General features: G+C 36.6%; 2 protein-coding genes and 1 long non-coding RNA gene across 4 annotated transcripts; 2 read left to right on the top strand and 1 right to left on the bottom strand.

Annotated features, from left to right (window-relative positions):
- Positions 1–4,009: 4,009 nt before the first annotated feature.
- LOC128219883 (uncharacterized) lies at positions 4,010–26,730 on the bottom strand. Its single transcript, XM_052928026.1, has 3 exons — positions 26,680–26,730; positions 5,929–6,112; positions 4,010–5,185 (listed from the first exon to the last, which is right to left on the bottom strand). Exons 1-3 carry the CDS (start codon positions 26,719–26,721, stop codon positions 4,260–4,262), a joined length of 1,152 nt encoding a protein of 383 aa, XP_052783986.1. The 5' UTR covers positions 26,722–26,730; the 3' UTR covers positions 4,010–4,259.
- Positions 7,941–19,883, top strand: LOC128219884 (uncharacterized). Of its 2 annotated transcripts, XR_008258683.1 has the most exons (8): positions 7,941–8,189; positions 11,912–12,006; positions 12,457–12,587; positions 13,051–13,176; positions 13,629–13,721; positions 16,769–16,861; positions 17,718–17,761; positions 18,457–19,883. It is a non-coding gene; the product is annotated as an uncharacterized LOC128219884 (long non-coding RNA). The 2 variants fall into 2 exon arrangements; XR_008258684.1 differs by lacking the exon at positions 16,769–16,861 and having other exon boundaries at positions 7,942–8,189.
- Positions 26,731–26,803: 73 nt separating the features above from the next.
- LOC128219882 (integral membrane protein GPR180-like) lies at positions 26,804–37,035 on the top strand. The gene is made up of 9 exons (XM_052928025.1): positions 26,804–27,199; positions 28,194–28,331; positions 28,683–28,895; positions 30,006–30,186; positions 31,271–31,320; positions 31,773–31,924; positions 32,608–32,799; positions 33,444–33,521; positions 34,509–37,035. Exons 1-9 carry the CDS (start codon positions 27,058–27,060, stop codon positions 34,662–34,664), a joined length of 1,302 nt encoding a protein of 433 aa, XP_052783985.1. The 5' UTR covers positions 26,804–27,057; the 3' UTR covers positions 34,665–37,035.
- The last annotated feature ends 16,584 nt before the right edge of the window (positions 37,036–53,619 follow it).

The raw sequence follows: 53,619 nt of genomic DNA, 5'->3' as shown, positions 1-53,619 counted from the left end.
AGACCTTGGAACCCTTTAAGTAAGAATTCTTCTTCTAAGTCATTAATATACATAGAAAATTGAACATTTAAATGTCTCACTTAGCTCATTTTGAAAATTTAATGCTTGATTTTACATTGCAATATAACGAATGTATAGTATTCATCATGTTGCCACGTATGCCGTATTTAATTAGTTTGTAAAATATATTACCCCTTAATAATAAATCAAATGCTTTGGTAAAGTCAACAAAACATACATACCCATATATTTTCTGAAACCGGCTTGTGACTCGGTGTAAACATAGTAATTTTCTGCCCATGTATTCAATCTATTATTAATTATACGGGTAAATAATTTGCCTAATGTGCTTAAAAGAGTTATACCCCTATAGTTTTCAGGCAGATTTGGGTCCCCTTTTTAAATAATGGTACAATATAGCCCTCTGTCCATTGCGAAGGGAAATAACCAAGTTTTAGTACACTATTAAATAAACCATTAAAATATCCCGATAAATGAGGAAATCCATGGTTAAGAATTTCGTTTAAGATCAGATAAGGTCCACCAGAGCGACCGCTGGTTAGTTGTCTATCAATTAATCTGTCTGCAAAACTTTACTATGCCATATTTTGTCTTTATGATAGGTTTCTTTGGCGTATTATAATCGGAGAATTCTCCCATGATATGTGTTATACCCATATGATATATAGGTTATATAATATCTTCCAGAGAATTTTGATAATTGGCATAATGTTGAATTTTCTGTTTTAAAATGTTTCATCTTGACATAATTATAATTCTACTTTGGTTTCAGCTCCACTAGAGGCTGGTATTAGAAGTAAGCTTATTCAATGATTATAACAAATAATACATATTTGAAATAGCCCAAAATGGCAAGTGATTAAACTCATGAAATATGTTGGCGGACAGTTTTAAAACATTGTACTATTTATTCTCTGATAACGGTATAATTATACATTAAAAACTACAGGGACAAGCCCAGTAGTCAATCATTCAAAAATAAACCCCGTTTAGAGGCACACGACAGTGGCCACAAGGATAATGAACAAGAGACACCGGCGTATAAGCCCACATACACAAATACAAATTGACTTCAAACAGGGGCGTAGCCAAGTTTTACTGAATGATAGGCACGAAAGGGGCGGTGTGTGTGTGGGGTGGAATATCCCTGTAGCCGGATTGGGGTTCGGGGGGGCCCCCCTTCGGGAAAAAGGGAAAATGGAACTACCATGTTGAGCTCTGAGGTGTATTTGGAGGGATTAATAGGTTCGAGGCAGCCGACTTTGTAGTTATCAAGTGATTGATTTAGGCTCAGTAAGCTATCTAGCACAGAGAAGCGATGCTTACTTTAACTGATCATCCTTTTATTCTGATATATTTTTTAGCTTAGCCCTCGACTTTGATGACTTTTTGGCCATACATGTATTTTTTTCAATTATTCAAATTGATGTTACGCACATGCGTAAATGCGTAACGCTGGCTACGCCCCTGACAAACAACGTAACAAACCATTTTGTGTGAACAATAAGAACAGAAATCGCTCGTTTCGCCATCAAGGGCAAATATCATGAATGGATGAACGAATGAATGAATATGTAGTTTATTGAACATATAAATGAAGTTCATCATCCATTGACATGATTTCAAATCATATATTCTTGGTAGTCAATTAACAACTTACATATTACAAAAAAATGTTTTTGCGAGCATGTATCAAGACATAATTATCCATGTACATGTATACATATATTTCTATATTATACCTTACATAAATGTTTCCGTTCTTTGCGCATATAAAGTTATTCGGTCCGTATATAACTGATAAAAATCCACGTCAGTGGATCTCGCCAAAAATATAATATGGACCAATGACGTCATAAAACTCGTGTTGCTTGCGATTTTCACCACGGCAATTTTTTCGCAAGTAAGCATTATAAGTTTTGTTCAATAAAGCACATCAAAGGCGCTTTAAAATTATTGAATGGTGATATAAAGTCACTAGCGGATTTAGAGGGGGCGCTTCCGGCGCGCGCCCCCTCTAAAATCGTCAAAGTTTACTTTTTATGTCATTTTAGGAGATAAAAAATAATAAAATACGCCTATAATGCATCATTTCCAACTACAAAATGTTAATTTTTCTTGATTGCTTAACCTCCAATCCATATGCAAACAGTTTATGCCATACACTTTCGGTTCAGAGGGAGAGGTGCATGTCAAAAGGTTGCGCCCCTAAGTTACGCCCCCTCTAACGTTGATTCCTGGATCCGCCCCTGAAAGTAATATTATACCTCACATAAATTTGTCCCTTCTTTGTATATATATAAACTCGATCGGTCCGTATATCACTGTATTTTGATGAAAATCTATTTTTATGACGTCAGCCTCATAACGTCAGCCGGTCCGGACCTCGCCAAAAATGTAATATGGACCGCTGACGTCATACAATTGGTAAGTGTGGCTTGCTATTTTCACAACGGCAAAATCTTGTCGCAAGTAAACATTATTAGCTTTGTTCAATAAAACACGTTTAAATCGTTTTAAAAATATTGAATTGTAATGAAAAGTGTTCGGTATAATATAAGAAATATAACACAACACTTTGGACCATATGGCATTATAAGGACCGGTCAGTCAGCCCTCGAAGGTGAATGGACCTCGGCTAGTGCCTCGGTCCATATACACCTTCGGTGGCTGACTGGCAAGTCCTTATAATGTCATATGACCCTTAGTGGTGTGCTATATTTCTTAATAAGAAATATAACACACCACATCGGGCAGTATTGTATTGTAAGGACCAGCCAGTCAGTCCCCAAACGTGAATTGAGCTCGGCTTACGCCTCGGTCCATATACAGCTACAGGTCCTTATAATGTCATATGACCCTCAATGGTGTGTTATATTTCTTAAACATTTATTGTGTAAGAATAATTAATATTTAATTAATTATCAATATTAAATACAAAATAAAACTTATCTATATAACGTGACAACAACACAAATCATCACAAAATACATTTTTAAGAAATCATGCTAGTACGCCACTATTTTTATTATAACTTTCTCGTTACTAGCATTTATCAAAGCTGAGAATTCAATCATGTTCGATCTTTCAATATAATACTTTGGTTCATAACGATTGCGTATTACTTTCTAAAACACACATAAATGGTATTTCAAGACAAGAACTCTAGTCACGAGTTATTTTCAAAGACAGAAGCATCTTATAACATCCGGTTACATGAGACAAAATGATGACGTCACAACGTTATGTCAGCGCTACCTTTGGCAAGCTACTTAAAGCTTAGAATGCAGCTCCGTAGCTATATGAGCAGGATGGTAATTTATATGTAAGTATAAATATAATTCATGTCATAGACAACCGCAGTTCTTATAGCGCTGGGGTTGATACGCCCGTGCGCGCATTATTTCGTCAAGTGTTAATTTTTATATCGATCACCCGGTGTTAATATCCGATTTACGGTTATAATCGTCTGTAGGCCTAGCGGGCTGCAACATAAAAACCCGGTTTTGGCCATAGCAAATTCCAAACGTGTTTCGAGGCTCAAGTTTAATCGAGACTGTTGCCCAAAGTGTTAACAAGGCATTCATATTATATATTTACCCCCCCCCCCCCCCCCTCCTCTCCCCTGCCACTTTTTGACCTGCAATAGAATTCGCCTAAGACTATTGTGATACACTTTGTTTGAGGAATCCGACCCTCAAATCAGCCGGTCATCTGACGTCTCCTGGTGACTCTATACAATGTTGCTACTATTTGACAGGATATCGAGTTCGTCTAAGACTTTAATGACACACGTTGTAACCAAGTTTCATAAAACAGTGACATTACAATTCAGGCATAATAAACTAATCTATTTTTCCATAATCCGATCTCCATGCTGACTCCAGATTACCTCAGTATCAAACTCATTTGAGATTAGAGACAATGATTCGTAAGTTTAATCCAAAAGAAGCATATTCGCGGGATGGTAAAGACTCTAAAAAAAAACATATTCAAAAAGATAAGTTTTAGTCTAAACCTATTTATTTTTACAACGATTATAAAGTTATCACAACATTATATTAATTACTCTCGTTGGTTGATTTTACGCGAGAGTGTGGTATTGTGTTGTGGGTGGATCCGGAGTATCCTGTCCGGCTTGGTGACCACAAACCAAGTCCACATACGCTCTCGCCGGAAATCGAACCCGGGTCGCATAGGGGAGAAGCGAGTAGGCCAACAAGATATTGTTCCCATATTTAACAACCAGTCAAATCGAGAGTGTCAGGAAGAGATGCTAAAAGCTGCGAATCCGTCGGCAATAAGCCTCTAGTGTCCATATAACCCCGAGAACCAGTTTGAGAAAGCGGAAGTTCAGACTCGAAGTGAAGGCTTGCATCCAGGCTTAGAACTGCCGTATTTTGTAAGCTGCCCAGATCTAGAGAAGCACCAATATCATCAGTTTCTATTTCAGTGCGAGTTTGAGATAAGTTGTTCTGCTTAACAGCGATACCCGTTGCTGGATGATCGCCATTAACATTCAGGTCAAGAAATTCGTTGGTTTTAGTTGAAGAACATTGTTGCGAGTCGTCGTCACTGTTTGAAATTGTATCTGTCAATCCATCTATTTGCGAATTTATATTTTTATTGATTCTAGACGTCTCTTTCTCTGGACTTTGTTTTCCGGCAGAATCATTGGAAAACTCTAAATCGTTTTTATCTGTTCTCTGATCTTTGGGAAGACTTTCATCATAACCATGTTCATTTCTTGAATCATAACAGATAGCCTTTCGTTTACAAGAAGAAAGATCTTCTTCATTGTCAGCTCCAGATCGCTTTCTTTTACCAGGAGGCGGTATAACTGCAAAATTTGCCTGGGGTGGAGTTGAATTACTTGATCGTTCCTTCACTTCATACCGTGTTCCATCTCCATGGTGATTCCGGACTGGGTCAACAGTCGGGTCAACGTATTTAGAAGACAACCATTCATTCACATACTTCGCACGGTCTGGTTCACATTCATATACATCAATGATATTTGTCTTTGATTTATTCTCATCTTCCTCCATTTGTAATGCTTTGGCACACCGCTGCCTAGGTTGGCGAGATGAATTAGTATCTTCATGAGTTTCATCACTGTTGTTGTCTTCTGTGTTAAAGTGAAGCTCGTGTTCAAAGGCAGGCTCTGTCAGGAAACATTGTAAACATTTGAATTACAAATACATCTGAACAATACACATTTAAGTAAAGACAACCATAGGCTTAACGGACTTGCCATGTACTAGGGGGTTTGAGAAGCAAATGTAATCTTTAAAGGACTGACATTGTTTTAACTTGCGAGTTTGTTTCATAGTATTATAGTAGGTCCTGTTATTAACATAATTATTTCAAAAGGTGACATTTCGACCTTTGATTGTTCTAAGTATTGACTCCAGTAACAAAGTGTGTATCAATCGGACATGAATTTCAGGGTTGAAATCGTCGGCTAAGACAAGTCATGGGATTACACCCATTTAAGTCATCAGGCCCCTATTTCTCCAACAACCTTATGTCCCTTATAACAGGGCTTAGCTCCCTGTTTTTGTTTCTGTGTAATTTGTTTAATTTTCTCATTTTAAACAGTTTTGAGAAAGGAGGTTATTTTTAGCATAACCATTAAAAACGTTTTCTTGTTATGTAACGTCAAGTTAAAGTAAATTGATTTGGCTAAACGGAAGCCTTAAACCTGTCAGTAAGCTTAAGATGTTTCGAGAAATCGGGGCCATATAATTTGATGTGCCACAAGTCGGGTTACCCACGATATCTGCGGCTAATGCTAACGACTTTATTTATAGAATAGATGAGCTTCACAGTGTAAGAAATTCATTCTGCTTTTGGTTATCAAAAGAAGCAAATGTGATATGTAACTTATTAACTAATGATCTACACCTTCAGCTGTGCCGAAGAACTGGTCTAATGAAGCTTGTTTTGTGGCGGTGAAGAGCTGCCGGGGTGGAGGGGAGTTTTGTGTGAGCGGAAAGCAGGAAGTGCCTCGTGATGAACTCGACGTTGTCATGGGACGTGGTCGACCAAGAGATGCTCGCTTTTTGATTCGGGTCTGTTTTGGTACCACCTTGGAATAAATGTGATAAAGAAATAAGCTAAATCTGATGGCATCGGAAAATGTTATCCATATTAAACCTATTGCTCTTTATGTTCGTAAACTCATGTTAGCTATAGATAATGCTTATTTTTTAACCAAGAGACGCAAATATTCTTATTTAGTTACATGCATGTATATGTATTTTGTTATATTTAATATGCATTGTAACATGTATTATGGGCTGGAGGCCTTTTATTGAATAACATTTCGTTCGTTAGTATTATTGCACCCAACAGCTGGGTATTACTTACCAAACATAAATCCATGAAATAATGGATCTTAAGTTAGAAATATACACAACGACCCATTAACTACAAACAACAGGGTAGAACGCTTAATGCACAACCCTCGTATGTGTAGTACAGGTAATAATATATAAAGTAACCTCCTGCACACACAAAAAAAACTGACTTAATTACCATGGACGCAACTTGCTCGTATACATGTACTTTTAAATTGGGTATTTTTCGGCATTTTAAATCAACGTTGGATACGCACGCCAGGATGTCATACGATGGCGGAGATATCCAACTACAATCTGGAATCCGGGACTCATTTGTCTCACTTCTAGATGGAACCATGAATGGCATATCGAGCACATACGGGGAAATCTTGCTAAGTGTTAGTGTTCCTACAAGTACGGTTGTGGGTCTGAGCAACTTTAAGGTTAAAACAAATGTAGTATATTAAGCATGGCCAGCACTGTCACGAGTCGGGCTACGATTGACCACATAGCGGTGATAATTGACTGATCGTTAATACATGTGTGATTCGTGGGGAGTCTCGGGTGTTCCTGGTGATTCGGGGAGAACCACGATAGGTTCAAACTGGTTGAAGCGGTTGTGTTGTTGCTCTGATTTACTACGATTTCTTAAAAAAGGTTAATGAAACTTCTATTCGCATACAAACTATTAGTTTTTAAGTGCACGTAAGCTGTACAACAAGTAATATTTATGGCTCCCACAACCTTTAGAGTTTTTGAGATTATGCACGAGGGTTGCGGTTAAACTATGTTCCTCAATGAGCGTGCGGTATAAGTGAAGGTAGGAATATAATATTTATAGAGCGTACATGTAGTTAGTTATATAAGAGTCTAGCCCATTCGCGTTTTCGTTACTTTTATTGTTTGCCAAATCAGTACGAAGGGACAGAACTGTTCTACGATTTAATATGATTTGCTGGACGCAGTTGAGGATTGTAACACATATCCGAGAAATATTTAGGAATCTTCCGTTACAAAATAGTACAATATATTGTATTGTGGTGAGCTTTAAAACACTTAGAGTCTAAAGCAGGGACATGAAAGGTCAAAATGCAATTGTATTACTGTTTGATGTAAAATTTGAAATTGCGCAATATTAAAATACAAGACAATCAATACTGTCAGATGTATTTCAATCATAAGAGTTAGTTATGACAGTGAGAATGCTTCAAAATACGTGCATCGCGTACTTTGATTAGTGTTGCACTGACGAGTGGACTGGTAGTAGATCTTTGTCTACTGGGCTTGTTTCAACTGTATTATCGCAAACATATTGCTCTAGTTCAAACACTTACAATAGTTAAAAAATATCCTTTTATCTTAACTAATTAAACTGTGGCCATGAAATTGTTTAACAAACAAGCATATAAATCAAATAAGATTCAACCGCATACTCTCCTAGTTCAGCAGCAACAGACACACCTTTCATGTTTCTATCTTTCCTAAAACAATTTTTCTTGCTATCTTTGTCTGTGTGTGTGTGTGTGTGTGTGTGTGGGTTTGCATACACCGCCAACTGAGGACAATCCTTAGAAATAACAGCAACGATTGAGACCATTACCGCCAACTGAGGACGGTCTCATTTGGCATTTTTTTAAGGTAGTCTCAAAGTTCGTTTTATGACTTGAAACGAAAAATAAAATCATAAAAATGGACTGTCCTCAGTTGGAGGTCAGAAGGGTCAAGTGTATGGGAAGTGCGTGACCGTCCGTAAATTTCCATTTTTTGCCTCTTTTTTGGTCACACTCCAGTGGTCTCGATTGGCTGTGTTACGCGCATCATCAAGTGAGTGAAACATCTTTTTTCAATTGTTAGTTAACTTTATAACAATATTTTATCGTAAAATATATGTTTAAAGGTGTTATCTTATCAGTATGATACGGTCATGACCAGACGTTGTTTACTTCGATTGATTTTTGAGAGTGTCATATGTTTTCGCGATGTCTGACCCGGAAACGGAAAATTTCATTAAAATGAAGATACAGTGATGGTTTCTACAATTATGATGTGCCCATTAGCTGTTTATATAAGAAACTATATACTTTTCTTTAAATAGAAAATTATTTCATTTTTTATGCTAATTTAAAGAATTATTATATGTCAACACGACGAGTTTTCGGAGACATTCAGTGTATCCTTGTAAAAATGAACAAAACAAGATTTATGTTGGTCAGCTGTTATGTTTAAACACTAGCTATTCGCCAGTTGTTATTTTTTAATGGTTTAATTTATTAAAGCTTATGTATCTACAAAAGCAGTGCATTAAAGCATTATGCTTAGCATACATCTTAGTCCAAATAATTGTACGTTGATGAATGTTAGCTTCAGTCTTCAGAGACGGTTTCTATTTGGCGACTCTAAGCGTCCATGTCCCACCTGTTGTTTTCCTAGCCAAGAATGACAGAGCCCAGCGCTAAGTTTATTGAGCGGAAAGATAAAGGGCACCTGCTAGGTAGTTTAAATTGGTGATGCTTTGTTGACAGACCAATATGAATTAGCAACCCCTGCATTGGAAAAATGTCTTCCGGGCTTGTCAATATTCTGAATTTTATATAGCAGGGCTTGTTAAAAAAATTGATGCCAAGCAAAAGTTTAAGAATTCAGGCTTGTTCATCCAAAAGTCTAATATCGACGACTGGTTTCATGAAACACTTATGCACCAGCCAATTGTAACCACGTCCCCCCCCTTTCCCCCCCGGTCCAAGGGAATAACCGGACTTTGACTTTCAAACCAGCAAACCCCGGGTAAAATCCCCGCCTTGTGGGGACGAACTGATTGTTAAACGCCGGCCAAATGCCCCCGCACCCCAGAGACTCTATATAAGGCCCAATCTCCGCTAAATTTGGCGTTATGACTAAACTATCGCGATCACCCGGCCCTGCGGGGGCACCTGGAAAATAAAAACACAGCCCTTTTCCCCGGCCATCCCCGGTATACCCCGGGGGGCCGAGGTTACAATTGACTGGTGCATTAAGTGTAATAAGAGAAAGGTATTGTCTAAAAATAATTCAAGTGTAACCTTTGTGGTTTAATTTGACAATGCATTGTTGTTAAGCTTTGCATAATTGTAGTCTGTGTTAGTCTGTGTTAGTCAAGTTTCGTTTTATTGCAATTTTATGCTTTTTTGTGCAAAATATATTTGCACTTACATGGTAAAATATGAATATAAACCTTTATTACCTATTTCAAACATAAAATTCTTCTCGAAATAAAATTTCAATACGTTTCAAAAACCCCCTGTTTTTGCACAAACCCGTTTAGACGTTAGGTATTGGAAGAATCCTGTATAACACGTCTATTTTTTTAGACTAGCATACAATCATGCTTGTAGCTAACAACCATGCATTAACTTCATCAAACACGTGATTACAAGAGCCGTCGTACCAACACAAACTAGTACTACTATGAAGTCTCACCATATATATAGAGAAGTCGCCCCGCATATGGATTATATACGGTAGTACATATTATTTCTGTCAAATTTTACAATATTTATTGGCTATCTTTTTTAAAGGTATTTTATTGATTAAGAATTTATGATGGTAAATTAATATAAAGTCTATATGACAAGCTACTTATATGAATCTACCCATACCGCCTATATAATACATATGTGGGGCGACCTGTCCGTATATTGCACGACTGCACGACTCGTATTGGTGCAAGTTTGTGTTGGTACGACTTCTGTTAGCAAACTTATAGCCCTCTGAAAAATAAACTACAATATGATTTGAATAGGTTTTCAAGACAACCAAACCCTACCGACAAAGAATCCTGACCCGATTATGTTTTTTTTTATGTCAGGTGACTGTGAATGCAAAATTATTCTGTTAAGGGTACAGTGACTAATCTTAACTTTCTAATGTTAATGTTTAAGTCAAGTGTGGTCATTAGGAATTAAAACAATCAAAATCAAAAATAATATAGATCTATATGTCCAAAATTTACTGTCGCTTATGCTCAGAAGTTGTATGTGAACTGATGTGATGTTAAACACTTATCTTTAAGATACATGGTTGTTTTGCAGTCAGATATATTGTTAATGTAGCAGAAGTCCAAAACAATATCATATTTAACGGCATACATTTTGTTTAATTTCATCTTTATAAAAAAACTCCAAATACGATTGAATGTTACCACTAGCCAGTTGAAAGCAAGATATGATATAATGTATATTCTTTATTTCTTTTAAAAAACAATCTAAGAGTCTAAATCAGTCTTTACCATGTATATCCGATAAAATACATAAAATTCAACTTAGAGTGACTTACTGTTATATATAACAGTTAAACAGTATATAAATAGCAACAGCTTTACATTCAAGTACAGCCAATATCTAATCAATTGATTGTAACCAATAATTGACTGTAAAATAGAATACTGTTTAAAACAAGGAAGCATAAAGGAAGCATAATTAAAAAAAATGCAAAATATAATTATTATCAAAGTAGAAATGAATGTAAGTGATGATGTGCCATATAAACATTTGCATTCACATATTCTAGTGGAGGCATAATTAATTATTTTATTGCAGACAAAGTTTTTTTCTTGGCCAATTCTTACCTGATTTCTATCAAATGTTTTTTCATAAATAGGACAATCTAAAGGAAAATATTGTCGCAGAATTGGGGAAAATACATACTCACCTATTTTACATGTATAACAGGACATAACTTTGTTGGCAGAAAGTTATAGTTCAGGCCCCAGCATAAGGTGTTAACCAATGATTTTTTAGCTTGACTATTCAAAGAATAAGGAGAGCTATCATAGTCACCCGAGCGTCGGCAGCAGCGTCGGCGTAACCACTTATATTAAAGTTTGTGTACCACCTCAAATATTTTCAAAGACCATTGAGGTAACTTTATCAAGCATTTTGAGAAAATTATGCCCCTTTTTCTTCATAGAATTTACGTTAAAGATTACGTACCACCTCAAATATTTTCAAAGTCCATTGACATCTGGCTTTGAAACTTTGCATGCTTGTTACATGTTTTGTTTACAATTAAAATTACTAGAAAGTTTTTATTTGCCGTCAGTGCAATTGGTAAACTCCAAGGTTGCTCTGTTAAATTGTATTGAATTGTCCCCTGGTTTGAGAAAGCATAAGTGATTGAAGATTTTTGTTGTCTATGATACGCTTGAAATATGGTGTGTTTTTCTTAACTAGGAGTTGCAAAGTGTTATAATATTGGTTGTCAGTGGGTGTGCTATAAAGAACTTCCAGTAAACTTGCCTCAAGTTTTATGAGACAAAACTGGTTGAAGTGCCTAGCTTAAATGAAATTTTATACCAGAGATATTTAAGAAATAGTTTTATATGTGTTGTTCAAGGGTAATAACTTGTCCTCAATTGGAGGTGTTTGTGCTAGAATTGTCCTCAGTTGGAGGTCATTCACACTGCACTGTATTCAGTAGTTTTTTTTCCATGTTAAATACCATAATGTATAGTCTTGTTCTGTTTTTGATGCTTCTGTCACTTTTCAGTGATGTGATGTTTTGTATTGCAGCTGGACAGTGCCATGATGTGAATACTGTTGATGCTGATGATGTGGATGCTGATGATGTGGATGATGATAATGTGGATGCCTCCGGATTGAAATAGGTACTTTAATCTTTCTTATAATATAAGATGAATGGGTGCCTGTTATTGGAGTAAAATTGCAATTATTTTTTGTTCTAGTATAAGCCTAGAGGAATATAGTTTTTTTCTTAACTAGAAGTTGCAGTGTTTTGATATTGGTCTTCAGTGGGGTTTCTATCAAATACTTTCAGTAGAGGTCCCTCCTATCTTATGAGACAGAACTGTTTGAAGTGCCTAGAGTTAAAGGAATTAGATACTAGAGACTTTTATGAAATAGTTTTATGTGTTGTCCAAAGGTAATAATTTGTCCTCAATTGGAGGTGTTTGTGCTAGAATTGTCCTCAGTTGGAGGTCATTCACACTGCACTGTATTCAGTATTTTTTCTTCTATGGTAAATACCATAATGTATAATCTTGCTCTGTTTTTGATGCTTATGTCACTTTTCAGTGATGTGATTTTTTGTATTGCAGCTGGACAGTGTCATGATGTGGATACTGTTGATACTGATAATGTGGATACTGTTCATACTGATGATATAATGCTGATAATGTGGATATTGATGATGTAGATGCCCCGGATGATCAACCAGGGACTAATAGAGGTACGCTTTTTCACTTACCTTTCTCTTATATGTGATGAATGGTTGCCTGATATTTAAGTAAAATTGCAATTTAATTTTGTTCCATTATAAGCCTTGAAATTTAGTTTTTTTCTTAAAGGTCTAACGGTTGCAAAGTGTTAAATATTGGTCGTCAGTGGGTTTGCTATTAAACACTTTAAGTAGAGGTGTCTCCAGTCTTATGAAACGGAACTGACTTTGAAGTTCTTAGCATAAAAGGAATTAAATGCTAGAGATATTTATGAAATAGTTTAATGTGTTGTCCAAAGGTATTAACTTGTCCTCAATTGGAGGTGTTTGTGCTAGAATTGTCCTCAGTTGGAGGTCATTCACACTGCACTGTATTCAGTAGTTTTTCTTCCATGATAAATACCATAACGTATAATCTTGTTCTGTTTTTGATGCTTTTGTCACTTTTCAGTGATGTGATGTTTTTGTATTGCAGCTGGACAGTGCCATGATGTGAATACTGATGATACTGATGATGTGGATACTGATGATGTGGATGATGATGATGTGGATGATGATGATGATGTGGATGCCTCCGTTGATCAACCAGGGACTGAAATAGGTACTTTAATCTTTCTTATAATATAAGATGAATGGGTGCCTGTAATTAAAGTAATATTTCAATTATTTTTTGTTCTAATATAAGCCTAGAGGAATATAGTTTTTTTTCTTGACTAGAAGTTGCAGTGTTTTGATATTAGTCTTCAGTGGGGTTTCTATCAAATACTTTCAGTAGAGGTCCCTCCTATCTTATGAGACAGAACTGTTTGAAGTGCCTAGAGTTAAAGGAATTAGATACTAGAAACTTTTATGAAATAGTTTTATGTGTTGTCCAAAGGTAATAATTTGTCCTCAATTGGAGGTGTTTGTGCTAGAATTGTCCTCAGTTGGAGGTCATTCACACTGCACTGTATTCAGTAGTTTTTCATCCATTGTAAATACCATAATGTATAGTCTTGTTTTGTGTTTGATGCTTCTGTCACTTTTCAGTGATGTGATGTTTTTGTATTGCAGCTGGACAGTGCCATGATGTGAATACTGATGATACTGATGATGTGGATGCTGATGATGTGGATGCCTCCGTTGATCAACCAGGGACTGAAATAGGTACACTTATTTTCTTATAATATGAGATGAATTTGTGCCTGATATTTGAGCAAAATTGCAAAAAAAATTGTTTTATGATAAGCCTTGGAATACAGTTTTTAGCTCGATTATTCGAAGAATTAGGAGGGCTATACTACTCACCCCAGCGTCAGCGTCCGGTTAGAAATTGCAATTTAGGGCAAGTTGGGATTTTCACTTAGAAGTCCAATGCATTCATTCAATTGACTTAATACTTAACATAGTTGTTCATGACCATCAAACAATGAGGTTAGATAACTCAATATTATCCTTTTTACAAATTATGACCCCTGATTGACTATTGAACTTCGGTTTAAGATTTAGGACAGGTTGGGATATTTATTAATAACTTCTATACCCTTTGTTCAATTGACTTAATACTTCACACAGTTGTTCAGGACCATCACTCCTTTGAGGTTACATAACTCCATATTATCCTTAATACAAGTTATGGCCCCTGATTGACTTGGGTTAAACTTTTAGGGCAGGTTAAAGTTTTAGGGCAAGTTGGGATTTTCACTTATTAGTCCAATACTCTTCATTCAATTGACTTAATACTTCACACAATTGTTTATGACCGTCACACAATGAGGTTACATAACTCCATATTATCCTTAATACAAGTTATGGCCCCTGATTGACTTAGGTTAAAGTTTTAGGGCAGGTTAAAGTTAAAGGGCAGGTTAAAGTTGTAGGGCAAGTTGGGATTTTAATAAGAAAACATCTATACCCTTCATTCAATGCCCTTAATACTTTGCATAATTATTGACGACCATCTTAGAACAAGGAACATAACTCCATTTTAACCCTTCATACAAATTATGGGAATGATTTTTTTTTCAATTTTTTTTTTATATTCTTTGAAAGGCACATTTTTATATATATTCTTAACCACATTTTCATAAAGGGAAAACCAGTTATTTGAATGTCGACTTGCGTCATTGTTCGGGCGGCTGATGGGAGGCAGCGTCAAAGTCACCTTATGAATGGAATAATTTTAGCTAGGTTTGAAATAAATAGACCAAACTTGATATATAGGAAGAGTTTATAGAGACCTTTTCTGAGATTGTGTTTTGGGCCCTTAGAGTCATGGTCTAGGTCAATGTCACTGTTGCTAAAAATAGAAATATGCTTATACTGAATAACTCAAGTAAAGGTTGACATAGTGTGACCAAACTTGGTATATAGGACAAGTTTATGCAGAGCTTTCATGGATTGACTTCGCCCCCCTAGGGTCAATGTCACTGTTACTAAAAATAGATTACTGTGTAACCGAACCTCAACAAGTGGTAGTAAGCCGCACGGGCGGTTACAAGAACCCTCAGGTTCGACACAGGGCAAAGGCAGGGAGGTTGGGTGTGAAGAACAACTGAGATGTTTGCATTTTTTTATACAATCTATTCAAGAATTCAAGTTCATTAATTAAATTCAAATGGAAGTAACACTGTAAAAACCAAACTAACTATGAAACTAATAAATGCCTTAGATATACCTAGCTGCTCAGGCAAGCCATAATGCAACTTTAGGCTGTAAGTTTGAAACAATTCTGTCGAGTGTCAAAAATTGACAAACACAGTATAAAAAAATAAACTCCAAGTAATTTATTTCTAACTGTCAAAAATCAGAGAAATTTAACATCTCAGGTACAATAATCAAGTTTTTAAATTGGAAAACCTATATGAAAAAATGTGAGTGGCCCACAGGGAATCCACGCCTTACCTTACAGAGCCCAGGAAAGTAAAAATGGTGAAGGTACCGTCAGAGGACAGATAACTTACTGAAACTAACTCGGTCGGTCTTTAAGCAGTAAGAAAAACCAATCCAAATAAAAGTAATGAACTTCTGTAGCACAGGAAAATGTAGTAACAGTTATGGTTGACATACTTTGACCAAACTTAATATGTAGGAAGAGTTTATAGAGGACTTCTATTGGATTGTGTTTGGGGCCAATCGAATCAAGGTCACTGCTACTAAAAATAAAAATATGCTTAGTACTGAATATCTCAAGTAAGGGTTGACATAGTGTGACCAAACTTGGTATATAGGACAAGTTTATGCAGAGCTTTCATGGATTGCCTTTCGGCTGCCTTGGGTCAAAGTCACTGTTTCTAAAAATAGATTACTGTTTCAGTTATGGTTGACATACTTTGACCAAACTTAATATGTAGGAAGAGTTTATGGAGGACTTCCATTGGATTGTGTTTGGGGCCCATGGAATCAAGGTCACTGCTACTAAAAATAAAAATATGCTTAGTACTGAATATCTCAAGTAAGGGTTGACATAGTGTAACCAAACTTGGAATATAGGACAATATGCAGAGATTTGATGGATTGCCTTTCGGCCCTCTTGGGTCAAAGGCACTGTTACTAAAAATAGATTACTGTTTCAGTTATGTTTGACATACTGTGACCAAACTTAATATGTAGGAAGAGTTTATGGAGGACTTCCATGGGATTGTGTTTGGGGCCCATGGCATCAAGGTCACTGCTACTAAAGATAGAAGAAAGCAGTTGAAACTGAATCTCTTCTGCCAATCATTAAAAACCTGGTTTTGTCACATCCCGCTTCTTGTTCACTTTTTTAATTTGATTGTTTTATTGTGTTTGATAGGCACATATAACATTGTTATTGTTTTTACTTCTAAGTCAAAGCGGCGTAGTCAAGCGCGCTGTCTTATAACAGCTCTTGTTTCTTAACTAGAAGTTGCAGAAGTTTTTTTTATATTGGTTGTCAGTGGGTTTTCTTTAAAATACTTTCTTTAAACGTGCCTCTTAAAGACTAAATTGTTTGAAGTGCCTAGAGTAGGATGATATTTGAAACAAGAGATATTTATGAAATAGTTTTATGTATTGTCCAAGGGTAATTACTTGTCCTCAATTGGAGGTGTTTGTGCTAGAATTGTCCTCAGTTGGAGGTCATTCACACTGCACTGTAGTTTTTCTTCTATGGTAAATACCATAATGTATAATCTTGTTCTGTTTTTGATGCTTTTGTCACTTTTCAGTGATGTGATGTTTTTGCATTGCAGCTGGACAGTGCCATGATGTGAATACTGTTGATGCTGATGATGTGGATGTTGATAATGTTGTTGCCTCCGTTGATCAACTAGGGACTGAAATAGGTACACTTATCGTTTTTATAATATAAGATAAACGGGTGCCTGATATTTGATGTTTTCATGTATAGATTTGCCCTTGTTGTAAAATAATTAGCTTTGGAATGTAGTTTTCATAATGGGTTCAAAGTGATTGGAATGAAGTGTCTTCATTTGGACATCAATGGGTGTTCGACCAAATTCATTGTCTTTTGAGGTGATGACTACATGTAGAAATTTGCTTAACAAATAAGAAATTCAAACCACCAGAGATATTAAAATCAGTTTGACATCATTCAAGTCGTAGGTTGAAGGTCATTTCACAATCTTTGTTGTACATCATTGTATGTAAATAACATTATCATTAACCGAAATGTTTAATATATGTACCTGCATGTGCTTACAATCAGTAAAGCTGAATACTTTTTTTCAGTATTATGCTTACCACAGAACATAATCAAAATACCAGAGGTTCAAAAGACAAAATACTATGTCATTTTGTTGCAACATGTCTCTTTTAGCCTAGTTGTGTAGAGATAGTTGTGTGTGTGTGTGTTTGAGATAAATTATCTCCTGTATTAAAAACACTACACCTTCAATATTTCATAACCAGTACTGCATTTTAAATAATAGGCATCAAGGAAATTTGAAATACCTGAGATCTCAATACAGGCATGGTGTCTAATAAAAGTAACTGGCCTCCATTGGAGGTGATATTTTTAGAAGTCCTCAGAAAGAGGTTTTGTTAATGTCCATCAATTTCATTCAAATAATACTCGTCGAGAGACACCTGTTTCATTATTATAAATAGCATTAATTGTTAGCGTTAAGAAACATAGCAGACCTATTTGCGTATATAATATATATATTTTTGTCTCCATAGGTCAACTCGAAGCAGTCGTAAATGCTGGGATTGGCACAAACCATGTAAGAATCATATTGAAATTTGTAGCAATTAGAAATTTCTATTCTTAAAGCAAATTTGATTTAAAAAGTGTTGTTTCTGTAAAGGAGTAAGTGCACTTTTGTGATCAGGCTTTTCTGTTGTCTTTCTTAGTATACATTTAATTTTGTGTAACAACCATACTTGTAATCTTAAAAAAAACCTATTCAGTGTTTAAATTACCAGAATGTGTGTCATGTTACTGATCAGTGTAAAAAGTTACAGTAAAAATATCTAATTGTATTTAACAGAAAGGCCTTGAATTGAATTTCTACATATCAAATAAAATCCTGAAGTCAAACATATTTAACATGGACAACAATGTATATTATATAGCACTGTAAGACATGTTGCTCGGGTCAGTGCTACAGAAAAATGAGTTTGCTTACCGTGCCCATTTTATTGTACAAATTCAGAAATCAAATAATATAAAGGTTATCAGTGAAAACACATCATCTTGAATACAGGTCATATTTATATATTGACTTGCAGAGGCACTGTTGCTAATTCCTAGACAACTTCAATTGATAAAACATGTTTTAATGTAGGATTATATGTTTTATGGTTATTTGTCCTATAGAGGACTATCAAGAAAACACTTTCATATTTTAGTGCTCAAAATAGATGAAAATATAGTGATTTTTTTTGTCTATAAAATAGCCTTATTTCTGTGTTTTAGGAAAAACGAACAGCCACAGTCAGAACACCTTGGAGCTAGGCTGAAGAAGACGTGGTAGAAAATGGCCTTAAAAAGTGTTTTAAGCTTAATACTCTTACCAAAAATAATTTAGAATGTCTTGAACTTATAAAGAAGTATCCAATTCTTGCCAGGCGATCAAGGACAATGGTGAAAGGGTACATTAGAAAAATGCAACTGGCCTTGCAATAGGCTCATCAAAAAGCAAACAATTAAACAAATAGATACTTTAAATTATAGAATAGACTAGATTGCATTTTGATTTAAGCTTTATATCTGAATACCATCAGTGATTGACATGTTCTTTGGATATTGTTCTATTATTATTTATTTTTTAACAATTAAAATTTTGAAATTGAATATGGTAATAACTTGTCCTCAATTGGAGGTGATTTTGCTAAAATTGTCCATGATGTTTGTGGTCATTTACACTGCAGTGTATTCAATTGTTTTTTTGTTCCATGGTAAATAATGGTGTGTGGTATTGTTTTGTATTGAATGCTTCTGTCATTTCTCAGTGATGTGATGTTTTTTGTGTTGTTGGATAAATTGATGAAATGCAAATGAAATATCATCATGTATGAACATGTCAAACAAAAATGTATTAACTTTCTTCTGTTTGCTATCAAAACGTTAAGTATTTGTTTGGCTGAATTGTATCTAGAGTCAATGAATGAAGATTTGTTTATTACTGAAAATTGATATGCATTATTTTTTGTAAAAGAAAAATTTTCAGAAAAAAAGTATCTTGGTATTGTGATATGCCTTGGCACCTGTCAGGGCTGTGGGCATCATGCAGTCTTTTACCTAGGACAGTAACTAAATCTTTTCATATTTAAATAAAACTTGGTTAGGATGTTGCCAGGGACAATATGCATGTGTACATCAAGGAGCATAACTCTGGCTTTAGTTTGTATTGAGTTATGCCTCATTTTCGAAGGAGAAAAAAACAGACGAGCGCTGGTGTTTTCTTCATGGCGCTCTTGTTGACCTTGGCGAGATCAAGGTTCAATGTTGAAATAAGATATGCCTTGTAAGTTATTTTAACTAACAGGGGAAAGTCTGACAATCAAGTTTAGACTTTAATAGCTTTAATAGTGATTGTTGTGTAAAGTGGACTTTCAACATATTTTATCATATAAATAGAAGTATGAATTCTGCTCTTTGGAGCTAAAAATTATCTACTTTCCGGCTATTGATAATTATGTACTTATTTCACATATCCGAGCATGTTATGTATCCATTTGTCTACATTATACTGATTACTTAGTATTGATATATTCGTATTTAATACCTGTCTTGTAATGATCAGCTATATAAATAGATCCATCCATCTGAAGTTTCTGTTAATTGACACTTAACTATTACAGTATTACAATCGGACCAATAAAATACTTCTGAAAACTTTACTGACTTGCTGACATTATCCTTGATGTATATGCAAACAGATATCTGTGTCACATCCTTAAAGTGCAAAGGAGTCATTTTAGTTCCACAAGATGATGCGTTGTTCGCATTACATTATAGTATTAGTCCCATGTAACACACTGGGTGATTCAGTTTTTTCAACGCAGTCGTTATCACACGCTGAAATAGCCATTGAAATTAAGGGCAGTTAGTATGACTATCTGTTTTACTTCCATATAAGAGTTACAATATGCAGAGGTGTCATTTTTTTTAGAAAAGAAACAGTGAGAAAGATTTTACCAGCTTGACCTATAAACGCACCGACAACATTTCTGTTCTGTAGTACCGTACGAATTCGCTGGATTGATACCCTTCGGCGTCGCTAAATTAGGCATTTTTCATGCATCAAAAATGCAAAAAGTATGGTCTGATCATATATTCAATGAATAGCAACAACAACATAATAAAAGCATTTCACAAATACATTCAAACACCCTTTCCAAGTTCCATCCATTTGAAGGCAGCCAGAGCCTACTCGCCGAAGACAAAAAATATTTCAAGCAGCAAAGAGCCTCAACATTGCTTCACACTGGTGGACTGAATTTCGTTTATGGACCAGAACTAAGATACATGAAGGGCTCCGCATGGTGGAAATTAACTGATGAGTCCGGATGGAAGGGCGTGGTGGGGGGGGGGGGGGTGAGTAGGGGCCGAACAAATCAATCCATGTGTTCTTCTTACGATCATATCTAGGAACAAAAATAGAAATGAAGTTTACAGTTAGGAAGATACCAAGCGGGGTATCTTTCGAAACAAACACATCAGGCGCAAAGGACTTCAAATGACATTTGGTCCGCGGAAGGGTTGGGCTCGTGTCACGCCCGTGTGTCCCCTCCGGTCGATATTTTTTTTCAATTGTAAGCATTGAAAGACTCGATTTCCAGTGAGTTCAGGTTTTGTTTTCATGTTTTTTTCTCTAAACCTTTTTACGTTTCAAATAGTTATGAAATCTAAAACTAATATCGTTTGGTAACAATTATTCACTGAGAAAAAATTGCTAATATGATAAAACAGTAATACACATGTTATGGACACGTTTGTAAGCACACATTTAATACTAGTATTTTCTATTTCTGTACCAAATACAAACAGTCACAAATTAATAAATCACACACATTAAATTCATTTTAATCAATTAGAGTAATCATGCCATGGTGACCTGTATATTCAATATCGTGTCAGACATGTATTAATCTATATGCGCGTAGCTTCATTTGAAATACAATTTTTAAAAAAAATGGTATCAAATTTTGCGGCCCAATTGCCGTTACTAGCTAGAATATTGGGACCGCGGCCACGGCCCCTGTGGTACAAGCTCCTACGCGCCTGAACAAACTGAGAAAATCTCGAACAAACATTACATGATTTTTCGAATAAGTGTAGAGCACTCGAACAATGGATTTTTGAAAGTAAAAAATGGGTAATTTATCTGCCTATAGTCGAGGCTGATATTTCTTAGCATTAGAGCGTCTGCAACCCTGCTATTATAATGAAGAGAACTGGTTATTAATTTGCATTATTTTAATAATCATACATAATTATATGCATGAATTTACATTACATGCACCCTGACGATGATTTACCAAGATATCGCTCCATTAAATAAAGTAACCCTTTGCCATGACACTGATATACATTGGAGGATTGTACATAGTTTTATTATACATTTATGCTTGGGTTCACCATAAGTAGGACACTGAAGTATTTTAGGCTTTAGATAATGTCAAAGATTCTAATGCTGGAATTTCTTTAAAGCACAGAATCTATGGTTTTGGGTCCCAAAGGGTAAATTTTGGTAATAAAAATAATAACTTAAAAAAGATTTGCCGTCAAACATACCCTTTTTTAAAGATGCACTCTTATACCCATGTAAGATTTACCATAACTAATACGATTGTTTAAAAATACCAAAAAGGATGAATAAATGTCAAAACAATGGTTCTTATGAAGGATACCGAGTTATATTTGAAAGAAAGTTGCAGAAAACACGTTATTCCAACCTGATACGACTATTGTTAATCACAGGAAATCTTTTAGCATTCACCAATCATTTAATATTTTTTTGCGTTTTTAACCATTAAATACACGATAACAATCGTGCTATCAGTAAGTTATACTTTCCATATATGTATTATTTAGTAAGTAGTTAAAGATTTATCGCTTAAAATGTATGTTTCTTATACATGGGTATGAGTTGATTTTGAATAAGAGTGTCACTTTAAGGCAGGTGACCGGAGAAAGAGCTTGTTTGCCTACCTAAAACTTATACCTTTTAAGTTATTATTATGGTGTAAATATTTGCAATAAATACACATGTATCGACTTCGTATATAAACACAAATCAATCGCGGTACTCGATAAATATGGTATAAGCCAACCATCACAAATTTCGTGCAACGCAACCTTTTACAGTAATCAATCGGAACACCTCGGCCGTCGTTTTATGGCGGAGATGGTCAGGGTGTTCCGATTGTAAACTAGTGTAAAATGCGGCCCAAGTAAGGCCCTATGATATTTGTATACGGAAAACACGGCCCTTTCGGGGATCCTGTATAATGTTAATTATTTTTTAATTCATTGTTAAATTTCGTTCGAGCATTCCGACTGTAAACTTATTTGGTAATAGTGTGAATAACTGTATAGGGTAAAACACCGCCCTATCGGGTGATATACGACTCTATAGATATATTGAAAAAAAATCTTTATTCATTGAAGTTCGGCTTATGAAAAAGAAAACAAAATGCATAAGAAATTCCCTACCAATACAGCTATCAAAGTACAGTATTAAAATGCTTTAAAATATGCAAGTTTGAAAAATGACCGTAGATTTCACAGTCTTTGGCGACAAAGTTTTTCAAATGAATATCCCATGGTCCTATTTGTTTTATCTAAATTTATTTTCGAAATTAAGATAAAGTTAAGGAAATATATTATTCAAAATCGTAGAATGCTGGCGAAGTCAACCATAAAGAAGAATATTTATAAAGTTGTCATGGATCACGGCTATATTTATGCTAGCTATTCTTATGCCTTGGCCTAAAATGATAATGTTTCTATTTGTGTGAATCAATTCCTAATCACCCACTATTTAGGAATCAACTTTATGATTGCCTTTGTGTCGTTCTATTTTCGGCATTAAATTTAATATCTTGTATTTCTTTCCCGCTGTGCACTTTTTTATGATATTGCTTATTATGATGTTAAACGTGTTGGAAAATAGCTCATTTGTTAATACACGTGTATTACAAATAAACATTTCTTGCCTTGTTCTGGTGATACAAAGGAAAGTGCCGGTGCTTTAAAGAACCAAGCGGTTGCATGCTTCGCACACGGATCTCTTGTCACGGATCACTCTGTTTCTTCAAATGTTCATATAAATTGACTGAGAAGTGCAGTCACTGCTATCTCATCTTACTAAGTTCATTAACCACAACACATGTAGTGATAGCATCATGGCAGTTCAAAGTCATAATGCAGCTAATGATTACGGGCAGAACTTGATTAAATAAAAATAAACATAAGCGAAATCTAGCGAAATTCCATTGAACTGTTTGATTTATATACGTACAACGCCTTATCTGGTCAATTACCTAATTGATTTACTAAGAATAAGTGTCCGCCCAGTGTTATCTTGTATATTGACAGCATAGTCTGACCAAGCGCTTCAAAGACCACGACCTCAACCAGTGATACAGCTCTTCAACGACCAAGTCTGTCTTCACACGACCAGGCGCTGGAACGAACATGACTCAAACCCCGCGAGCCTATGTTTCAACGACCATGATTCCAATCCCGCGACCTAGCGCTGCAACAACGTCACTCATCACACGACCAAACGTTTCCACGACCATGACTACATTTCCGGATCCTAGCGCTCCAACGACCACGTCTCTCATCACACGACCCGGCGTTTCAACGACCATGACTCCAATCCCGCGATCTTATGTTTTAAAGACAATGTCTCTCTTCACACGACCCAGCATTTCAACGACCATGACTCCATTCCCACGTCCTAGCGCTCCAACGACCACGTCTCTCATTACACGATCCAGTGTTTCAACGACCATGACTCCAATTTCGCAACCTAGCGCTCTAACGACCACGTCTTCCATCACACGACCCGGCGTTTCAACAACCATGACTCCATTCCAGTGTCCTAGCGCTCCAACGACCACGTCTCTAAATGCACGACCCAGCGTTTCAACGACCATGACTCCATTCTCGCGACCTAGCGCTCTAACGACCACGTCTCTCATCACACGACTCAGCGTTTCAACAACCATGACTCCATTCCCGCGACCTAGCGCTCTAACGACCACGTCTCTCAATGCACGACCCAGCATTTCAACGACCATGACACCATTCCCGCGACCTAGCGCTCTAACGACCACGTCTCTCAATGCACGACACAGCATTTCAACGACCATGACTCCATTCCCGCGACCTAGCGCTCTAACGACCACGTCTATCATCACACGACTCAGCGTTTCAACAACCATGACTTCATTCCCGCGACCTAGCGCTCTAACGAACACGTGTCTCATCACAAGCCGATGGTTTCAACGACATTGACTCCTATCCCGCGACCTAGCGCTCTAATGACCACGTCTCTCATCAAACAACCCAGCGCTGTAACGACTCTGACTCTAACCCCGCAACCTAGCGCTCAAACGACTACGTGTCTCGTCACGCGACCCAGCGCCGGAACTACCATGACTCCAAGCCCGCGAGCCTGTGTTTCAACGTCCATGACACCAATTCTGCAATCTAGCGCTCCAACGGCCACGAAACGAGTCCCATGGACCAGTGAAAAAAAACACAACGGAGAAACAATGTCGACTTTGACAGAATAATGAAATCGAAATCGAAGGTCCATCTAGAATGAACATACTTGATAATGTGCATCCTGAACATATTCTGGGATTTAGAAGTTGTTATTTGTCATAAACAAAGAATATCGAGGGATATATGTGGATCAAGGAAGCAAACATGTAAGAATGACAGACGGAATCTGTTAAAAAACGCCATGCAGAATGTTAAACAAATGAACCAATGAGGTCGGTGTGACCCCCGTTGGGTTCTTCGTTGTCCGAGTATAATTTTTTTCTTAAATGAGGGTTTACAGTCAAATCACACAACGAACAGGTTGACGTATAACGTTTCCCGATCAACCGCTTTGTTTTTTTCTTCAAATTTGCCTGGTATTAAATTGTCCTCATTTGGAGGTCGGAGGCAGAATTTCCTTGGTTGGAGGTGTTTCGTTCGCATTTTTTGGGTGTGTCAATGTCCCTGGTTGGCGGTGTTTTGTTAAAAAATGTTTACGTATTTAAACCTCTACACAGATAGCTTTAAGTCCGTTTAACACATTGACGTAATTATTTTTCAAAATTACACCCTGGAAAATGGTGTCCTCATTTGGATGTGAAATGTTGCGTGTCCTCAGTTGGCGGTGCTTGCAAGTATGCGTGCGTGCGTGCGTGCGTGCGTGCGTGCGTGCGTTTGTGCGTGCGAGTGCGTGACTTTATAACTTCATCTTTAGATATATATCGTTTAGAAGAAGTGCGGTGCATAAGAACCATAACTTTGGGTGCAGCATTGACTACAAACTCCATACACAGATAGGTCTTATCGAGGAGAGGTGCAGTGGACAGGAACCATAACTCTGGCTTAGTTATTGCCCTTTGTTAATGTTTATATTTTTCCCGAGCATAAATTAAAAAGTGTTTGAGATACATTCTTCAAACTTCATAAACAGATGAGTCTCATTTAGGAGAAGTGCATTTCATAAGAAATATAACGCTGGATGCAGTATCTTTAAGTAATTGCCCTATATTAATTTTCATACTTTATTTCTTAAAGTGAAGGTAACTTGAAAAGTTTTTAAGGAACTGATTTCAAAGTTCATATAATTATACAGTTATAATGCATTGTGGAAAAGCGCATTGCATAGGAACCATAACTATATCTTCAGTATAGTTTTAGTTCTTGCCCTTTGTTAATGTTCCAATATTTTGAATCAAATAAATTTTGGTTCTGAGAGAAGGTTACACCCCCTCTAACGTCAAATCATGGACCTGCCACTCATTGTTTTCATGTATTGTAATTGAAAGTTGTTTCTGTTTTTAATTGGGATATGACAGTCTGTAACTGCTCTTATGAACTTTTTAACTCTTAAAATAGTCACGAGTGACAGTGTTCAGTTTCCACATAGATAGCAAAACTCTTTTACATGTTCAATTGTCTCAGTAAAAACTGGTTTGCTGATTGTTTGTTTATGGCTATGAGAAAGTATATCATTTGATGAATTTTCATTTTATCCATTTCATTTTCATTTATATGATATTGTAAAGTTTTCCTTTTGTGATTTTTGGTAAGTCTATTATTAAATATAAAAAAATATATACTGTGTTGCTTTTCTCACTATATATTTCCACAAAGTCACAGGCCATGTACCAATGAATGTGTGGTTAAGTACACATTAACTATGCAGCATTGATGAAACAATCCAGATTTGTTTTCCTTTTTGTCACTAAATTTTGTCATGGTCATATAACACCAAAACAGAAATTCATTCCCATCAAGCTACTGTGGGTAGTTCTAGTAGTAGTAATACGCGTAAATGGCGTGCTTACATTTTCGAGTAGAATTTAATTTATTTTGTTTTGACTTACAGACATAATTTTCGTCGACAGTCACATATGATATTGAGTAAGTGATTTAAGCAATCAAGTCACAAACCTTTGTTTTATTTCTTGTCGAAAGCCAACCACCGCTATCCATTTTTTCTGCGTCGAAGGAAAATGGCTAAATTAAATCTAGGGGAAGTAACTTTTAAATGATTAAGGAATGTTGCACTGTTTTAAGCTCAATACGCTTATAAGCTTAGTTTTTATTTTTTTTAATACAGAGAGAACACTCTTAATTAAGCAACTTCTTTTTTTCATTAATATTGATTGCATTAATATAAAAAGTAGAATCGATAATTTTACGACATTACACGTCAGCCGGCATTGTTTTGTCATACAATTTCGCGATCAAGCAAAAATCTGTTTTCCAAAAGAAAATCTATTTAATCGAAATCAGGTCATGAAAGAACCGTTACAAAATTAAAGAAACATGTATGTCACTCTTTTACTGATATCCGTCTCAGAGATTGTTCTGTTTAGCCTTGTGAGAGGTAAAACTATCAAAGGAACTTTCACAAGTCACCAAGCCAGAGCTGAAAAAGGACAATACTTGTCATCTTTCTGCTTTCATGGTAGGTACCCGAGTATTTGCACAAATTGTGCTGGTATCTTGTGTCTTTTCCTGACGAACTTGGGCCGAAGTTTTTTTAAGCTTGAAGTCCCCTGTATGCAGTGTTAATGCTCGCACCTTAAAACATTGGAACATGTTGCCTTGTAGACCTGTGCACTGCTGCTTTTTTTTTATAGTTTTAGGCTATCCTGCACGTTTTCATCAAAATAAAAAGAAATAACTATGGAACAATCATGTTGGTAAATTGACTGGATTAACAGTTCCTGTTGGCTTAAGCAATATTCAAAGACCATTTAAGAATTAACCAGTTATTCATAACTATAAATGTAACGTGCGACTTCAACAAGGCCAACAGATCCCTTCAGAGAAAAGCATGCTCGACCCTGAAGGGGTCCGTTGGTCTTTATTTACAGTAAATACTCAATCCACACAGAGCCCAGGCTTTGCGAATTTGCATATTACCAACCAAGTAAACATACATGGATGTACTATGAACGTACATGTACTTCCGTCTGTAACAGAATGTTATACCATGATGGCACATCCGCCACCTACAGTGGACCGTTACATTACTTTCCCCTCCGAAAAGACCGGTCCCGTGTATTTGCCTGGGAAACTCGTGGGTAAGGCAACTCCGATTTGGCAGTTGTCAAAAATCCCACCGCTGCCACCATTTGTAATGTACAACGTCAAACAAACGCCAACAGATCCCTTCAGAGAATATTATGCTGGCCCCTAAAGGGGTCCACTGGTCTTTATATAGACTGAATACTCTATCCACACGGAGCCCGGGATTTGCTAATTTTCATATTACCAACCAAGTAATCATGCACACTATGAACGTAGGAAATTGATGAAATTTGTTTACTAAAACTGGTAAAAACTAGCTATTAAATGCTCATTTTTATGAATTGAAGAAAACTTGTGTAAGAATTCAGTTTTAGACGTTCAAGTACCACTCATGTTATTTATACGTGTATCTTCCTTAATAACAGGTGATGGCGTATTGCAGTACACGTTAAACACAACTGCAATATCATCTGCAAAGCTCTACCTGTTTCTTAGTGATGACTGGAATGGGATAAGTGGTGACATGGACTGTTCTGCAAAATTCCAACAGGCCAGGGCAGCATGTGAGTGTACAATTAAGTCACGTTACTGCCATGCACATTGTCATTCAATTTATTAAAGGGGGTATTAAAAAAAGGTTATTAGTAGCTACATTTATAATTATTAGTAGCTACATTTATAATTATTAGTAGCTACATTTATAATAATGTAGCCTTTATGCAAAGGTATATATATGTAAAGTACCAACTATGTAGGTCATTAAATAAATACCTTTGCTATAGTGTAACCATTTTTTTTGTAATGATGACTTTACTTTTTTAATTTAATATCCATATATGTCACATCATTTACTATGTTTCAGTCAGAGTTAAGTTTGCAGTCAGTTAATACATATATTTTTCATTTTATTTCAGATGACCTGACAGCTGAAATAGGAAACAAGACAATAGCCAACTTCCAGACACCGCGAGTCTGGTACGTCATTTTCGCAGATGAGTACACTTGTAGCGATGTTCCCATGGCTACGTTAGACATGTCAGGGCTTAACTTTGTGTACTATGACATCCAGCTGCTCAACCCGGATGCCCTTGGGAACCCCACTGAACATTTCAGTGATGAAGAAACAGGTTTGTTAAATGTAGCATCACAGAACTTTACGTCCAAAGTCCATTTGAGGTATTGTCATAGCCTCGACGGTGTTGTCATCAGAATCCAAACCTTGGTAACGGCTCAAAAAATATTCAAGATATTCAAATAAAGCTTGTTCACATGCTATTATGCACAATATACACATGAACAGCAAGGCCTATGGCTTAAATAATTATTGAGTTATATACCCAATAGTTTACTTAGAAACAACAGTGGCACTCTTTGTTAAAGGAAAATGCGTTGTTTATATTATGATAGATCAGTTTATCTGAGTGCAACAGCCACTCTACAGTCACTGCAACTCATCGTTGCAACCACAGTACTTACCTTAGTTACACATCATACATACAGTGGGAAAATTGACTGTCAAAATCTCATTTATATGAATATGCATAAGGGACCAGAGGCAATTCCTCTTCAAATGAAATCACATGTTACAATAAAACACTCTACAATAACCCTATACTGTCAGTTGTCTCTGCAGGCGGGTGGTCTAAGTGGCTGGCTTAACATTTGTAGTGACTAGGAGGACCAAGTTCATTTTGAGCAGTTGCCAGAAACAGGAAAATAATAGTATGATGACGCTGATTACCTGATATGAAGATTTCTAGAGAGGTTTCCTTGCAGAACCAATGAAACCTAATTAATAATTCATGATTACCAGATGTTCTTAGCCAAATCACACAGGGTACTCAATAAGGCATAGGGCTGTTGTGTATTGCGGTATCCAACGATGCTTGCAACTATGAGTTTATTTCTACAAGTTGATGATATCTGATTTTGGCCAATATTCCAATGATGCGACCAACTTGGTCAAGTTTAAAATGTTTGAACAAAGATAAGGAAATAAAACGAGTTTGTGAAATTGTTTCTTCATGTATTTTTTTTTTTAATTTACAATTTAAATTCTCCTTTAAACAGGAAATCATTTCTTTTATAAGCAATTATTTCAAAAGCCTTCTTTAGCCAACTCTTATGCAACCAGATGCCAATATTTTGCTATTAAGAAATTAACATTTATATCATTTGCTTTCTTGTTGCTTGTCCTCATAATCTTGTCAAGTAATATACTTCCTTATTTGACCCAGGTCTGCTGCGGTTTTACCAACTCCTGGCACTGGCCTACTTCATTCTGGGCTGTATCTGTATCCCCCGCCTCATCGAGCCCCTGAACAGCAGGGGCCCCATGCAGCTGGTGATCCAGTTACTGAGTGTTAGCACGGGCTTGCAGGCCGTCGGGGCGTTCATCATGATGATCCACTTGAGGAAGTATATACTGTCCATTGATTTCATGTCATTTTGGTGTGTTTTTTGTGAAATGCTGACAATAAGAATTTAAAACCAAGTTATATATTAAATTATTGAAGCATCAGAGCGGTAAAATGAAAATTTGGCCTATTTAAAACCTTGCAGATAGTCCAACATTAAAATGTTGGGGGCAGGGTTCAACCTTCGTACTCCAATCATAATTAAAAAAACTATCTATAGAAGGAATATGTTAAAGTGACACTCTTATTCAAAATCAATACATACACATGTATAACAAACATACATTTTGAGTGACAAACCTGTAACTACTTACTAAATAATGCATTTATGGAAAATATCAATGACTGATAACAAGATTGTAACTGTGTATTTAATAGCTGAAAACGCAAAAATATTAAATGATTGGTGAATGCTAAAAGATTTACTGTGATTTTCTATCGTTTCATAGGGTAGAAATACCCTGTTTTCTGCAATTTTCTTTTAAATTAAACTTGGTATCCTTTATAAGAACCATTGTTTTCGACATTTATTCAGCCCTTTTGATAGCTTAAAACAAATGTTTTAATTGTGGTAAATATTTTTTGGGAGTAAGAGTGCATCTTTAAGATTCTTATTTGTAGTTATCATAACAATAATGCTATTTCAATTAATTAAAAAATGTTTACATGGGCTATATTGGGAGGGCATGTTTTAATTAAATGTTGTAGGAGCATTTGTATGAAAGTAATACTATAATTGAAGAAATTAGACAGGGCTTTTAGCGGACTGCCTCCGACACTAATTGCCAGGTTTGTCGTGGCTACCAGATCATTTTAAATCCCTGATTTTTTATGAATTTAGATTCAGCTTAAAACTCTAATAATTTTTATTTTTTTATATGCAACAAAAGTACATTTTTAAATGTTTAGCTTTGTTTAGAACATCATTTTATTATAATCACTTAATACAATTTATTTGTAACTGTCATTTTATGTTATATAACAGAAACTTCTTTGCTCACCTGTGAACATTGTAATTCCATGCCAATCTCTTTGCCTACCTTTGTGACTGTGAACATTTCACAGACATGTGTCCTCCATTGCAGATATTCAAGAGACGGCATCGGATCCCCTGTGTTTGAAATGTTATCTGAATGTAAGCTTTCATGATATTTTTCTGTCCAGTCATTTTTTTTGAAATTTAAAATACTTGTAACCATAAATTCCAATCGTTGATTACTGGTATGTATGTATAATATTCAAATGGCTACTCCGCCATTTAATTACTTTGCTTTGTAATTTGGATAACCTCCAAAAGATCAGTGCAATACCAGAATTTTGTAAATGGTAGTTGAAAAAGAAGATTTCCATGCTTATCCTGTTAAAAAAATATCTAATTAATACATCAAAGAACATAGAAATTAACAAATATGTTTGCAAACTAAATATCTTTTTAATTGCCCTCATATAGGACAGGCAGCCTTTCTCCATGTCAATCTATCAGTACCTTAAAACAAAATTTATACAATAAGGTCCAATTGACAATTTTATATGAAATTCATACAATAATGGCCGAGCACTTGTCTTATTGACAAAACATCCTTTCAGTTTTTGATGTGCTATCCCAGTTTGCAATGCTATACATGTTGTTGAGCCTCAGTCTGGGTTGGTCGCTAGGGACGACACACAGACACACAAACCTTCGACTGATCAAGAAACGACCCGCAGCGAAAGTTGTCGCTGTTCTTGCCATTATACAGGTAATTACAAATTCTACTAAGGTACTTCATAAATTTATATGCGCAGTGGACTGTATTGAACTGGTTAATTGTTTGGTTTGCCAAAATGTTAATTGATTGGTCAATATTTACCCCAAAATATTATCAACCAATGAAATCATTTAATTATGCAAATAAAGATAATCTGCGGATGAGATATCTGAGTATTGAATAAAATGCTGCCACATTCATTGTGTACTCATGAAGCTTAGAGCACATACTGCCAGCAACGATACGCACATGTAAAGCAAAGCCCGTAACTCTGGTGGCTTGAATTAGTTGCGGTGTTATGCCCCTTTTTCAACTTAAAAACAGTGGAAGGTTGGCATCTGCATACATACTAACTTAGGTACTGGAAATTAAAGTTGGCCTTGTTATATGTGGATGGATTTACACCCTAATTATATACTGTTTCCTTCAGGCTTAAAATGTATAATTGGAAATGTTATAATATACTCATGGAGAATTATGAGAATGAAATTGCGCAAATTATTGTGGCTGTGTTTAACCACTTACATAAAATGAATCATTTGAATACCAATACATTCAATAACACCCCTCACATTAATATCCATCAAAAAATTCATCAAAAATTTATCAAAATATGTGTCTGTGACTGACAGAGGTTGAACTTTTAAACTTACAACTTACTACTTTGCCCTCAGGGAGGCCTGTTCCTTTATGAGCAATATCAGGACCAGACCAACCGACTGTACCACGCCCACCGCACCCTGGCAGGCTCAGCCCTTCTCGTGTTAAGAGTTGTTCTGGCCGTGCTGTTTGGCTGGAACCTGTATACAACTGTGTCGCTAGAACGCAGTATTATGAAAAGGGAGTTTTACTTATCATTTACAAAGGTATGTCAAACCATTTTTTAAAAAATGGGGTTATATATTTCTATGCCAACGTTAACTGTTTTCCATTGTCCCTTGGGTTTTAGCTGTTAAAAGTGTTATGTCATTTTCTGTCAAGTTCCTTATGTCCAAAATCATCAAAGCCAGATACAATGTGCCCAGTCCCTCTTTTGCAGCTACCTGGCCTTATTTAAATCTGACTAAAACCCAATGGTCCCTGTAGCCCTGATATTACTTTTGAGTTGAATGGTATGATTTCCAGATACTGTTAAGATATAAAATGCTCAAAAAGCCCAGCATCAGTTGTTAGCTTAATATTTTGAAGATTTTAAACGAAGTATTAGATCGGAAGATTGATATACAGCAAAGGTGCCTACCACTGCTGGATTGTAATAATAATGTAGATTTGTTAAAAATCCACCTGAAAACAGTATCCGTGACAACGTTGATACTGACATCAATTGTTCATGGATGCACATTAAATGATAAAAAATATATAAGAAACTGTTGAATTTACTTATCTACTGATGAAGGCGTAACGTTGCAACATTCAAAATCTTTTGATATAAAAGTTTGTAAAAAACAAAACAATTGTTTGAGTAATTGTTTACATATTATTTAATAAAGCATGTTCATGTTTATTTCAGAGCTGTATGCTGTGGTTTCTGTCATACCCTGTTATTGTGATAGTTTCTAGAATATTCTCAGAGTATCTCAGATATAAGGTATATTTTTTTTCTTAGCATAGAGAAAAACAATGCATTTAGTAAGTTCCAAATTATATTGCTGTTTCATGACACTACCAGGCTAGACATGGGTATCAGCCCTAGTAAGTGTATCCATCTTGTTAGGTTGTGGAGCATACTGCCACTGGTTAGTGTTACTCTGGTTCTAACATGCCTCAGCGTAAAGCACCTAAGTGTAAAGTACTGGATCCTAATTGAACATCCCTCCCAGAAGACAGTATGTTTAGTGGTGAGGTGGGGGATCAAAGTGTCTTTAATACCACTAGACAACAAATCTGCAAAAGTTAGTCTTGTAGTTATTCCTTGCAACATATGGGATGACTTGTTATTTATAAGGATTCATAAAACAATACATTTAGTTATGCAATACTGATTTGAACAGAATTTTGCTAGTTCAAACCTAACATTATTCAGTTTCCAATACCTTCACTTTCCCTTATGGGCAAAATACTGTAGTGCACTTTCTGTCCCTTAATATTAAATAATTATGCCCCCCCCCCTCTTTGAAGAAGAGGGGCATATTGCATATTGCTTTGCATCATAATCTTTAAACTGCCTCAAAGGCATCCAATATAAATGACAAATCAGCTCTCATTTCTGTCCAACATGCATATTTCATTCAATAATGTCTTTGTTTTTGATGTCCTACCCTATGGAACGTGAACATGCCCCTTTAATACCAGTGTGTGTTTGTTTGAATTGGAACTTTAACACATGTTTCCTGAAGTACCAGCAGAATTCCGGGGATAATTTGTATTCATATTGAAAGGGGCGTAGCTTAAGGTTTGAAATTGTGTGTAGGCTGTGTGTTATAAGGGTCTGGGGAATGTCCAAGTGTAGCAAGTCCCATAACTCTAGCTGAAACATTAGTATTGCTATTATCCTTCAAACTGATAAGCCTCAGCATTCTATTGCAATGATTGTCCTTTGCTTTTTATTAAATACAATTCATGCAATCTTTTTCAGATGATTACGATGAGCGTGGTGCTATGTCAGTCTGTTGCAGTGGTTACGTTATACCGATTGTTTCTGTCCCGAAGTTTATACTGGGAAGTGTCAGCACTATCAAGTACACTGCCACTACGTATAGACAGATCGCGAGGCTTGAAGATATACTCGTGACAGCCTGTGATATACCTAGAAATAGCTGTTCTCAGATTCTCCATGTTGAATTTTATGTCCATTTTCACTGTGGTTGTAAGACTCATGACTCAAACCTGATTAGCTGATTTTCATTTTTAAACTGTAATGAAATGAGCATTGGCACTGAACCCCCCTCTGTAGTACAGCTGTTTACACGTATGCGGTCATAATAAGTACATTAAAGATATTCCGTAACATATCAGACTTGGTGGAGTCTTAAGTGTCAAACTCATGAGTGAATATCAGCCCTGATAGGTCAACAAGTATAATCATGCAGTGTATGGGTACTCGGATTAAAGATTTTAAAAGTGTTACATTGTTGCTTATGAGAGTGTGTATTCTTGTAAAGTTCGGATTTTGTTTCAAAACGTGTGTCAAAGCTGTTAAAATCTCGTATATCTATACTGTTAAAGATTTTTAAAGAGAATGATAACGCTGCTGAAAGCCGAATAAGGAGAATGAATGTTGATTGACTCTCATTTACATTAATTATCTTTTCTGAAAGTGAATCAACTCTGAGTGAGTTATTATCTACACCATGTTAATGTTAGCTGTAATAGCGAAGGTTATAAGCTTTATGCATACGGTAGTCACTGAAAGATATTTAGTTTTTTTGTTGATTTTTTTTACAATGATGGTGAAGAACAACACAGTGTCGAGAGTCCTTGTACAGGTATTACACAGCATGTGTTCGATATAGAAAGATCAACATGTGGGCTACAAAGGTTTATATACCTGGTATTTTGTTTATGATATTATGTTAAAAGATGATCTACTGTACTTGGACTTTGTTACATAATTTTGTTTCCTATTGAATATAATTATATATATTTTTTCATATGTATTTGGCTGTCACCTTGGCGCTTCAGGTTTTGTAACTATTTATTTTTACAAAATCCTACAAACAAATATTTAAAATTGATTCACCATTTATATATCCTATGAAAATATTTTAGACATATTCCTTTATAGAATAAATATAATAAAATAAAAATTACATATTTGATTTGTTTTTGTCTGAAATGTTTGACACAGAATGTCATGTTAGAGCAATTACTAGTATTTTTTTGTGCATTTTAAAAAAATATATCTTATCGCATGTAATGTACAAAAGTTTGATAATATTTTTTTTTTGGATAATTTTGGAAACAAAATAATTTAGCTAACATAAAAACATAACTATGGTACAGAAAAAGAATGTTGTAATCAAGATAAATCTGATGTAAAATGCATTTTGAGTTGTTCGCTTAGTGCAAAAACGCAGATGAGAGAAGTGGAGAGATATATCTTAAGTTTTTAAGAATTTATTTATTTACCGGTGCTGAAATTCCTCGGCAATTTGTTCCTAAAACTGATCTGTTGCTATTTTGATCAGCTGTTGTCCATCATCTTTCCATTGTTGTCAACAGTTCGCTGGTTAACGCCCTTGCTGCCACATTTTCTCTCCACTCTGTGAAAAATTGTCAGGATGTGTTCCCTATGAAAGCATAAACTCCATTTATAAGAGATTTACCCTCAAGGACAAATAACCCCTGTCGTAAACATGAGCATATAAACGCAAATCACCACTAGGATAAATTTAACCTCAGGATGGAGGGCAGAAGAGTGGGGGTGGGGGAAATTTGCTCAATGTCTGGAAGGGTGCGGTAAATTGCCTTTAGCCTATCAAATGTCATACAACCGTAAAAAACTGATAGGCCCCAGGGTTATATGGCCCAGGGGTACTTCTATTTTGGCAAGGATTTGCAGATATGTATTTCACTTTGTAACACATAATGGTATTTTTAGCATGCTTTACATAAAACAGCTTTATAAGCATTGGTTACATGAGGAAGGGGGGCTCAACACAGACTAATGTTTTAGTGAGAATATTCATTTTTGTAAGTTGCCTTTCATAAACGTAAAAAAAAAATAATGCTGGGCATATTTTTGCCCCACAAGGACAAATTTTGGGCTTGTAAATGCCGTCTAAGTAAAGTTTGATTTTGGTGCCTGTCATTTTTAGGAAACTGTAAGAATGTGGTTCTGTTTTGAAAATGGGTCAACCCCCCCCCCTCAAAAAAAACTAGGCCAGTATGTCATATTCTTATAAAAGCTACATGCGTGTTCCTCGGGTGAGCGATGTAGGGACTTTCATGTCACTTGTGAATTTGAATTTTTGCTTTTGCATAATATGCAAATTTGCTAAATTATATTTGTCATAATGTCCATTCGAATTATTATATGGTCTTATTAATGAAATGGCTAATTATATGTTACAACTGTAATTTTTTAAAAACATACAAGGTGGTGGATAAAAACTCTTATAATGTTGTTGTAAATGTATATTAAACATGAAATAAATAAATGCAACTTATAAAAATGTATTGTGTTAACTTATTCAAGTTTCCAGAAAGTTTCAGGATACTGCGTGTAAACTATCGGGAGTGTAATAAAAAAAAAATATAAAAAAAAATTGTCCCATGCATTGAGGCAGTACCTCTCTGTATCCCAGTTACATTTAGGTACCAAATATATAAGGGACACAGTATGCAATCATCGAACAACTTTATTATTATTTGAGACAAATGTCGTATTATCCACAGTTAAATTTTCCCGCAAGTTTATTGTTATTGTACCACGTGTGTTGAGATGATTTCATGACTGGACGTAAATAAAATGAATGATTTACATGACTGGACGTAAATAAAATGATGGATTTACATTACTGGACGTAAATAAAATGATGGATTTACATTACTGGACGTAAATAAAATGATGGATTTACATGACTGGACGTAAATAAAATGATGGATTTACATTACTGGACGTAAATAAAATGATGGATTTACATTACTGGACGTAAATAAAATGGATTTACATGACTGGTCGTAAATAAAATGATTGATTTACATGACTGGACGTAAATAAAATGATGGATTAACATGACTGGACGTAAATAAAATGATGGATTAACATGACTGGACGTAAATAAAATGATGGATTAACATGACTGGACGTAAATAAAATGAATGATTTACATGGCTGGACGTAAATAAAATGAATGATTAATAAAATGAATGATTTACATGGCTGGACGTAAATAAAATGAATGATTTACATGGCTGGACGTAAATAAAATGAATGATTAACATGACAGGGTGTACATTACACGAATGCTGGACATGGCAGGGTGTACATAAAACGAATGCTGAACATGACTGGGTGTACATAACACGAATGCTGGACATGACTGTACGTACATAACACGTATGCTGAACATGACTGGATGTACATAACACGAATGCTGAACATAACAGGGTGTACATAACACGAATGCTGAACATGACAGGGTGTACATAACACGAATGCTGAACATGACTGGATGTACATAACACGAATGCTGAACATGACTGGATGTACATAACACAAATGATGAACATGACAGGGTGTACACAACACGAATGCTGGACATGACAGGGTGGACATAACACGAATGCTGGACATGACAGGGTGTACATAACACGAATGCTGAACATGACAGGGTGTACATAACACGAATGCTGAACATGACTTGATGTACATAACACGAATGCTGAACATGACAGGGTGTACATAACACGAATGCTGAACATGACTGGATGTACATAACACGAATGCTGAACATGACTGGATGTACATAACACAAATGATGAACATGACAGGGTGTAAACAACACGAATGCTGGACATGACAGGGTGGACATAACACGAATGCTGGACATGACAGGGTGTACATAACACGAATGCTGAACATGACAGGGTGTACATAACACGAATGCTGAACATGACTTGATGTACATAACACGAATGATGAACATGACAGGGTGTACATAACATGAATGCTGAACATGACTGGGTGTACATAACACGAATGCTAAACATGACTGGATGTACATAACACGAATGTTGAACATGACTGGATGTACATAACAAGAATGCTGAACATGACAGGGTGTACATAACACGAATGCTGAACATGACAGGGTGTACATAACACGAATGCTGAACATGACTGGATGTACATAACACGAATGCTGAACATGACTGTACGTACATAACACGAATGCTGAACATGACTGGATGTACATAACACGAATGCTGAACATGATTGGATGTACATAACACGAATGATGAACATGACAGGACGTACATAACACGAATGCTGGACATGACTGGATGTAAATAAAATGAATGATTTACATGGCTGGACGTAAATAAAATGAATGATTTACATGGCTGGACGTAAATAAAATGAATGATTTACATGGCTGGACGTAAATGAAATGAATGATTTACATGGCTGGACGTAAATGAAATGAATGATTTACATGGCTGGACGTAAATGAAATGAATGATTTACATGACTGGACGTAAATAAAATGAATGATATACATGGCTGGACGTAAATAAAATGAATGATTTACATGGCTGGACGTAAATGAAATGAATGATTTACATGGCTGAACGTAAATGAAATAAATGATTTACATGGCTGGACGTAAATAAAATGAATGATTTACATGGCTGGACGTAAATGAAATGAATGATTTACATGGCTGGATGTAAATGAAATGAATGATTTACATGGCTGGATGTAAAATGAATGATTTACATGGCTGGATGTAAATGAAATGAATGATTTACATGGCTGGATGTAAATGAAATAAATGATTTACATGGCTGGATGTAAATAAAATGAATGATTTGCATGGCTGGATGTAAATGAAATGAATGATTTACATGGCTGGATGTAAATGAAATGAATGATTTACATGGCTGGATGTAAATAAAATGAATGATTTACATGGTTGGATGGCTGGATGTAAATAAAATCAATGATTTACATGGTTGGATGTAAATAAAATGAATGATTTACATGGCTGGATGTAAATAAAATGAATGATTTGCATGGCTGGATGTAAATAAAATGAATGATTTACACGGCTGGATGTAAATGAAATGAATGATTAACATGGCTGGATGTAAATGAAATGAATGATTAACATGACTGGATGTAAATGAAATGAATGATTTACATGGCTGGATGTAAATAAAATGAATGATTTACATGGCTGGATGTAAATAAAATGAATGATTTACATGGCTGGATGTAAATAAAATGATGGATTAGCATGACTGGACGTAAATAAAATGAATGATTTACATGGCTGGACATAAATAAAATTAATGATTTACATCGCTGGATGTAAATAGAATGAATGATTTACATCGCTGGATGTAAATAAAATGAATGATTTACATGGCTGGATGTAAATAAAATGAATGATTTACATGGCTGGATGTAAATAAAATGATGGATTAGCATGACTGGACGTCAATAAAATGAATGATTTACATCGCTGGATGTAAATAAAATGAATGATTTACATGGCTGGATGTAAATAAAAAAAATGATTAACATGACTGGATGTAAATAAAATGAATGATTTACATGGCTAGATGTAAATAAAATAAATGATTTACATCGCTGGATGTAAATAAAATGAATGATTTACATCGCTGGATGTAAATAAAATGAATGATTTACATGGCTGGATGTAAATAAAATGATGGATTAGCATGACTGGACGTAAATAAAATGAATGATTTACATGACTGGACGTAAATAAAATGAATGATTTACATCGCTGGATGTAAATAAAATGAATGATTTACATGGCTGGATGTAAATAAAATGAATGATTTACATGACTGGATGTAAATGAAATGATGGATTAACATGACTGGACGTTAATAAAATGAATGATTTACATGGCTGGATGTAAATAAAATGAATGATTTACATGGCTGGATGTAAATAAAATGATGGATTAACATGACTGGACGTAAATAAAATGAATGATTTACATGACTGGATGTAAATAAAATTAATGATTTACATGGCTGGACGTAAATAAAATGAATGATTTACATGGCTGGATGTAAATAAAATGAATGATTTACATGACTGGACGTAAATAAAATGAATGACTTACATGACTGGACGTAAATAAAATGAATGATTTACATGACTGGACGTAAATAAAATGAATGATTTACATGGCTGGATGTAAATAGAATGAAGGATTAACATGACTGGACGTAAATAAAATGAATGATTAACATGACAGGGTGTACATTACACGAATGCTGGACATGGCAGGGTGTACATAAAACGAATGCTGAACATGACTGGGTGTACATAACACGAATGCTGGACATGACTGTACGTACATAACACGTATGCTGAACATGACTGGATGTACATAACACGAATGCTGAACATAACAGGGTGTACATAACACGAATGCTGAACATGACAGGGTGTACATAACACGAATGCTGAACATGACTGGATGTACATAACACGAATGCTGAACATGACTGGATGTACATAACACAAATGATGAACATGACAGGGTGTACACAACACGAATGCTGGACATGACAGGGTGGACATAACACGAATGCTGGACATGACAGGGTGTACATAACACGAATGCTGAACATGACAGGGTGTACATAACACGAATGCTGAACATGACTTGATGTACATAACACGAATGATGAACATGACAGGGTGTACATAACATGAATGCTGAACATGACTGGGTGTACATAACACGAATGCTAAACATGACAGGGTGTACATAACACGAATGCTGAACATGACTGGATGTACATAACACGAATGCTGAACATGACTGTACGTACATAACACGAATGTTGTACATGACTGGATGTACATAACACGAATGCTGAACATGACAGGGTGTACATAACACGAATGCTGAACATGACAGGGTGTACAAAACACGAATGCTGAACATGACTGGATGTACATAACACGAATGCTGAACATGACTGTACGTACATAACACGATTGCTGAACATGACTGGATGTACATAACACGAATGCTGAACATGATTGGATGAACATAACACGAATGCTGAACATGACAGGACGTACATAACACGAATGCTGGACATGACAGGACGTACATTACACGAATGCTGAACATGACTGGACGTATATAACACGAATCCTGGGCATGACAGGACGTACATAACACGAATGCTGGACATGACAGGACGTACATAACACGAATGCTAGACATGACAAGACGTACATAACACGAATGCTGAACATGACAGGTTGTACATAACACGAATGCTGAACATGACTGGATGTACATAACACGAATGCTGAACATGACTGGATGTACATAATACAAATGCTGAACATGACAGGGTGTACATAACACGAATGCTGAACATGACTTGCCGTACTTAACACGAATGCCGAACATGACTGGACCTAAGGACACGAATGCCGAACATAACTGGATGTACATAACACGAATGCTGAACATGACTGGACGAACATTACACACATGTCGAACATGACTGAACGTACATAACACGAATGCCGAACATGACTGGACGCACATAACACAAATGCTGACCATGACTGGACGTACATACCAGGAATGCCGAACATGACTGGATGTACATAACACGAATGCTGAACATGACTGGACGTACATAACACGAATTCCGAACATGACTGGACGCACATAACACAAATGCTGACCATGACTGGACGTACATACCAGGAATGCCGAACATGACTGGACGTACATAACACGAATGCTGAACATGACTGGACGTACATTACACGAATGCCGAACATGACTGGACGAACATTACACGAATGCTGAACATGATTGGATGTACATTACACGAATGCTGAACATGACTGGACGTACATTACACGAATGCCGAACATGACTGGACGTACATTTCACGAATACTGAACATGACTGGACGTACATTTCACGAATGCTGAACATGACTGGACGTACATTACACAAATGCTGAACATGATTGGACGTACATAACACGAATGCTGAACATGACTGGACGTACATAACACGAATGCTGAACATGACTGGACGTACATTACACGAATGCTGAACATGACTGGACGTACATAACACTAATGTTGAACATGACTGGACGTAGATTACACGAATGCTGACCATGACTGGACGTACATACCAGGAATGCCGAACATGACTGGACGTACATTTCACGAATGCTGAACATGACTGGACGTACATTTCACAAATGATGAACATGACTGGACGTGCACTACACGAATGCTGAACATGACTGGACGTACATTACACGAATGCTGAACATGACTGGACGTACATACCATGAATGCCGAACATGATTGGACGTTCATAACATGCATGCTGAACATGACTGAATGTAAATAGCATGGATGATAACATGACTGGATGTAAATAACATGAATGATTAACATGACTGAATGTTAAAAAACATGAAGGTTTTACATGACTGGATGTAAATAACATGACTGGATGGTAATGAAATGCAGGCTTAACATGACTGAGTGTAAATAACACGAAGGTTTATCATGACCAGATGTTAATAAAATGAAGGCTTAACATGACTGTATGTAAACAGGATAAATGTTAAACACTACTGAATGTAATTAATGTGAAGGCTTGACATGACGGGATCTTAATAACACGAAGGCTTAACATGACTGGATCTTAATAACACGCAGGCTTAACATGACTTGGTGTATATAACACGAAGGCTTAACATGACCATATGTAAATAGCATGAAGGATTAACATGACTAGATGTTCGGGTATATGCTTTCACCATTCATACCATAAGATATTGACCAAACAAAAAAAAGTATTTTTGACCACGAAGCTATAAATAAACAAAAGCTAATATTTTTTTTATCTTCATGTTTTGTTTTGATCATTAAAGTCAAATGAGTAATGCATGATATTGCCTTATCTACGTTTTTCCAACGACTGTGTGCCTGTAAGTGGCATGTTATGATTTGAATTCTTACAGCGATTTTAATGAAAAGTAAATTATTACGATGTATGGCGAGTGATTTTACTGTTAACTTTGTTATTTTACAAATGAAATAAAGATATTTTTTTCGAAATGTATGGTGAAATATAGAATAAAAGTCTATAACTAAGACATGTCCTGTCTCCACTAAACATTAAAATGCAGTCAGCAATAAAAGCAACATCGTTCCATAGAGTTAAGTTGACATTTGTTTCCATTTTTTTTTGCCATAGCTTTTTACGTAATGTCAATTTTATTGATTCGAACATGTTGCGTGTTTACAATTAGGGTTTGAAAATCGGACTCCATTTGCTATCGATAATGGAATCGAATCGGACCAAGCATTTCGATTTACTATCGGACAATAATCGAAAGTTCATAATATCAGCAAGGAATACATTCTTTTAACATAATATCATCTTGATCATTTAAATTATTAAACCTGGAATCAGTACGTGTGACGCTATAGTCGTGCTTTTTGCAACACTAAGTAAATATCCATAGCCTGTTTCTGTCTTTAAAAACTATACGAAAAAAACCCAACAACATTACAACTCAACACCAACAAACAATTGCCATCAATTTCTAAATGATGCACACCACATCAAGTAAGTTATCTTAGCATTTCATCCATGTAAAAGCTTATGAAATATTTGTTCACCAGCTTAAAATTCAATTACCTGTTATATTGAACATTTCAATCGAATATCATAATTTCAAAAAAACTTTCACAAAAAAAGTAAATTAGTTAATTACAAACGAAAGGTTTCAAAACCAGAATGCATCGTGCCATGATCATCGGTATTTGCAGGTAAGACCGGACCCACTACGCCATAGAGACAGGTAGGAGGTTTTATGAAATATATAAACAATTAAAAACAATTTGTTATTTCGGGAGTGTTTGTAAGTTTTAAGCAAAGGTGTTTACATTCCCCGCATTATTCGACCTTTACCACCGCATTATTCGACCTTTACCACCGCATTATTCGACCTTTACCACAAAATAAAAATAAGAAGTTACCGGAAGTAACATTAGCGACTTCGATTTTTGACAACTACTATCGATTGTCGCCGGTGTAACGTTGTAAACTGACCCCCATAGAATAATGACCCCCCGGTCATTATTTTATATAGAATAATGACCCCTCTCTATAAAATACTGACACCCCTTATAAAATAATGACCCCCCGATTTTATCTATAAAATATTGACCCCACCTAACCTATTACTAACATACTCTATGTCAATTCAAGTCACTGTCGTGTTTCTATTGCTTATATTTGTTGTTGTTGTTGTTGTTGTTATTGTTAATGCTGCTGCTGCTGCGTCGACAGTTGACACAACAGCAGTATATATGACTTAGAGGCCCGGCTAGAAAATAAGCGTACATCTATTGAAAATGAAAAAAATGGTTTTCATTTGAATTATCATTTTTGTACTTAAAGAGAAGTATTACAATAAAAGAAGATATACCTACGTCGTTTTAAGGTTACTATAAACTATTTGTATTTATTTACAAATAATTCTTATTATTTTCCTATTTCTAACTTATTCTTTCTTATCTATTCATCTAAAATAAACGTACTAAGTCTTAAAATTGAGTTATTGAGAACATAGATATTATGGGTAGAATCTTAGCTTACACCAAATTTTATTTATAGTTAGGGATGAATGTGGACACCGTCCCTCGACAAGCACGTGTTTATGGTTTGAAGAGATTTTGATGGAAAAAAACTTGTTATGGGCGGGGTTTGAACCCAGGACCTGTGGATCCGAAGTCCGCCTCCCGTCCTCTTAGACTCGACCACGAAGCTGTACCGGATGGTCATTTTAGACGTTATTCTGTATCAAAAGATCAAGTTCCTGGTTAATCTGAACGCCTTTACTCGGACAATGATAAACCGGTACAAACTTCACAACATTGTACAAACATTTCATTAATATTGACGGCCCATAAACTCAACGGATTATTTTGGAGAGTACAAATATTTGGTGTGTTGAAAGATCAAGAGAATCCCAGATTATAACAGGGGTCAGTATTTAAAGAAAGCAGATACTATTTTGTTGTTATATAGGATAACAATTCCTCATTTTGCCTTTGGAGTTATGATATTATTAGGACCGGGTGTCATAATATTATGACCGGTGGTTATAATCGGAGATCATACTATGATGACCACCCGCAATAATAATATTACCGGGGGTCATAATTTTATGCCCCCGGTCAAGTTTGGTGAAGATCGCGTCAAAATGGGATTTCTTAAGCATTCACATGTTTTTTCTAAGATTTGACCAAACATAACCCAGTTTCAAACGTGACCTAAATATCATTAAAATATTCATTTTGATCAAGTTTGGTAAGGATCAGGCAAAAATGTGGCCTGAAGTTAAAGTGGCTTGCCAGTTTTGACCAAAATGGTCGAAAATTAAAGCTAATCGTATTGCCATGATTCCGCGCGATGCACAAACAATGAACCCTTCGGTTAATTGTGTATGTTTCAGATTTTTCGTATTTCATTTCTTTGCCTAGCAACGGGCTTTTTTGTGCAACTGGTGAATATTTAAGAATTCTTTTGCTTGAATTGCTTATTCTTTTTGTGCTAAATGATTTCTAAAACCACATTTCGAATGCTCGTGAAAAGGGAAACAGAATGATAATTATAAGTTTGTTATTCATAGTTCCATTAGTTTCACTGTGTGGGGCGTTTAAACGTAACAAAACGCGCAAAGTTTGGGGTGCAAAAGCATCACCATACACACTTTGGTGAGAGATTTGGTTTACGGAAATGATTCAAACCAATTGTCACTTAAAGAGATTTTGCTTTGATATTTGGTTAGAGTTGCCGAGTGGTTAAGGTCGTTGACTCCTAATCCAGCGGCCCGGGTTCGATTCCCAGCCGGGGAAGCTGGAAATTGTGAAACACATGTTTCCCACTCAACTAGAGCCTAGAGGAATTCTGGTCAGCAACCCAGCGTTACTGGATTGAAACCCAGACATCCTCGCCGCCTGAAAACTAGCCAATTCTGGCTATCTAAAAGAGGGCGTTAAACTGAATATGAATAATATGAATATGAACAAATTTATGAAATAGAAAATAGGGGTCTTACCGTCATTTTTTTTTACAAACAGCAATTACATTAAGATTTTGTAACGTTGAAACTTGTTTTACGTCGAATGACGTTTAGGCTACTTCAATGATGCAAGCGATGCAAATATTTACTTCCACCGCATTTTGTGAAATATTTCACGGAAAGACCCCCTTTTTTATTTTTTAAACTTGTTCGGAATTTTCTAAGTCGTTAGTAAATTGAATCGTTTTTCGTCGACCAAATCGTTCACCGAAGCCCGTATGGTACTACTCTAAGGTCAAAAGAATCGCGCATTTTTAAAAACATTTAACGCCCATCATAGTGACATTTTATGAAATTTCCGATTGACAACAGACTTATATCATTTGTTTCCTTTGTCAAGAGCATCCGAATGTTGTTTTTGAAAATAATATAGCGGAAAAAAAGAAGCCATTTTTACTCCAGATACTTCAATTTTTCATTAATTGTTAGTACGAAACAGCCCTTTGCTAAACAAAAAAGGAATATAAAAGATCTGAATCGTACAAAATGAAGGAGAGGTGTCCTTGTATATGAATACCAAATATCAGGGCAATACGATATCTTTACTTTTCGACCATTATTACGTCGACTGACGTCAAAGAAGACAGGCAAGCCACCTTAATACACTCTATTGATCGAATTCCGGTAGCATAACGCAACTTAAAAAAACAGCTATATATCGGCTGAGGCCGATGTTGTTGTTGTTGTTGTTATTTCCCAGTTTTATGACCCTCCCACCTCTTTACGTGGTGTGGACATACCAGCTTTACATGGTGGAGGAAGGCACCAAAGGGATATTGTGTCTCTACGATGACATTGTGGTGTGGACATACCAGCTTTACATGGTGGAGGAAGGCACCAAAGGGATATTGTGTTTCTACGATGACATTGTGGTGTGGACATACCAGCTTTACATGGTTGAGGAAGGCACCAAAGGGATATTGTGTCTCTACGATGACATTGTGGTGTGGACATACCAGCTTTACATGGTGAAGGTAGACCCCAGGTGCCTCTCCGGGCAATTTTTAACTGGGTAGAACCACCGACGTTCCGCAAGCTAGCTGGTTAGCTTCCTCAAGATCTTGACCGTGGGCCTCGGTGGCGCAATGATAGCGCGCTTGCTTATTAAAGCGTATAAGTCTCGCCAAAGGAATATTGTTTCGCCGTATCAAACTTATCCCAATAGAAACAGATGACCTAATGGAATGGGGATACATAAAGGAATCCTTTTGCAACTTGAAACCCCTGCAACTTTCAAGGTGCACGGTAGAACAAACTTAGAACATAGATCACGAAACCCTTGCTTTAAAGGTGCATGACTTTTTGGTTAGAACATGGTATAGATCTAAATCATTTTGTTACCTATAAAGGTATCATGCTTCAAGTATTTCAACAGGCGTAAGTTTTATTTTCCAAGATTTTTCCAAGATTCGTTGAGGTAGTACCTTTAAGAGCCTCGTAACTTTGTGACATCGCATTATGTTACGCATACATGTATATAATTATTAATTTACCTTCAGACTCTGTACAATGTAGTGTAAGCATTCTGGAACTTATAGTAACGGTGATTTTGTCAGAAATTTAAGAAGAAACATCATTTTGTTATTGCATCCTACATGCTGCACTAATTTTGTTATAGCATTGGTTCGCGGGCTCATTACGAAAAAATGCTATTGAAGGTAAAATATTTCATTTTCTGGAGTGCAAGATTGTAAAAAAGGCAATTCATACGTGGAAAAGCACAATGTTTTATGCCACCCCTGAAAGTGATGTCAAATAGCCTTAATCTTCTTTATGTCACCTATATATCACTCATAATATTTACCTCCAAAAATAGGCGAAACGGGTGTGGGGTAGCATAGTGGTTTTATTACCTGTGACGCTCCTCGTCGTTAGAAATTATTCAAATTTCAGTATATTGTTGAAGAGACATCCTTTTTGGATTTGGGGTATTTGTGTCACTTCTCAGGCGTTTTTAAGTAGTAAAGGTAAACAATTATATCAATATAAGGCATAAAATATGCAAATCGGTTGTGGGAAAGTCCCATGTGTTATGACCTGTGACGCCCATGACAATAAGATGTTGTTCGAATTTAAGGGCCATAACTCCCGAACAGGTGGAGCAAATCATTTTTTTCTTTCTGCACAACTAAGCATCGGTAGTAGGAATCCCTGAAAGTTTGAATCAATTCCGTCCAATAATGAATGAAGAGTTGCGGTCACAAAAAATATTGCTCGTACGCAGCACGGACGCACGCACGGACGGGTGTCATTACCATATTCTCCTCCGATGCCTATAATGTTGTAAGTGTACCTTGGATGGGTTAGGGTTAAGGTTTGGGTTAGGGGGTCGTAATTCTATAGGGGGGGCACAATTCTTTGTGAGGGTCATTTTTCTACGTGTGGGGGAGTCATAATATTATGACCCCCCGGTCATAATATTTTGACCGGGGAGTCACTATTCTATATAAAATAATGACCGGAGGGTCATTATTCTATGGGGGTCAGTTTACAACGTTACACCGGCATATCATTGTCAGCGACGATTTATCGATTGTACTCGATAATCGTTTCATCACTATTTACAATCATTTGTCTTATTTTTTTGGATGCAGCTGATCGAATTTTACATAAAAATAGATTGTCTAACCACTAATCACCAATAGTCGCCTCTTAGATTGACAAAGTTTTGTTTCCAGTATTTGACTTAGTGTTCTATTTTTTGACATTGATTTTGTTACAAGAGTTTACGTCAAATGCTTGTGAAATGTTTATATCAGTTTAATTGTATCTATGAACACCCGTTTGAAATGTTCTCCGATGAATAAGAAACGAAGAAATCGGGTTAAAGTGATTGTTTTTATCAAATTTCTTTGACATTTGAAAAGAAACTTATTTAACTTTCTAGCATACGCTTTTACGTAAACACGATTTATAAATATATTAAATGTAAGCTGATGGCGAATGTTAGATGAATGATTACATTAGCAATGATTATCTTTTATTTCATACAAGAACAATAAAATGGGTTGTTTTTAAACGAACAAGTAGTATTCAAACAGTTTTATAAATTATGTGTTTGAGTAAATACTTAAAAAATAATAATATTGAAACCAATATACAAATACTGAAACGGAAAGCAGAAATCGAGAGAACTGTCTTTCATGTGAATCCCTTATGCACCCCAGCCCCCTAGGTCCGGGGGTATACCGGCGATAGCTAGATAGATATTATTAAACATAATAAGCTATAATTGAGCTTAATTGGCAATTTGACCTTGACCTTAATTTGAAAGAGAGACAAAAAAAAATATGACAAGAAATATAACGCAGCTACTTCAATGTTATAAATAGTTGACAACATGGTATATCCATCCGAATTTAATAGGATAAACACATATTTGATGGGGGTTTTTTTCTTCAGAAATTGCATTTGGTCCACACGATAACCATGGAGACCATAAACAAATAAGCATTTTTGGAAGACAAGATTCAGGTCCAACAATACGTTAAACAAAAGGCATTGCTCTAAAGGATAGTGTTACACAGAAGTACATCTGGTTGACCAACTTCAAAGCGTTTTTGAAGCCTTTTCTATCGTTGTGCCCCCTGCTAAGATATATGGTTCATTTTCACATTCTTTTGCTTAAACTTTATATTAATTCATCGATATACTTTATTTACATATTATAATAAACATAAAGTTTTGTTTAATTTAGGCATTAATTAACTAATTAAGACTAATTTAATATTCTCAACTTCTCCTCTCAAGCGGTGATGAAAGTCAAATATATCGACCTTTTAACGATCCCTGACGTCTGTACTTTGGTAGTCATACATCGCCCATAGCTTGACATTCCTTTCAGCACTCTCATTCTGCTGACACCAGTAAAAGGGAACTCTAGAAATGCATGTTTCATAATCTGAATCATGGCACGGATATTTCTACTGTTGATGATTTGGACGGCAAAGTTCGGCAATGGTATTTGATTTTATATATTATAACGTTATATTATGCAATAAAATGTATATGACATTTTAGATTATTATTATTATTATTATTATTATTGTTATTATTATTATTATTATTATTATTATTATTATTATTATTATTATTAAGACGTTTTACTTAAACTTTTGATTTCAATTTAATTAATCATTTACTTTTAAATTAGTTGTTTGCCCCCCGGGGAGCTGCGTGGATATTGATCCATTACACACTTGGCCTCTTGGTATCAACACCCAGACGTTCAACGTAGAAACTAACGTCACGGCCGGTTTTATTGCCCCAAGCGTAACCTACGGCGAAGGAAGAATCGACGTCGGCCTTTCAGCAGCCGCTTTCACGGGAAGCGTCGATTCCTACGTCGACGTCCCGGTCGCAAATTCAACTGAGCTTTGGGAATCAGAAAAACCGCTACGAGAAGATTATGCTATTTCCATGTTCGCATATCTGGACAATACGGACAACGGCACACTCTTCCATTTTCAAAGCGATTCGTACCCTGGTTCAAACGACCCGACGCGGATACATAGAGTGAAGTTCTATCTCGAAAATGGATATCTCACGTTAGAGTACCAAGGTGTAGGGGTTGTCCAGCGCACGGACATTCAGATCCTGCCAAACACGTGGTACCGCTTTACGTACGGGAGAGACTCGAGTAACACCATCACACAGATAGGTATCGACGACGACTTCGACACGGTCGATCTGAAAAATCTTGACTGGCTAGTTACTCAGTTTCCGGGCACTCTAAGGATCGGTAACTCGTTCGACAGCGATACCACGGCTAGCTCCCCTTTCCGCGGCAAGATACAGTGTGTCCAGATTTTCGCGTGCAAATGGCCATGCCCTGACCCACAATACTACGCACAGTGTTACACAGAGTCCGTCCGAGGTACGAAGTGTTTGTTTTCCTTTCGCTTTGATTCAAAGGCGTTTAAAGTTGAATCAACAGTAAACAGTTGGTCCAAGTTTTTCAATCCGATTCGGGCGAGATTATCTCATGTTACCATCTGATATTTACGTTACACCTCAAAATTTATTTTGTTGATCTATGCGCCGCACCAGACTATGCGCCACACCTGACTATGCGCGCCACGTCTGACTATGCGCCGCACCTGACTATGCGACGCACCTGACAATGCGCCGCACCTGACTATGCGCCACACCTGATAAGAGCCACACATGGCAATGCGCTACACCTGACTATCTGCCACACCTTATTTTTCGCCGCATCTTACTATGCGCAACACCAGACTATGCGCCACACCTGACTATGCACTATGCACCGAACTAAGCGCTAGACCTGACTATGACCCGCACCAGACTATGGGCTACACCTGATTATGCACCACACCTGGCCATGCGCTAACCCTGTCTATGCGCTACACGTAACTATGAGCTACACCAGACTATGCGCTACACCTGACTTTGCGCCACACCTCACTAAGAGCCAAACCTGATTAGAGCCACACCTGACTATGCACTTCACCTGACTAAGTGCCACATCTAACTATGTGCCGCATCTGACTATGCACAACACCTGACTATGCGCAACACCTAACTATGCGCAACAACTGAGTGCGCTGCACCTGACTTTGCGCCGCTCCTGACTTTGCGCTACACCTGACTATGCGCCACAATTGATTATGCGCTACACCTGACTATGCGATACAACTGACTATGCGCCACACCTGACTATGCGCTACAACTGACTATGCGCCACACCTGACTATGCGCCGCACCTGACTATGCGCTACACCTGACTATGCGCTTCACCTGACTATGTACTTCACCTGACTATGCACTACATCTGACTGTGCGTCACACATGACTATGCGTCGCACTTGACTATGCGCTATACCTAACTATGCGCCACTCCTGACTATGAGCTATACCTAACTATGCGCTACACCTGACTATGCGCTAAACCTGAGTATGCGCTAAAATTAACTATGCGTCTCACCTGACTATGCACTACGCCTGACTATGCGCCACACCTGACTACGCGCCGCACCTGACTATGCGCCACACCTGACTATGCGCCGCACCTGTCAATGTGCTACGCCTGACTATGCGCTACAATCAACTATGTGCCTCACCTGACTATGCGCCACACCTGACTACGCGCCGCACCTGACTATGCGCCACACCGACTATGTGCCGTACCTGTCAATGTGCTACACCTGATAATGCGCCGCACTTGACTATGCGCTACGCCTGACTATGCGCTACATCTGACTATGCGCAACACCTGACTATGCGCCACACCTGACTATGCGCCGCACCTGTCTATATGCTACACCTGACTATGCGCTACACCTCATTATGCGCCACACCTGACTATGCGCCGCACCTGTCTATATGCTACTCCTGACTATGCCCTACACCTGATTATGCGCCACACATGACTATGCGCCGCAACTGACTATGCGCCACACCTGACTATGCGCTACACCTGACTATGCGCCACACCTTACTATGCGCCGCAACTTAATATGCGCTACACCTGACTATGCGCTACATCTGACTATGCGCAACACCTGACTATGCGCCACTACTGACTATGCGCCGCACCTGTCTATATGCTACACCTGACTATGCGCTACACCTGATTATGCGCCACACCTGACTATGCGCCGCACCTGTCTATATGCTACACCTGATTATGCGCCACACCTGATTATGCGCCACACCTGACTTTGCGCCGCACCTGTCTATATGCTACTCCTCACTATGCGCTACACCTGATTATGCGCCACACCTGACTATGCGCCGCACCTGACTATGCGCTACACCTGACTATGCGCCACAACTTACTATGCGCCGCACCTTAATATGCGCTACACCTGACTACGCGCCGCACCTGACTATGCGCAACACCTGACTATGCG

The sequence above is a fragment of the Mya arenaria genome, chromosome 15 (genome assembly GCF_026914265.1).
Source record: "Mya arenaria isolate MELC-2E11 chromosome 15, ASM2691426v1".
Lineage (NCBI taxonomy): Eukaryota > Metazoa > Mollusca > Bivalvia > Myida > Myidae > Mya > Mya arenaria.
The sequence above is the reverse complement of the archived record's forward strand: the minus strand, read 5'-3'. Positions and strand labels throughout refer to the sequence as shown.

Coding starts and splice junctions, on each gene's coding strand:
- LOC128219882 (XM_052928025.1), top strand. CDS start 27,058: ATGTATGTCACTCTTTTACTGATATCCGTCTCAGAGATTGTTCTGTTT. Junction 30,187..31,270: donor ATGATGATCCACTTGAGGAA/GTATATACTGTC, acceptor CCTCCATTGCAG/ATATTCAAGAGACGGCATCG. Junction 32,800..33,443: donor TTTACTTATCATTTACAAAG/GTATGTCAAACC, acceptor TGTTTATTTCAG/AGCTGTATGCTGTGGTTTCT.
- LOC128219883 (XM_052928026.1), bottom strand. CDS start 26,721: ATGGATAGCGGTGGTTGGCTTTCGACAAGAAATAAAACAAAG. Junction 6,113..26,679: donor CGACAAGAAATAAAACAAAG/GTTTGTGACTTG, acceptor ATTTATTCCAAG/GTGGTACCAAAACAGACCCG. Junction 5,186..5,928: donor GTTCTTCGGCACAGCTGAAG/GTGTAGATCATT, acceptor GTTTCCTGACAG/AGCCTGCCTTTGAACACGAG.